At 45.6% G+C, this 70,090-nt stretch overlaps 5 protein-coding genes and 1 pseudogene across 9 annotated transcripts; 1 reads left to right on the top strand and 5 right to left on the bottom strand.

Annotated features, from left to right (window-relative positions):
* Positions 1 to 29,462: 29,462 nt before the first annotated feature.
* Positions 29,463 to 32,472, bottom strand: LOC136468815 (uncharacterized). The gene is made up of 5 exons (XM_066467241.1): positions 32,365 to 32,472; positions 31,384 to 32,256; positions 30,571 to 31,220; positions 29,970 to 30,393; positions 29,463 to 29,750 (listed from the first exon to the last, which is right to left on the bottom strand). The coding sequence occupies exons 1-5, from the start codon at positions 32,470 to 32,472 to the stop codon at positions 29,463 to 29,465; spliced, it is 2,343 nt and encodes a 780-aa protein (XP_066323338.1).
* A 1,391-nt stretch (positions 32,473 to 33,863) lies between these two features.
* LOC136476115 (nuclear poly(A) polymerase 4-like) lies at positions 33,864 to 40,393 on the bottom strand. 5 transcript variants are annotated; one of them, XM_066473820.1, is made up of 12 exons: positions 39,874 to 40,393; positions 39,696 to 39,773; positions 38,895 to 39,002; positions 37,400 to 37,462; positions 37,156 to 37,317; positions 36,582 to 36,695; positions 36,438 to 36,500; positions 35,984 to 36,313; positions 35,738 to 35,902; positions 34,693 to 35,586; positions 34,498 to 34,587; positions 33,864 to 34,399 (listed from the first exon to the last, which is right to left on the bottom strand). In XM_066473820.1, the coding sequence occupies exons 1-10, from the start codon at positions 40,003 to 40,005 to the stop codon at positions 34,711 to 34,713; spliced, it is 2,091 nt and encodes a 696-aa protein (XP_066329917.1). In that variant the 5' UTR covers positions 40,006 to 40,393; the 3' UTR covers positions 33,864 to 34,399; positions 34,498 to 34,587; positions 34,693 to 34,710. The 5 variants fall into 5 exon arrangements, with proteins under 5 accessions (XP_066329917.1, XP_066329918.1, XP_066329919.1 ...); XM_066473821.1 differs by having other exon boundaries at positions 34,498 to 34,552; XM_066473822.1 differs by having other exon boundaries at positions 34,747 to 35,586.
* Positions 40,394 to 46,778: 6,385 nt separating this feature from the next.
* On the top strand, positions 46,779 to 50,318 carry LOC136471490 (early nodulin-93-like). Its single transcript, XM_066469221.1, has 4 exons — positions 46,779 to 46,996; positions 47,554 to 47,615; positions 47,866 to 47,941; positions 50,019 to 50,318. Exons 1-4 carry the CDS (start codon positions 46,933 to 46,935, stop codon positions 50,108 to 50,110), a joined length of 294 nt encoding a protein of 97 aa, XP_066325318.1. The 5' UTR covers positions 46,779 to 46,932; the 3' UTR covers positions 50,111 to 50,318.
* Positions 50,319 to 50,701: 383 nt separating this feature from the next.
* Positions 50,702 to 51,261, bottom strand: LOC136468814 (uncharacterized protein At2g29880-like). The gene is made up of 2 exons (XM_066467240.1): positions 50,932 to 51,261; positions 50,702 to 50,719 (listed from the first exon to the last, which is right to left on the bottom strand). Exons 1-2 carry the CDS (start codon positions 51,259 to 51,261, stop codon positions 50,702 to 50,704), a joined length of 348 nt encoding a protein of 115 aa, XP_066323337.1.
* Positions 50,794 to 52,634, bottom strand: LOC136471487 (protein ALP1-like; annotated as a pseudogene).
* A 10,919-nt stretch (positions 52,635 to 63,553) lies between these two features.
* Positions 63,554 to 67,347, bottom strand: LOC136471488 (protein REDUCED CHLOROPLAST COVERAGE 3-like). The gene is made up of 5 exons (XM_066469220.1): positions 67,008 to 67,347; positions 66,852 to 66,910; positions 66,545 to 66,676; positions 66,137 to 66,318; positions 63,554 to 64,686 (listed from the first exon to the last, which is right to left on the bottom strand). Exons 1-4 carry the CDS (start codon positions 67,138 to 67,140, stop codon positions 66,301 to 66,303), a joined length of 342 nt encoding a protein of 113 aa, XP_066325317.1. The 5' UTR covers positions 67,141 to 67,347; the 3' UTR covers positions 63,554 to 64,686; positions 66,137 to 66,300.
* Positions 67,348 to 70,090: the final 2,743 nt, after the last annotated feature.

The following is a 70,090-nucleotide window of genomic DNA, read 5'->3' as shown; positions in this document are numbered from 1 at the left end:
GCCCATAGCATGTGTGGTGGGATATTAGAGCCTTAGTGTCCTCCATAATTATCATAGCAAAACGCATGCTGCCCAACGACCAATTTGAGTAACTTGGTGAGAAAAGTAGTTAAAGTGGCGTCCGAGCAGTTAGTTCGTGCCTGAAATCTAGGCCTTGACTAGCCCATAGTCCATAACGTCGAGCGCAGGGAACCTAACACATGTAGGATAAACAGGCATAACCAAGGAACCACAGCCAACCAATCGTAACGCAGGGCGCGGAGCCCCTAAGCACGTGTAGGAAGTAATCGGAGACTAGGTCTTCTCCATAGAAAATAGAAAAGAAAAACGTGTGCTGCTCGACGATCGGCGAGCTATGTTATGAAATTTGGAACGCAAAATAGTCATCGTTTTTAGGAGGAAAACCTATGTGATCCGGAGAAAACATAGTAGGCGATTTTTTTGGAGAAATCGTGTTCGGTGATTTGGAGTTGACGTGGTCGGCGATTTGGAGAAATCGTGTTCGGTGATTTTTGGAGTTAACATGTTCGGCGATTTGGAGAAATCGTGTTCGGTGATTTTTGGAGTTAACGTGTTCGGCGATTTCGAGAAATCGTGTTCAGCGATTTTTGGAGTTAACGTGTTCGACGATTTGGGGAAATCATGTTCGGTGATTTTTGGAGTTAACGTGTTCGGCGATTTGGAGAAACCGTGTTTGGCGATTTTTGGAGTTAACGTGTTCGGCGATTTGGAGAAACCGTGTTTGGCGATTTTTGGAGTTAACGTGTTCGGCAATTTGGAGAAATCGTGTTCGGCGTGCTCGGCGAGCGTATTGGAGGTCGTCATGGAGTGGCGTATAGCCCGATAACGGTAAGTGAAACTTATAATGGAGGAAAATTATGGAGACCAGAACTTTATTAATCTAAAAGTAAAGATTACATATCTGTGTTGTTTCAGGGATAGAAACGTATAAGGTGCTCTATGTGCCAGGAGTTAGGAACGTCGAGTCCATCTAAGTCGCATAAGCGATAAGACCCCGGTCGAGTAACACCTTTGACGACGTAAGGGCCCTCCCAGGGAGAAGACAGCTTGTGAAGCCCTTCGGTTTTTTGTTTCCTACGAAAGACGAGGTCGCCGATTGCGAACGAACGACCTTTGACGTTGCGGTTGTAATACCTCCGCAGACCTTCAAGGTACTTGGCTGTGCGAACGCAAGTAATCAGACGTTCTTCCTCAGCCCGATCGACGTCTTCTGTCCGAACAGCTGAGGCTTGCTCTTCATCATAATTTTCTACTCTAGGAGCTCGGAAAAGCAATATCTGCTGGGAGTATGGCCTCTGAGCCATAGACCATAAAATATGGAGATACGCCGGTACTACGACTAGCTTGAGTGCGCAGTCTCCAGACCATAGCTGGTAGTTCTTTGAGCCATCTGCCCAGATGCTTTTCTTCTTTCTGATAGAGCCTTTTTTGAGGGCGTCGAGGATCATACCATTAGCCCGCTCGACCTGGCCGTTAGCTCTAGGATGAGCAACGGAAACATATTTAACAGAGATGCACCGGTCTTCGCAGAAGTCCCAAAAATGAAGGCCGGTAAAAGTTGTCCCGAGGTCGGTGATGATGCTGTTCGGGAGACCGAATCTGTGTATGATGTCTTCAAAGAGCTCGACTGCTTTCTTTGCAATAGCTAAGACGAGTGGTTTGTACTCAATCCACTTGGAGAACTTATCAATGGTGACATACACATACCGGAAACCTCCTGGCGCTGGTTTGAAAGGCCCGGTCATATCCAGTCCCCAGCATGCGAATGGCCAAGAAGCTGGAATGGTCTGTAGTTCTTATGCTGGTACATGTATTTGCTTGGCAAAAAACTGACAACCCTCATATTGTCGAACGAGATCTTCTGCATCGGAGATGGCCGTGGGCCAGTAAAAACCTGCCCAAAAAGCTTTGCCGGCTAGTGTTCTCGAAGCCGCGTGATTGCCATAGGAACCAGGGTGAATTTTGGAAAGTAGCTTCACACCGTCATCTTGGATGATGCACTTTTACAGTATCCCTTCCTTGGCACTTTTCCTCATCAGGCTACCGTCTACCAGCACGTAATGCTTACTTCGACGAATTAGTCGTTCGGATTCGATTTTGTCGGCGGGTATTTCATTGCTGGAGAGGTATTTGATGAATTGTTCCCTCCAATCGGCGACCGGCGAAGGTACCGTGAGTACCAACTGCTCGGTAGGGGGGTACTTCCACAACTTCCTTATCTTCTTTAATAGATGGTGCCAGGAGATCTTGAACGAAAACCCCCGGTGGAACCGCGGCGCGAGAAGATCCTATCTTTGATAGCTGGTCGGCTGGTTGGTTTTGATCCCGTACCACGTGGTGGTACTCGATACCATAGAATTTCCCTTCAAGCTTCCTGATTTCGGCGCAGTATGCGTCCATTTTCTCACTGGAACAGGACCAATCCTTATTGAGCTGGTTGATAACCAGCGCAGAATCCCCATATACCATGAGGCGTTTGACGCCGAGCTCGACGGCTATACGGAGACCATGGAGACATGCTTCATATTCCACGGCGTTGTTGGAGGCCAGAAAATGTATGCGAAGAACATATCGGAGTTTATCCTTTTTCGGCGTGATGAACAGAATGCCCACACCAGCACCATTGATGTTAAGGGCGCCGTCGAAGTACATCACCCAGTGCTCGAGGCAAGTGGCGGCAATGGGTTCTTGGATCTCAGTCCACTCAGCGATGAAATCAGCAAGCGCCTATGACTTAACGGTCGGTCTGCTTCGGAAGTCAATGGAGTAAGTGCCGAGCTCAACAGCCCATTTGATGATATGGCCATTGGCCTCTTTATTGCGGAGAATATCCCCCAAAGGGAACTCGGTGACCACGGCAATCTTGTAGTATTCGAAGTAATGTTGGAGCTTGCGTGAGGTAATCAAAATTGCATATAACAGCTTTTGCACCTGAGGATAACGAGTTTTGGGATCATTAAGTACCTCACTGATAAAATAGATCGGATGTTGCACCTTGTAGGCATGTCCAGTTTCCTCACGTTCGACGACAATAGTTGTACTGACCATGCGAGAAGTGGCGGTGATGTAAATCAGTAGAGTTTCATCTGGTCATGGCGCTGTCATGATTGGAGGTTTTGTTAAAAACAACTTGAGCTGCTCGAAAGCTGTGTCTGCCTCCTCTGACTAAGAAAAAAGCTCAGAGGCCTTGAGGAGCTTGAAGAGAGGTAGCCCTTTTTCACCGAGGTGCGAGATAAAACGGCTTAACGTAGCCATGCAGCCCATAAGCTTCTGTATATCCTTGACACACGTCGGCCATTTCATGTTGGTGATGGTAGAGACCTTGTCAGGGTTTGGTTCGATGCCCCGAGCGCTGATGATGTAGCCTAGCAGGATACCGGATGGAACTCCAAAGATGCACTTTGAAGGGTTCAGCTTCCATCGGTATTTGCTTAGGTTGGAGAAAGTTTCTTCAAGGTCAGCGATAAGATTGTCGGCGGTTTTAGTCTTGACGACCACATCGTCAATGTAGGCTTCGACGTTGCGGCCGATCTGTTGGTCGAGGCATGTCTGGATAGCCCTTTGGTAGGTTGCTCCAGTGTTCTTTAGTCCAAAGGACATAGTGGTGTAGCAGTATGCACCGAAAGGCATGATGAACGATGTCTTGACCTAGTCTTCTTTCTTGAGGGAGATCTAATGGTAGCCGGAGTAACAGTCAAGAAAGGAGAGCAACTCGCAGCCGATAGTGGAATCTACAACCTCATCTATCCGAATCAGGCCGAAGGGGTCTTTAGGGCAGTGTTTGTTAAGATCAGTATAATCAATACACATTCTCCATTCTTTATTCTTTTTCTTAACAAGAACAGGATTAGCTAACCAATCTAGATGATACACTTCTTTTATAAACCCAGCAGCTAAGAGCCATTTTATTTCTACCCTAATGGCCTCCTTTTTGTCCGGCGCGAATCGGCGAAGTTTTTGCTTGATCGGTTTAGCAGTCGGCGAGACATTCAAGGAGTGCTCGATCTTCTCCCGTGGTACCCCTGGCATGTCTGCAGGTTTCCAAGCAAACACGTCGGCGTTGGCACGTAGGAAGGAGATGAGCGCGCTTTCCAATTTGGGGTCGAGGTGAGCCCCAATTTTCACCGTCTTGGAAGGGTCATCGAGGCCGATGCCGATCTCCTTGACTTCCTTAGACTTGGCAGAGGCACGAGGAGGTTCTAGGATCTCCATGTCGTCAGCAGATGCCATCTTGGCTTCGGCAACCACGCTAGCCATCTAGATGGAGAGGTCGGTCGCTTCGGCGAGGGCGAGACTTTCTGTCTCGCAGGCGTAGGCGACAAAGAGGTTGGCCCGTAGAGACAAGACTCCTGCGGGTGAAGGCATCTTCAACCCCAAATATGCGTAGTGCAGAATGGCCATGAACTTGGCCAGAGCGGGACGCCCTAGTATGGCGTGGTAGGCGGTGTCGAAGTTGGCAACATAGAAGTTGATATGCTCCACTCGGTAGTTGGTTGCCGTGCCGAACTATACTGGTAGGGTAATTTCCCCAAGCAGTCTGGATGCCCTGCCAGGTACCACACCCAAGAAGGAGGAGTCTGAGGGCGTGAGATCTGTTGTCCCGAGGCCGAGCTCCCTTAGGGCCCCGGCGAAGAGTAGATTCAAAGCACTCCCACCGTCGACAAGGACTTTTCTGAAGAGCACCTTCTAGACAGTCGCGTCAAGGACGAGGGGAAAACGCCCTGTGTAGAGTATGTCCGCCCACTAGAAAATGCCCTGCTGAAGGTGATGGGGACTTCGGACCACGGGCGATAGCTGGGGTTGGCGGTAGTTTCCTCTAAAGCGACGGCGAGCACTTGTTGGGCGGCGAGCTTCCGTTCCCTTCTGCTCTTGTTAGAGGCGAAACCCCCGAAGATGGTGGCAACCACCTTGTCATGGTCCTGGAAGGCATTATTATTATCCCCAGTTGGTCGGCGTCCTTCGTTCCCACCATTATCGTCGTTGTACTTTTTCTCCTGGAACTCCATAGCCAAACCAAGGCAGTCTTTCATCTTGTGTTTGGCGTTCTTGTGCAGGGGGCACGGTCCATCGAGGATCTTCTTGTACTGCTCATCATAGTTACGCTTTGCGCGTGGCTCATTGACGTTGGCAATAAAGTGATCTGGTCGGCGGCGGCGATTCTGACCAGGTTTGAATCCATCTGGCTGATCTCGTCCGCTATCGCGATGGAAACTACGGTCATCGTAGCGGCGATCGTTGTAATGTCGGTCGTCGTTGTGGTCGTCGTGGCGGTGAACGTTGTGCTGTCGGTCGTCGTTGTGGTCGTCATGGCGGCGAGGCGGGCGATTAGTGCCCGTATCTTCATTAAAGCGCACATCCGCTTCCTCGACGTCGGTGTACTGGTTGGTGGTTGTGATCATCTCGCCGATGCCGATAGGTGGCTTTCTGTTGAACTTAGAACAGAGTTCACGGTGATGAAGTCCTCGAACGAAGGCGGTGATGACTTCGGCTTCCGTGATGTTGGGAATAGAATTCCTCATCTCAGAGAAGCGTCTGATGTAGCTGCGGAGTAGTTTGGATGGCTTTTGGGTGATGCGGTTGAGATCATGCTTGGTGCCCGGCCGCCTGCATGTGACCATGTAGTTGTCGGTGAAGACTCTCTTCAGATCTTCCCAAGATCCGATGGAGTCCGGGGCAAGGCTTGTGAACCAGCTCATGGTGGCTGGCGTGAGCGTGACGAGGAGATAATTCGCCATGACGTTGGTGTCTCCTCTGGCGGCGTGGACGGCGGTGGCGTAAGCCTGCAGCCACTGAGTTAGGTTCATCCTTCCTTCATAGGGCTCGACTCCGGTGATTTTGAAACCACAGGGCCACTGGAGCGTTCAGAGCGCCCTGGTGAACGCTGGGGGCCCTTCCGGGTTGTTGGGGCCAATATCAGCAGTATTGCCGGCGACGATCGGCTCCAGAGCTGAGTCCGGGTTACCATACTCTTGCTCGTACTCCTGGCGGCGTCGTACTTCATCTTCATGGCGCCCGAAGTGACGTTGATCGATACGCCGTTGTGCATCTCGAAGGTTACTGAGGTGCACTCGGGCGTCCTATTCAACCTCTTGGTCGTGCTGGCGATGATGCTTGGCGTGGTGGCCTCCAACTCCCCCCTGGGGAGGTAGTGATTGGTCGGTGAAACAGCTTTGACTGGGGCGGTGATTAGATCTAGGATCGACTGATCGGCGAATCGCGCTTGTGGAGCACGAAGGTCTCTAAACCTCTCGGATCTCATTAACTTGACAGTGTGCCGCTTTTAGCATAGCGGCGACCTTGGTGAGCTCGGGCGTCTGCGGGAGGTGTGCAAGTTTGTTGGTGGCCACCGCCAGATTGGCGCTCGGAGTTTTGAAGACGTCATGGCCGTCAACGCGGAGGAATTCTTCATTGAGGTTGCGATGGAGGGGCCTTCCTTACGAGTCGAACTGGTTATCACGAGTGGCCTCGGCCATCACAATGGCACATTTGTTATCACGGCGTTGCGCGTGGTTGGCGTTCCTGTTTTCATGGGCGGCGCGTTCCTCATCTGTTTCGCCGTTCCGAGGGGGGCTATCGATGTTGACGTTGAAGATTGCGCCACCCCGGAAAGGCAGGAGAGGGGGTTGCTCGGTGAAGGTCTCGGCGAGGGGCTCTGTGGAGCCTTGAGACTCGGAGTCCGGATTTTCCTCTAGGATAGTTTGGAGGGATGTTCTAGGACCCCGGCTGGCATGCAGCATGTTGACGGTTGGTGGGAGCTGGTCGGCGACCTGGTCGGTGAATTTGCCCCTCAGGGCGTCCTAATACGTAGCGGTGGCGTTGGCGAGCCCGAAGGGTAGGGCGGTGAGCCCCAAGGTTTGCCAAGCGCTGAACACCGACAGATCGAGATCGGAAGGTGGTCGGTGATGAACAAGGGTGTCCAGAGCTGACTCGGCAATGGAGAGGCAATCGGTGAGTTTCAGGCCGACCCGATCGATAGACTCGATCCGATCGTCATTGTTGACATGCCTCCTCCGGTAGCGAGGAAGCGAGCGGCGAGTAGTTGACGAAGTCGACCCCAGAAGTGGTTCTGAGATTGGATCTGCGGTCGCAGGTGCGAGGGTGGTCGGCGCAGAACGAATCTGCACTGGCTCGAGAAGCTCTCCAACTCCATCAGCGTTGATGACCCACGTGATGGATCCGACCGTGAAGATCTGGCCGGGCTACAGGAGGGACGAAGAGCCTGCGGAAAAAGCCATCTTGTTCGACAAGGAAACAGCACGCACACCCCTACCTGGCGCGCCAACTATCGATAGAATATCGTCGACAGTCCACCGAGGGGTATCCCATGATGGTAGATTGATCGGTAGAGGAGTGTGTAATCAAGAACAAGAAGGCAACAGAGACACATGAGTTATATAGGTTCAGGCCGTCTGTATGACGTAATACCTTACTCCTGTGGTCTGTTGGTTTATATTAGCTATTGTATGATTTGCCATGATTTTGTAGGGGGTCCCTGCCCACCTTATATAGTCCGGGGGGCAAGGTTACAAGTCGGTTAGATCTTAGAGATAACCAGAAAGTAATAACAGATTACAAGAATCATGGGATCGTACGTATCCTAACAGATCTTGTAACATCTTCAGGATATCCTCCCATGCCTTGCGGGAGGCGCCGAGTAGAATCGTGCCCCGCAAGGCTCCTTCTCGTGGGCTGGGCCACCCCTGGAGGCGTAGCCCATGTGGCCTGCCGTGGGTATCCAGGGTTGTACCCCCCACATAGTATATAAGCAAAAAAACAGAGAAGGAGTGGTAGTAGTAGAGTAAGAGCAGCAGCCACTTAGGAGTAGCAAGTAGTAGTAGTAAGTAGAAAGTAGTAGAGTAGAGTAAGTGTAGTAGTAGAGTGGTAGTAGTAGAGTAAGAGCAGCAGCCACTTAGAAGTAGTGAGTAGTAAGAGGAGTAGTAGGAGTAGTAAGAGTAGTAGTAAGAGGAGTAGTAGGAGTAGTAAGAGGAGTAGGAGGAGGAGTAGTAGTAGTAGTGGTAAGAGGAGTAGTAGGAGTAGTAAGAGGAGTAGTCGGAGGAGGAGGAGTAGTGGTACGAGGGGTAGTAGTAGTAGTAGTAGTAGTAGTAGTAGTAGTAGTAGTAGTAGTAGTAGTAGTAGTAGTAGTAGTAGTAGTAGTAGTAGTAGTAGTAGTAGTAGTAGTAGTAGTAGTAGTAGGGAAGAACGGATGATGGAAAATGGTTAGTACTTAGTACAGTTTCACGAGTAATGTTTCAAGAGACAGAAGTCATCACTCGCAGCACCATAGGATGTGTATGGATCCAGGAAACACAAATAATAGCCAGGAAAAATAATCATGTTATCAGACATGTAACCGGTTTGCGCGCCAAACAAAGTAGCTATTCTTTTAGCATATAAACAAGGCATAGCTTATGAATGAGCATCGAGCACGTGTTATGACAAATTAATTGTGCAAAACAACAAAGAAGCAAGGAAGATGCTTTGAAAAAACCAATAAAACATTTAGTGGGAACAATCAATAAGTAAACCTAGTCCAAATATATGTGAACAAGTATCTGGAGTTTACATCTAGTAGTTTATTTAGTCTCAGGACTGAAAACATTCAACGTGTGCCAATTGTAAAACATCACATGCTTCCAGTTAATCTTGTCCAATAAAGTCAGGAAGTGCACAGCTAAAAAACAGCCAGCGTACGTGCAATCTTTAGTTTATACAGTTGAGATATCCAACTTATCACAAAAATCTGACCACAGTAAAGCTTCACGACCACTGATAGAGAAACACAGGTGCCAGCTCAAGTTCACTAGTAGAAGTACCAAGTTTCCTCCCAATTTTCATATAGTATTTGATAACCAGCAATCCAAGTAAAAAATATGGTTTCTAATCATTGGCTAATAATTTGATTAAACTAAGATTCTTCATTTTAGCATCCCCATTTCTCAGCTGTCAGCACCAATAAATGCAGATAATGCAACACATAGACATGGTACATTATGTTCCAATACTATTGCCATCGTTTATGTTGCTTGTTCAGACAGATTTTCTTTGGGAGGAACAAAAAGCACATCATCCTTTCTTGGTTTTGATCCACAGTAGATAAGATGGACCAGATGGAAGCCCAAAGTGAGGAAATTGCAGAACAAAGTTCAAAAAAAGGGAGGACCAATGTCACAAACAGCAGATTGGGTCTGCATAAAATAGAGATGAAGGCATAAAGGATGCAGTAAAGGAAGTGCTCCGTTCGTTCCAGGCAATCAATCTCATGATAACCAACAAAACTAAATAACAGTATCACATGAGAATAGCTACTTTGTTTGCTACTATCTAATCCATAAATCAGAGAGGGAGAGGCACAGGGGGAGAGAGAGTGGGAGATCACTGACTTGGCCACTGTGCAATCCTCAAGCTGCTTCTCGTCGCAGCATGTGTCGTCGATGCGCGGGGGCAGGGGGCGGGCGTGGGGCGCCGGGAGCCTGCGTCGTCGGCGTGCGGGGGCGGGACGCCGGGGGCCGGGCGCGGGGCGCCGGGAGCCTGCGTCGTCGACGCGCGGGGGCGGGCGGCGTGGGCCGAGTGCGGGACGCCGAGCGCTGGGGGCTAGTGTGGGCGGGCGTGGGCGTGGGACCGGCGGCGGGGCTGGCGGCGGAAACCCTAGGCGCTCGGGGCAGCCTGACGGCGTCAGAGGAAGAAGATAGCACCCAGACTAGATGACTCCTGTGCGTCCTCTTATTTATACTCGGGACTATTTGTAGGGGCGGTTCCTGATCCAGCTGCCCCTACAAATACATTTGTAGGGGCGGTTCCTGATCCAACCGTCCCTACAAATAATTTCTATTTTTTTAAATTATAAATTCTATATTTTTTATATCATAAAAACACAAAGTAATATAAAAAATTATGTATATGCACAAATATAATATTTTGTATTATTCTATATATGAAGATATATATATATATATATATATATATATATATATATATATATATATATAAACAATTGTAGTCAAAACAATATAGAAAACAAAAATTAAAAATTTGAATTTTAAAACTTCGACTACAATTTTATGACATTAAATGAAATAAAATGAAAATGTTGTAAACATAAAAGTTGTATAACTCATCAACATGTACAACTTTTATTTTGGTCATCTTGTCACGTGACTTTGTTTGAACGATTCAAATTTTGAAATTCAAACAATTTTAACTTGAAATAATATTTTGAAAGGGTAATGATTTCAGATGAAAAACTCATGAATACCAAAGTTGTAGAACTCATCAATATATACAACTTTTATTTTGATCATATTTTTATTTGACCAAATTTGAACAGTTGAAATTTTGAATTTCACTAAACGGCAACTTCAGACAAGATTTTGAAACCTTAAATGATTTCAACAATAAAAGTCGTGAACATAAAAGATGTTGAACTCCTCACTATCTACAACTTTTATTTTAGTCACTTCTTCATGTGACAAAGTATTAGTAAACATTGTTCATAAATTCACATATGACTCATAGTTTCATGAACTATACGAGAAACATGTTGATTTGTGAACAATGTTTACTATCACTTTGTCAGATGAAGAAATGATCAAAATAAAAGTTGTAGATCTTGATGAGTTATACAACTTTGGTATTCATCACTTTTTCAGTTGAAATCATTTAATGGTTGAAAATCTCGTTCGACTTATCATTTTTTTAAATTTGAAAATTTGAAGTGCTCAAACTTTGTCAAATGAAAAGAATGACCAAATCAACACACTAACTTGATGGGGCAAGATTTTAGGGAAAAAATCATCACATTTGGAGTTAGTATGAGGGAGAAAGACTAGTTACAAATTTTACCCAGAGATTAAAAAAAATCACAACTGTTCATGATGATCAATGATGAACAAGTGTGATTTCTCTTTTTAATCTGTGGCTGAAACTTATAACTAGTTTTTCTCCCTCATACTAACTCCAAATATGATGGTTTTTTCCCTAAAATTTTCTAAAATCATACTCTATCATTTTAGTCTAGTCATCTATCTTTGTCACTAATTTTGAAGAATTCAAATTTTAAATTTCAGAAAATAACAGCTTCAAACCTGATTTTCAAACACTAAATGATTTCAGCTGTAAAGGTGATGAATATAAAAGTTGTATAACTCATCAAGATCTCCTACTTTTATTTTGGTCATTACTTCATTTCATAAAGTGTTAAGCGATTTCATAAAGTTTTAGTAGTAATAGAGTGGATGTTCAAATAGAGTCATCTAGATGTTGCAAAGGGTAGTCTCACACACATGCATAAAATGTAGTCTCACACACATACAAAAATATAGTCTTACACACGTACATAAATATATTGTCTCACACGCATGCATAAATGAAGTCTTACAAACACACACTTACATAAACACTCCACGTTCAACAACTAGCTAGCCCGCTGTAACGACTTTCCCCTTGACACCTTTTCGTTCCCATGGCATTATGTCTTTGGAGAGGTTCTTTTCCACAACACTGATCTTCTTAGAAAAGTCTATGAATAGCGGCATCTCATCGTAGTTATTGTAAGCTTCAACATCATCTACGCCATCAACTCCAATAATGTGTTGTTTCCCGGAGGCAACCACGTGCTTTGTCTTCTTCTTCGGGGGGAGATTACTTTAAACTTGTGCAACACGTAAAGCGAGCACCCAAGGGTCATCTTGGTAGCCTAGATTCTTGAGGTCCAGGACTCTCAATCCGATCTCGCTCAGTTGGTGTTGTTTGATCCAGCGACATCGAAACAGGGCCACCGTTATATCCCTTCCATAGTCAAGTTCCCATATCTCTTCAATGATGCCAAAGTATTGGATCTTTCGCCCTAATCCATCGAGAGCCTCTATTCGAACGCCGCTGTTTTGGTTCACATATTTACTATCCTTTACGTGGGTATAGTACATATACCCATTGATGTCATAAGCATTCCAAGATGTCACTTGTCTCGATGGCCCCTCCGCCAACCTACTGATGGTAATAGAGTCTATGGTTTCTTCAGGCGGTATATTTTAGTCCATCAACCATGTAGTTAGTCGTTGCTTGTGTTGTTTCATGACCCAATCATCCAAACGGCCATTTCTCTCTGCCATAATGATAGCCAAGTGTTCATCAATGTACAGTTGCATCAGCTGTGTACTCTGCAAGACACTGTAATGCGCCCAACTCACCTCTTTGTAATCATGGTCGATGAACATTTTTCTACCACGGGTGTCTTTCCCAGCCAGCCTACCCTTGTAACGAGAATCGAGTTTACCAATTCCTTTCTGTACTTTTAGGTACTCTTGACAGCACTCGACGACTTCTTCAGTACTATAACCCTCTATCATGGAGCCCTCTGGGTATGCTCGATTATGCACGTATCGACTTAGAACCGACATGAACCGCTCATAGGACCACATTTCATGCAAGTAGCAAGGGCCTAGCGCCTGTATTTGATGAACCATGTGAATCATGAGATGTGGCATTATATCAAAAAAAGCAGAAGGTAAACATATCTCCTGTTGGTTTTATGTCTCCACCACAAATTCATGTAGGTCACTCAGCTCTTGATTGCCAATCATCTTCTGTGAGATCTTCGAAAAGAAGTAGCACATGCGGGTGATGACCATTTTCAAGAACTCTGGCTTTATAGCCCTGATTGCAATAGGTAGAAACACTATCAGCATCACATGGCAATCATGAGCCTTGCAGTGTGTTATTGACAAGTCCTTCATTGACATTAGCTTCTTCACATTTGTTATTGTTCCATTTATAGGGACGGCTGATGTCTTGGCACCCAAGCATGGCACTGTAGGGGGCGGCTCCATCACCAGCCGTCCTACAAAAAAATTCGACCTGTTGCTAAAAATCGTTTTTTACGTAATGGATAGATCTTCATGAGCTCGAATCCTGCGTGCACAATTGACACATACACTCACACGAGGGGAAACGGGTACGAGAAGAAGCCAAGACTGCTGGTCCAATACTCCTACGGGGACGTACGCGTATATATAGTACAAGTGAATAAAAAATTTACTTGGCCCATGCGTGTGGATGTATACTCACCATATACATGCAGCTTTGATTATATTATGTACCCTCCAAAATACGGACTAAAGTGTTTTTTTGGCTGCTGCTGCAGCAGCAACAGTATATTTACTGTTTTTCAGGACAAACTAGCTTTGATAATACTCCCTCTGTTCTACAAAGAATGCAATTCTAATACAGTGACATATTTTAGTATCCTACTATATAGATAAAAAGGTATCAATATTTTGTAATATGAAATAAATACCATTAGATTATAAAAGTGAATAGCGTTCACTAAAATCTTAGTCAAACATGGACTACTTTAACTGGCACGCAGCCATATATAGTTATAGTTTTCTCATAACAAAGGGAGTAGCAACTATGTTATCTCTCATGGTCCAATCTTAAGAAGACCAGCACCTATATAAGTTAGAGCCACATACGTCCATATATGGGTATGAAGATCGAATCCAGATTGATTTGGAATGGATGATACAATTACAAATATAGTGTTCAATCTCAAGAGACCCCTGACTATATGAGTTAGAACAGTGCAACATTCATCCACGATGTGCTGTCCCGATTCGAAAATGAATTTAAACGAATGATACAATGAAAAAATAAGTTTCTAAGCCACAGGTCGTTCAGGCTACCACCATGCAATAAGCGTATTTCCGTTGCAACGCACTGATATTTTTTTTTGCTAGTAGTAATAATTCTTAATTTATGTATATTCATATGAACAACAAGTGGGCCCATATGTTGGCTTTTTTTCCTCGTCTTTCTTCCTCGCTCTCACACCGGCCATCAGCTTTTGCGATCTGCTCTCGTGGCTCATGCTTGCTATGCCAAAATAGCACAAAGGGGATACCTTAATCAATGACATGGAATTGAAACACGTCACTTGGATAAATAGAACGCATCGCTGATTACGTGTTGCCTAGGGCAAGAAACAAAACGCGTCACTATTGATAGCTTATCAGTGACTCTTCCCAACTAGACGCGTCACAAATATCAGGTGCTCCTTCTCAGCGACGTGTTTCAAGAAAACACGTCTATACACACCTTGGACCCCAAAAAATCTCTATATCTCTATACAACAACTAAAAAGACTCGGAAGTCGTCATCGTCCCTGTAAACCCCCCCCCCCCCCCCCCCCCCCCCCCCTCGAGTAAAAAAATCGACCCGCCCCGCGCTGACGTCCGGTTCGGTGAAAATCGCTCCGCTCGCGCGGCCTCCGCCCTCTGGTCTAGAGAAATCGCCCCGCCCACCCATGCCCCTGCTCCAATCGCCCTGCCCCGCTCCCTTCTATCACGCATCCGTAGAACCGCCGCCCGCGCACAACGCCCAGTTTGCCCCACGGCCTTCTATCGCCCTCCTTCCCTTTCGGGAACAACCACTGCTCAGATCGTGGATGTAGTTGATCCTTTTTTTCTCGAACGTGCATTAGCACGGTTTTCATTAAGAAGGAGTAGAGTCAATACGAAATTACAAACTTTGTAGCAGTAGTAATCCACCGATTACTAAAGCTAACAAACAGCCGTTCGGCACCACGCGGTTTTGATTTACAGTAAAACTAATTTGCGACCACTGCCTACAACGCTATTAGAGTAGCGCTTGCAGCGACAAACAGATGCTGGTACCCAGCCAGGACCACTCCGAAGCCTCATCCTGGATCATGCGCGCCAAGACAGCCGGGTCGGAGGGGACTTCCGTTGAACGCGCCAAGAATAGCAGAGTCGAAGCCCTTGCGCACCTGCTTGACAACTCCCTTCCTGCTTCACAACCACCACATCATCACCATCTCCTCTTGCACAGTCACCACATCCTAGAGATGTAGTTTGGACAGCAAGATGCTCCAAACCTCCTTACTGTATCTGCAACCTATGATAAGGTGATCCAATGTTTCCGGAAGCTAGTCACAGAAGATACACATGCTAGAGTCCTGAAGGCCATGACGGAATCTCCGCTCGGCCGTCTAGCATCGTCCATGCATCACAAGCCAGAAGAAGAAGCGAACTTTTGGTGGCGCCGACGTTTTTCCAGATTTCTTTGGCCCCTAGAGGCCTTGAGGAGCAAAAGAACATTGCTCTGTATGCCGAAGCTGACGAGTATGAACCATCCGCGGTTAGCCTCCAATTGAAGGTATCAAGCGACCCCGGTGTGAGCTGTACGTGCTGCAACCTTCGCCAGACCTGCAGGAACTCAGCGATCGCTTGCACCGTGTATGCGCCTGTGATGTGCACTACCGGAAACAAGATCTTTGCCGTGTGTCCAAGGCACACGGTGTGAAGCAAAAAAAAAACACTCGACAAAGGCTTTGTCGAGTGTTACACTCGGCAAACAGCACACGGCGTACACAGTGACGGCACAAGTTTATTTGCCGAGTGTTTTTTATCGGGCACTCGGCAAAGACGTTGCCGAGTGCTGAAACCAACGCTCGGCAAAAAAAAGTAGCGTGATGCCGCGGAGACAGTCACGATGTGTTTACCGAGTGTCTAACGACCTCGGCACAACTCAGCAAACATGACCTTGTTTGTCGAGTGCCCAAGCCCTGACACTCGGCAAATAGTGCATGTTTGCCGAGTGTCCAGGCCCCGACACTCCGGCAAATAATCTATGTTTGCCGAGTGTCACATCCCCGACACTCGGCAAAGACTGGCCATTCCAGGGACCCAGCTTTTGTTTCTCTTTGCTGAGTGTCCAGGGCGCTGACAACTCGGCGGCAACATGCCTTCTTTGCAGAGTGTAGACACTCGATAAAGAAGCCATTTAGCCCTAGAATGCAAATATTTTTGCCACGTGTCCGTTTTTGCCGAGTGTATTTTTTATGGCACTCAGCAAATAGCCCTTTTGCCGAGTGTAAACACTCGGCAAAGCTGCCACATATAACTAGTTTTATTTGGTTCGGTCACAACCACCGTACCACATTCAAATAAACATCACATCCATCATAGATAGTTCACAATAGGCATCACAAGGCAGTTCATATAGATATATCGACTGCATCACAAATGCAAATGAACTTTACAATCACAAATGCAAATAAACTTTAGAATCACACACTACTGGAAAACCAAGATTTGCCTAGTGTTTAATGGTTTGCCTAGTGCCAATCGTCGGACACTAGGCAAAGAGCTTGTTTGCCGAGTGTTAGACCCCCGGAGCACTCGCAAAACAAAGGCACTAGGCAAATAACGATTTGCCGAGTGTCGACACTGGGCAAAGAAATCCACTCGGTAAGATGACCCATTTTGCCTAGTGTCAATACTAGGCATACCATCACACTCGGCAAAGGCTGCCGGAGGGCAACCGTCGTTAACCATTTTGCCGAGTGTCTTCCGTTAACACTCGGCAAAATTATAACTTTGCCTAGTGTCTCCGGACGACACTAGGGCAAACCGGTCAGTTTGCCTAGTGTCTTACAGAGACACTATGCAAAATATTTTTTTCTTTTTTTGATTTTAGCTTCCAATTTTTTCTGTAGCTTTCCTACTATACCTTGACCAACATGTTGAAAAGTTGGCATAATTTTATGAAATTTTGCTATATTTCTTTAGTTTATTTAATTTCTTTGAATTTTTTCGACAAATGCAAATTTGAACTGCAAGTATGACGAATAATGGCAATTCATGAATGCAAAAATGATATTCATGTTAGTAAGTGTTAGTTGAGGCCGTATCCAGAAACAGACAAAAAATTTCACAACATCTTCACGTCGAGACATGACCATGAACTTGCGAGCAAATAGTTTTTAAATTCTATTAAATGAAAACGGAGTCTGAAATTCATGAACTTGTCGACAAGTCAAGATATCGCATGCGGGTGCCATGATAAAAATTTAAAAAGATTTCGAGCACATCGTCACGTATGATGCTTAGAAAACCCTAACATCATGTTTTTTATAGTGTTTGCCTAGTGTTGGGTTATCGACACTCGGCAAAGTTAATTTTCAGTTTATATTGTTTGAGTGTTTTTTTATTTTAAAAAAAATTCATAGTTCAAAAACATTCATATTTGCCCAGTGTCAGATCTAGGACATTAGGCAAATCAGTAGAAGACCGGTACTACCGGTAGGTCAGTTTTGAGCAAAAACACTGGGTACGAACTACCGGATGTCAGCCGGTACTACCGGTCATACTGGTACTACCGGTCAAACAGCGGTAGTACCCGCTAGGGTCATTTTTCCACTGTTTTGTGAAGACCGGAAGTACCGGTACTTACAACTGGTACTACCCGGAGACACTTCGAAGAAACCCAGCAGTGAGGTGTGCCAGGTATTTACTCTATTTTTACAAATAAATTTTGCAGTTGAAATTTTTTTTTGCCTAGTGTTAGATCCTGGACACTAGGCAAAGCAGGATATTCAACACTTAACTTATCCTTCACCCGAACCCGAACCCCAGGCCCAGAGCGCGCGAGCTCTTTCAGCGAAAAAACTTTTGTTTTGGTTTTGGAAGCTAACGCAAACATGAAACCGTACGCCTGGATAGCTGCTCCTATTCACACCAGGTGACTCAGTCACATGACCCGTTGGCCCAATCCATCCAACACAGGCACATAGCCCCACCAGGCATCACATGTCTTCCACCCCGCAACTCCATCCCACGATCCCATTGCCAAATCCCGCACCAAGCACTGCAAGCGGCGAGCGCTAACCCTAGCGTTGCGAGGAGAAATCCGTCTATGGCGGCGTCGCCGAGAGCGGACGTCGCGGCGGCTGCGGCACGAGGGCTTCGCGACAGCGGCGTCGCCGAGAGCGACGTCGCGGCGCTGCAGCACGAGGGCTTCGCGACGACGGCAGCGGCTTCGCAATTGCCTCGCGCGGAGGCAGTGCAGGTAGGGGCGCAGGCCTTCCGCAGCGACGGTGCGAAGCACGGGGCCGCCCCCTCACTCTCACGCCCCAGCACCCTGGTGTCCGGATCTGCAACGGTGAGCACTCAAGCCCACGGCGGCATCTCAGGTCTGCCATTCACGTACACCTAGCGCCAGGTACTAGTCCCAATCCGAGTACCCCGTCCCATCTCCATCCCCAGATGGATTTGATTTGTCTCTTGTCACCCTAGATAGTTGCATTGTAGTTCACAAACACTAGTATTACTATGAGTTACAGGTGTTGTATCTGAATGTTAACTTCAATTCGTAGTAAGCAAATTCAATTGGTAGAGGCAAACTTGAAGAAGCCACAAATATGCTTAACTCCAGTATGCGATGCTGGATTTCGGATTTTTCTTTCCTTATTTGTTTAGCATTTCAGGACGTATATTATATGCTTAACTCCTGCAAATTTAGCTATTCTCATTCTATGCCATTGCCTGTCCAAAGCTCCATGGCATCTTGTTAATAAAAAAAAGGAACCTGGAATTTGCATGTGTAGCACCTGATCAATTCTTTGGTCATTGTAGCTCTGGTTCAGCAGTAATACTTGTCTTTGTCAAGTCATTCCAGGTAGTGGATGCAGTATGCTTGATACAAACTACTTATGTTTCTTGACACAAAAAGCAATAGGTTGATTTTATTTGGGGCTGCTCATAGTTAGTCTGACATTATTTTTGCCTCTACATCAGGTGAACCTGGTAGTAGTTGCGATGGTTCAGATTATACATAATTACACCTATATTATTTAAAGGCTGCAGGTATTATTTACAGCCTACAAATTATTGGTCTACAAAACAGAAATTTAAGATAGGAACTGTAATCTGGAGACTACAACAGAGAAAAATTAAGAATACACATTCCATGCAAACTTCTGTACAAAAGAAGGAACTCTGTGTTACTTGCTTGCTGCCAGTAGTTTGGATACGTGTATATACTAATTCGATAATGGTAACTGAAGATGTGTTGCTCTTCTGCAGGATTGGCAGCAAGATATCGTGATTCAGTCCGAGTAATTACTGTGTTATGATCTGGACCATAAGGAGGACCTCGTCGCCTACCTCGTTCCCGATGCAAGCCCAAGGAAAACTGGAGGTCAGAAGATTCCATATGCTCCTTTTTAAAAAAAAAATGGTTCCTCTCCTATTAGTACCCGTAGTGGAATGTTTGATGTGGAAGCGTAATTCTTTTGGTTGTTTGATACATGTGATTCGTTTTTATAGCCAACAACGCCTATCTAGTTCTAAAATTGAAGTTACTTTCAAGTGCTCGTGTGAGTGGCTAACATTTGAGATGGATTAGCGCTTTGTAATGATGAGCTGTGAGCAGGCTCAGTGTGTATGTACTAGATGATTTCATTAGTATGTTCACTTGGTCACCATTTTATCTTCTTAGAGTGTTCAAGTTATTTGAGCATCGATATTATTTCTTTAACCTTGTAAACTTAATAACTTATAATGGTTGAACTTGTATTTTTTTCTGGACTAGTTAATTTGAGCTAAGATAAAGCTTTTGCCATTATTTCTTATGTTACCAATCGTTTTTTGGTTAAAGTTGTAGGTGCTGATATATTTTCTACAATTTCAGTTAAAGTTAGTGAAGTTTTCCTTAGAGATGGAGCCAGAGTATTATCTTTTGGGTGGACCTGCTAGTTATTTAAAAGATGGACTTGTTTCAGCTTGTGGTCTACTGTTCTGTAGTCCAGGAACATACTCTATGATTTTCCATTGTCAACTGAACTGACTTGGTTGCTCATTCAGAACAAACACTTATTCTTAATGGTTGTATGTTGCTCATTTGACTGCAATTAATATTGTACTTATGAAAGGATTAATGCACTGTCTTGATTCACAGCTAGACACAAGGCTAACCCATTTGTCTAGTAATGTCACTAGGAAGTAGGAACCTGTGATCTGTACATAAAACTTTGCTTCATGTACTAGACAGGCATGATCACAATTTGCCAGTGCCGGTTGGTTGTTCTATACTGCAACATCATTGATCTATTAATTGATGATAGTTTATCAAACTAGAAGAACTATAACTGGCTTCTCTGTTTTTTACTTATGATATCTGACCAATTAGCATATTGGCTTCTCTTTTTTTCATGTCAGCACATATTGGCTTCTCTCTTTTTTTAATATAATGTGCCATTATATTAAAGTAAGATACCAATTTGCCTGTGCTTTCTGTTCACCGAGCAGTTAGTTTGGGTGGTTAGACCAAGGCTCTTTGTAAGCTTATTATGTCTTGTGCATATCTCCTATCTACGGCCATGGAAGAACAAGGCATCAGAGTTTTAGCTAGAATGGACATGCCTTGTGCAAATTAGCTAGAATGGACATGCCTTGGTGTGTTAGCTGTTACTCTGCATTGTTTGAACGAGTTGTTTCGGACTCCTAAAACTAGTGCCTGGTGTGTTAGCTAGAATGGACTTGCATTCGTGGACATATCCATATAGCTGTTTTCAGTATATGCTTATTATGAAGACTAATTTGGCCATATATCTTCTAGTTCTTTCTTGCTTTTTTCTCATATAGCTGTTTTCTCTGCATTTATGCAGGTCACAGCTCTGTATAGAACGAACTGATTTCTCAGTAAGACGGGAGCTATCAGCGAGGCAGATTTCTCTGTATAGATCTTGCATGTTCCTATTCGCATTTGTTAATGTCAACGAACTCCAGGTAATTTCTGTTTTATTCGTTGCTTATTGATTTTTACATACCTTTGCCTTACTTTAACATTGGGGGTCAAATGTTGTAGGCCCAACTGCTAGAAGAAAGGAGGCTTCGTGAGGAGATGGAAGCGAGGGCGGTGGAAGAGCGGGAGGCCCAACGACAGAGGATAGAGGAGCTGGTTGGGTTCGTGTCCACTCTTGGCGCCGCTATGGGGCGGACCATGTCAGCTAGCCTAGTCTTGCCACTTCCTCAAGCAGCTACTCCTGTGAGTACCAATATATTACTTATTATGTTCCAACCTGACATAGGGCACACTAGAAAAAATATGCAATCTCAAACATACAATATGGTGTTGGTGGTGATGGCGGTTGTTGTTGTGGTGTGGTGGTGGCAGTTGTGGTGTTCGGGTGGTGGTGGTGTTGGTGGCGGTGTATTGATATGTATGTTCTTGACGGTCATCGTGCCGTTTGTTTTCTTGCAGGGTTTGGAAACCTCTCCGTGCAGGGGAGGTTCTACTGAAATTTTTTATTGACGGTATCCTTTTCATTTTTTTCAACATCAATCGGGCGTGGCATCGAATCAAATTGGAGGGTCGCCGCTTCACAGATTGGAGCGTCGCCGGCACCACAGCTTGAGCCGAATCAAGTGGAAGGGTCGCCTGGAGCATCAAACCACGGGCCTCTTCACCCTTGACAATCGTCGTGATCAGCTTGTTGTGAACTTTGTTAAGAAATTTGGTTGTGCACTTATGAACTTGTGAACTTGTGGCACATTTGGACTTTTGGTATGAACATGTGATATATGTGAACATGTGGTTCTTATTTATGATTCATGTGATATATTTGTGGTGTTTGAATATGATTTATATTTGTGTCGCAAATGGAATAATCAAAAAAAATTCAGCTTCTGGTTACTTTGCCTAGTGTCAGGGGTCTGACACTAGGCAAAGGGCCACACGTGGCACACCTGGGAACAGGCTTTGCCTAGTGTCAGAAAACTGACACTAGGCAAAGTAGGCAGTTTGCCTAGTGTCGGAGGCCTGACACTAGGCAAAGCTTGGCATATTTGCCTAGTGTAGGCGGCCTGACACTAGGCAAAGCTTGACATATTTGTCTAGTGTCGGACGTCTGGCACTAGGCAAATCTTGCATACTTTGCCGAGTGTCAGACCTCCGACACTAGGCAAAACGTCCGTTACGATTTTCACCGTCAATGGAATACTTTTGCCGAGTGGTGTCTTGACACTAGGCAAACACTTTGCCAAGTGTCCGAGGTTTGACACTCGGCAAAGTGCTCTTTGCCTAGTCCGCCTCTGCTGACCCTTGTTTGTCTAGTGTGACACTAAGCAAACTGTTTGCCTAGTGTTTCTGGGCCTTTGTCTAGTGCCTGCGGCACTAGGCAGATCGTGCGATTCCAGTAGTGACAAGTACATAGTTCCCAATCGTTCTCTAGGCTCATCAGGAATGCAAATAAACTATGACCACGGTGACCACTGTGACCACTGTTGGTCATAAGGCTCATTCGATGTCGCAGATTGATTCTACACAAAAGAGAGAGATAAATCATTAACAGTGATTGAGAACAAAACATAAAAGTATTAGAAATAAACTAGCAACTAGAAACATACAAGAGATAAGTTGTTTGCTTTTTTTAGAATTTAAAAACCATTCAGCCATATGTTCGTGGTCGTGTTTCCTGAACAAGATGTTCAAATTTTCTTTTCATTTCCCAGATAAGGCCTCACACTGGACTCAATAACATGAATATCATTTTTCTACACATTTTATTCTATTATTTGAATCACTTGCAGTTCAAATTTGATTTATACCAAAAAAAATCCTTGAAATACAATAAATTAATTAAATATAGCAAACAGATCCAGAAATATACTAAATCTTAACATGGAGTATCATATGCTGTATGTGGAGAGTAGAAAAAGTTTCAAGGTTAGAAGAGAAAAAACTTATTATTTTATGCAGTTATAGCTCAAATTCAATTTATATCAATTAAAATTCTATAATTGCACTTAATAAATTAAAATTATCAAATGGATCCAAAAAATTACCAAAATTACACATGAATCAATCTAAGTTCTCTATTGCCTATACAAAAAGTTTTGAAGTCAAACCCGACCGTCACTTTGACTTCAAATCTTACCGAATCCTTCTCAACGCTACGATTCTTCTTTTGAGATACTTCGATTTGTAAACATCATACATGACAGATTGTGTGAAACCTTCTTAATTTTTTACCATAGCCTCCGCATATGATATCATGAGATCTTGACAAATCTCATGATTTTTAGATTTCGTTTACTTTTTTAGAATTTAAAAATCATTCGGCCACACGTTCGTGGTCGTGTTTCCTGAACAAGATGTTCGAAATTTCTTTACATTTTCCGGGTAAGGCCTCGCACTGGACTCAATAACATGAATATCATTTTTCTACTCATTTTATTCTATTATTTGAATCACTTGCATTTTAAATTTGACTTATACCAAAAAATTCCTTGAAATGCAATAAATTAATTAAATATAGCAAACAGATTCAGAAATATACCAAATCTTAACATAGAGTACCACATGTTGTATGTGGAGAGTAGAAAAATTTTCAAGGTCAGAAGAGAAAAAAAAAACTATTTATTTGCCGAGTGCTAAAAAACACTCGGTAAACTTATTTCTTTGTCGAGTGCAAAAAAAACACTCGGCAAACTTATTTCTTTGCCGAGTGCCACTAACGGACACTCGGCAAACTCCTAACGGCCGGCACACTAACTGACGGATGTCCACATGGCGGTTTGTTGCCGAGTGTCTCTGTTTTGCCAAGTGTTTTTTCCTAGTTTGCCGAGTGTTTTTTTTCAGCACTCGGCAAAGAGCTTGTTTGCCGAGTACCCGATAGAATGCACTCGACAAATATTTTTGCACTCGGCAAATCTGCTGTTTACGGTAGCGGTGGTGCACCCAAGCACGCCCTGATAAAGCCTCGCTAACAATCACTTTCTGTCTTCTTGTTGCCACTGCCCCGAAGTGGTTGAAATCTAAATTCAAACTGAATTCAAATTGCTTTTGGAAATAAGTTTGAAAAGGGCTCTAAAAAGAAAAGAAAAGGAGAATTGGAACATAAAAGAGTTTTTAAAAGTTTGCAAAAGTTCAGTTTTGGAAACCTCCCAAAACTTCTCATCTTGAAAAGTATATTTGAAACTATATTTGAATTTGATTTAAATTTGAATTTGAAATGGTGTTTAAGAAAAATAGAAAAGGGGATTCTAGTTTTTCTTTCCTTCTCTTGGATTTGGCCCGAGCAGCCGGCACGGCCTGTTTCTCTCTCGCATGGCCCGGCTTCTTTCACTCTCTCTCCCGATCCAGCTCTCTCCCTCGGCCTACCTCTGCTCCCTCTGCAGCCCTTGGCCTGTCTCTCCTTTCCCCTCTTCCTCGCCTTAGCATCGGCCCGTTCCCATCGACCCAGCCAAAACCGAAGCCACGCGGCAGCATCCTCTCTCTCTCTATGACTGACGCGCCGGGCCCACCTAATGGTGTTGTCCCCTACCTTGATTCGTTGTCATGCTGGACTCCGATGCCGCAGTGGAATTCATCTCCGTCTCTGCTACGCCGCGCCTGGCGTGACCCACAAGCCAGCCCCGCTCATAAATAGCGCCCCTACAATGCGCCGCCCTCACCTAACCCTAAAGCGCTAGCCGCCGCCCTCGCATTGCTCCAACCACCGTAGCCCTAAGCGCCGCCATCGACACCATCCGCCATCCCAAGCCGCGCGTCGCCTCCATCCTCTCCATGCCATCAAGGATTGTCGAGGGGAGTTCGCCTTGTTCTCCTCTATCTCCCCATGCCTTTCTTTAGTGCAGCCGAGGCCCGTAGCCTCCTTTTCCATTTCCCCCGCGAGCTCCTCACCGTCGGGCATGGACCATCGCGTTAGGCTCTCTACTCTAGGCAGCAATCTTGCCCAAACCACCGCAACCATCCCTGTTCCGATCAACGCTCAAGATTAGATCACGTTAATTCATACCCCTTTGGTCCACCGCGAACCGTGGACGGAGTCCACCGCCGCTGGTCCATGCCATAGTACACGTGGACCACCGCCATCGACCAATCGCTGCGCGCCACGCAGCCGCTGATTTGGTCTGCGTCGGCAGCCCCACGTCATTTTCCAAAAAGGTCCTCCGATTCTTGGAAAATCAATCCTCCATCCTTTTGTATTAAAAATAAGTCAGTTTTAGCTGTTTTTCTTTTGGAACCCCCCGTGAGCTTCCAACTAATAGTATCTGTAGTCCCTAGCTCAATTTAAAATCCGATTTTATTTATTATAAATTCAAAAAATCAAGTTCCATGTATTTACAAAACTGTCACTATCTTTATTAGGCCATATCTTCTCCGTTTTAACTCTGATTTGACTCATTCAAGTTGCGTTAGGTTCGTAACGACGTAATCTACGTGTTAGTAACATTGTTTAGCATGTTTAGAGCTTTTGAATAAAATAGTAATTTGATTAATCTATATGAAGCTACTTTTTTAATTAAAAGCAATTTAGGCTTTTTATCTCTGTCTTTTGCAAACAAAATAAGATTAAATTTTATATTGGTTTTCTAATACAAATATAATTTGTCTTCAAACAATTTAGATATTTCTCTGAAGTATCTTATATATGTTTTATAATTAAAATAAATAAAGCTTATAGTTTCTTTTCAAAGCAAATCTATCGGTAGATGTATCTTTTTTACTGTAGCTTCGATTAGAGTGCTTTTCATGACTGTGTGTTCGTAATAACATGCAAAATATCTTTAAAAACCTTTTTACTAACTATTTCATATGTTTGGTATACTGTTCTAATATAGATGTAATTTATGCTATGCATGTATATGTATGGATGATTGTGTGGTGTTCTATGATTACGTCCAGTCGGTGAGCTATACGTGGTGAATCAAGAAGCAGATCTTTGAAGTTTTGGATTTGAACAAGGATCTGAGTTTAAGGCAAGTATAGCATGGAATCTTCCTTGTTATCCTATACATCTTTAATCATTTAATTCATGCTGCATGTGTCTACCTTGACTACCACTAAGGATATCCTAGTCTTTTGTACTTGTACCTTGATACCTTTGGGTTATTGCATTGGGTAGCTTGGCTAATGCTCAACTAAAGCCATGATCTTATAATTTGACTAATGGTATATACAATAAACGTTTAAAAGATATTTTTTAGCAATATGGAAAAAGGGGGCTTGAGCATTGGGCTATTTTTATGGTGCACTAGATTCATCTCCCTAAGGACTTATCTGTAAGTGATTATCTAAGACTTATAGTATAGCTGTGAGGGCTACATGGCTCTGGCCTGAGCTCAGTATGAGGACCTTTTTCTAGCTTATTAGAGGTTACCTTTATTGGCATAAGAATGGCTTGACAAATCGGGTATAGGACAGCCTCTACTCTTATGTGTATGGCCGTGATGGAATTGTGCCATTCGACAGGGGGGTTCCTATATCTGTTTGCCGAGTGAATCTAATAGCCCTAACTTGTTAGACGAACATTTGAAATGCTTCATAGTGAACCCTGCCGATCTTCCTTGGAAGTGGGTCAAGAGATTAGCTACCTCGGGCGAAAGGGTAAATCATGACTCACAGTGAAAGTGTACAACCTCTGTAGAGTGTAAAACTGGTATATCAGTCGTGCTCACGGTCACGAGCGGCCTTGGAACCCCTACGGAATATATTATCACTAATGGTTAATGATGATGAACACGGATGATACTGATGATGAAGATGCTCATGAATTATTACTGTTTATGCTATTCATTATTCATGTTTACCTGATCATGTGTTTATATGGACTTGTGATAAACTTGTTGCTACTCCTATGCTAAAATTGTGACAATTAAAAGCTAATCGCAGCTAAACCAGTGTCAGTCTTTTGAGGCTCATGAACCCCATGTTATATTTGTTGAGTACGACATGTACTTATGCTTGCTTTATTTTTCAATTATTTGGATAAAAATCCCGGATGGGTATCAGATTGCTAGAGTTTGATGGAGTTAGGCTTGTGATCAACCAGTCAGTTGTCCCTGTGAAATTAGAGTCTTCACCCGAAGATCGAAGTTGTCTTTCCGCTGTTTGCTGTCTAAGGTTATATCTTTTATACCGAGTACGTTATATATTGAGCATTGTCTTTCGATATTACCCTTATTTGTAGCTATATGTGAGGGCTCACATATGATGTATATCTGGTTTTGTTCTTAAAAATCGGGTGCTACACCTAAGGAGTAAGCGGAGGGCACATAAAGAGGGCCTTGGTGGTATAGCAGACCTAGAATGGTTTGCTAGAGCCCTTCACCTTAGATAGATGTGGTTCCGCTAGAAAAATAAGGAAAGTGCCTTGAGATCCCTTGAGACAGAATTGACAAAGCTCTCTTCTATGCTTCTACCGTGGTTACGGCGGGAAAAGGTGACTTGACAAAATTTTGGCTAAACATTGCGCCAAACCTGTACAACAAGATGATACAGAAGAACATTTCGATTCAAGAAGTGTTGAACAACAACAGATGGGTCAGACACATTCTGCCTCTTACTTCGGAGATTGAGATCAGGGAATATATGTGGGTCAATGGGAAATAATATCACAAACCCCTAGGAATATGCATAACAAGGATGAGATTTTTTTGGCGATGGACCCCACATGGGGACTACACAACCAAGAGCGCTTATAGGATTCAGTTCATGGGTGACAACAACAAGCTGAAGATCAACCCCATCTAAAAGGCCAAAGCCTAGCCAAAATGCAGGTTTTTTGCCTGGACGTTAATGCACGGTAAAATTTTGACAGCGAATAATCTTCAAAAGAGAGGTTGGCAAAAACGACCCACTTTGTAAGTTACGTAACAATGGGCAAGAAAATCCCAGGCATCTTTGCAAAGATTGCCCCTAGTGCAAAAGTGTTTGGGCGATCAAAAGTGGGTGGTGGAACTTAATATCACAAGTTAGCTAGGGTAAATCTACAGCGATCGGTCTACAAATGTTGGAGAAAATGGAGAAGAATCATTGCTAAGACCAGAAGAAAGGATTTTGAGGGAATCTTGATTTATTTTTGGTAGAATATTTGGAAGGAAAGGAACCCAACAACTTTTCGAAACAAATAACTACAACCAATGAAAGTGGCCTACTTAATCAAGGAAGACGTACATCAGCAGAACATATAGCTCTTCGTGTTAACCTTCCTAGGGTAGCAGAGCTTTCGTCTTTCTTTCAAAGATCCTGTGGTTATAGTTCTGTCTTTTCAGCTTTTTCGTTCAGTTTTTCTCTTCTTCACAGGAGGTTTGTAGTTCTCTTGTGTATACTTTTTTTTTCTTACTCCTACTAATATACTGTTTCGGCAAAACTTTGCCAACCCATCAATAAAAATATGTTGTTTATAGCTGTTTAAACGGTTCATGGGGACCTTCTGTACATGGCAAACATTGCATTTTCAACAAAGAGAAAGATTAAACTCTGCTATTTTCTAAAATTTATGGAGTGGTGCAGAAGAGACAATCATACTTGTCAAATAAAAGTCAAACTTGCGAAATATTGTGTAGTTGAGCATACAGCAAAAACAAAGAGGATATTAATAAATCACTGCAGAAAGGAAAGGAGACACTTGCATGATCAGAATACCATAAGTCACTATTATGTGCATACCATGGAGAGGACGATGAGTACAAGAAGTCTGAGACACCCAAAATATGGAGTCCAGGGCATTGAGATAGGCTGGCTAGCACTAACAAACTACAGAGCACACACACACAGACACAAAAAGCATTGAGCAATATAGTGTTGACAGGGTCCAGACAGTATACATAAAAAAAAAAGATATATCCGTACATACCAGAACTAGGTTTAATGATTCACTCAGCGCTGCCTAAGCTACTATTAAGGTCTCCATGCATGTTTTCACGTCTCCATGCTAGCCACGAGACGGTATGCCCTTCTTTTTATGTATACAGACGTAACAGACTAGCCCGGGGGTTTTCTTTTTGGAGTTTCATTCAGGTGAGGAGAGCAGTACTGCAATAGTTATTTCCTTTTCGGGAGTTGTTCTCAGTGGGGTGGCTGGCCAGCGTGCCGTCTTAGCTCACCTTTCTTTCTATAATTTTTATTCGTTTTACTTTTCCGTGTTAGCTGAGTTGTTCTCGGTGGAGTTTCTGTAATTTTTACGGAAAAACATTATTGTTACTCGTGCAGTCTGCAGTCTGCAGTCTGTGCAGTTCCGGGGGGAGAGAGAAATTTATGATCGTGAAGAGATAATGTAGGTAGAGGATACCTCAGACTAACTTGTCGTCTGCCAAATACAATGTCGCCGTTGCGTCTCTCCAACAAATCATACTACAAGTGAGAGCTGTTGCTGTTGTGTCCTGTCTCGTCCTTCCTTTTGTGCTGGCTACTGCTGATGAGGTAGTCTCGGCAAGGAAACGAGAAGGATTGCGCTAGCCAGCATTCAATTCCCTTACCATTTCTGGTATTGGAAATTAATTGACCACTACGAAGGAATACAGACAGGGCCGCCACCCGTGAACCTGGACTATGGTTGGCAAAATATGCAGTGCAAATCAGCAACCCTAAATAATTATAATTAAAACAAAATTTGTCTGGGCCACAGAAACACTATGCAAGAAGAGCAATAGCTTAAAGACCGGTCAGAGGTAGCTACCCCGTCTCTCTCTTCTTCTTCTTTTGTTTGATCCGTCTTTTGTTTGGACTGCCCGATCAGGAAGTATGTGACGCATAACGTCCCCACATCGCACACGTGTTGTTATTCGTTAATTATCAGTAAAACTGACTATGGTAGAGTTAGGCAGCTTACGATATACACCTTGTGATCAAATGGATCACCAGCCCGGTGCCTCGCTAACAATCTCTTTCCGTCTTCTTGTTGCCACTGCCCCGAAGAGCGCTGGCGCCATGCTTCGGATGCTCGTGCCGTCGATCCAGTTGTTGGTCCAAAATAGTGTCGATTCTCCTAACCCCACGGTGGACATAGTAGCTGCATTGAACAGCGCCTCCAACCTCCTCTCTTTCTTCTCCGGCAGTGCAGTCCCGGATGGACCTTGATCGATTCTCCACTTCCACTCCCAACGTGCCCTGAGCGCTAGGCCGGCCGGCACGGCGCAAGTCCACTACGCCCAGGCCACCAAGTTGACGTGGTCTGCAAACCATTTCCCAGGCAACCTTGCACTCCCACACCCCCCCCACCCCCCCCCCCCCCCCCCCCCCCCCCCCCCCCGCCCCCACCCCCCAGCAACTATTTGGTCTCCACACCATATGAATGTCCGACGCCGCTTGTCAATTTGTTCCACCGCCCATGACGAGATCCCAATCGCAATGGCGACATGCACCGGGATTGCTGAGAGCGTTGCCTTTGCAAGAGCAGTACGTCCAGCCACATTTGGCATCCTTCCTTTCCATTGTGGGATTCTAGCTGCGACGGAGTCAATGAGCTTCTGCTCGTCCAGTTTCTTCAGCTTATAAATGGATAGCGGAATGCCCAGGTAGCAACACGGAAATTGCTCAACCTTGCACGACAAGGTATCTCGTACAAGGTTCAGCTCCAGCTCGGTGCAACCAATCGGTGTCGCCACTCTCTTGTCTAAATTTGAGAACAGGCCAGAGGCCATCCCAAACAGCTGCGTCGCCGCCATGACCGCCTGCAAGTCCCCAGCACTAGGAACAACAAAAAGGACGACGTCGTCAGCATACAGGGTGACTCTGTACGGCAGTGCGGCGACAATGGGAGTTAGAAATCCGTGGTCGTCCATCCAACTGATGAGATGATTGAAGACTTCCATGACAAGAACGAAGAGCATTGGAGACAGCGGGTCTCCCTGATGAAGCCCCCGAGCGTGTCAAATCCTCCTTCCTGGCCGACCATTGACAAGGATTCTTGTGCTGGCCGAGAACAAGACACTGGAAATCCAATTTCTCCAGCGCAAGCCAAACCCCAAGTGTGTCAACACTTCAAGTAAGAAGCTCCACGCGACGGAGTCGAACGCCTTAGCAATATCAATCTTGAGAAGAACACATGGCTTACGCTTGGCATGAATTGCCTTACACGAGAGGCGCACCGTGCGGAAATTATCATGGATGCAGCGACCCTTAATGAAGGCAGTTTGGTTGTGCCGAACCAAATCATCCAGCACCACAGCCAACCGATTGGCTAGGCATTTGGTGATCAGTTTCCCGAAGCTGTGGATGAGACTGATGGGGCGATAGTCCTTGATCTCCTCCGGCTGGTCCTTCTTCTTTAGCAGTATCATATAGGCATCATTGAGTACGTTGAGGCTTCTGGTATCTAGCGCCCAGAACGCATTGATGGCGTTCATGATATCCCCCTTGATGACAGGCCACGCGACCTTGTAGAAGATACCAGTGAAACCATCGGGACCCGGCGCTTTGTCATTGGGTATGTCGTTGATCACCGACAAGACCTCCTCCTCGGTGATTGGGCTCTCAAGCCCCTCGAGATCAGCGGACGGCAGGCCAATTTGGTTGAGATTGATCCTCCTTGATCTGACAAAGTTGGTCCCCAGTACCTGAACATAGTACTGGTACAGCGCCTGTGCCATCTCCGGCCTCGTCCCTGAGTACTTCTTTGCCGTTCACCCGAAGTGAGTTGATGTAGTTTCTGCGCTTCCTGTGGCATGCCATGAGGTGGAAAAATTTTGTGTTTGCGTCCCCCTCCGCAAGGAATAGCAACCTCGATCGCTGCCTGGCCATAGTGCGTAACAGGGAAGCGAGGCCCAGCACGCGCACTTTCAGCATCTTCCGTAGTTGGGCCTCCGGCGCCGAGAGTGCCCTCATCTCTTGGGCCACATCGAAACGGAGGATAACCTCCCTGGCCAGCGCAAGCTGCAGTCGTACACTGCCCAATCTCTTGTCGCTCCAGCTCTTCAATGCCTTGGCCACGTTCCTGAGCTTGTGGTCCAGAATGCGGCATGGATCGGCATGAATCAGCGTACCCGAACATGCCAACGCGGCAACATCCAGGAAGCCTGGGATCTTGATCCAGTGGGGTTCAAACCGGAACCTCTTCTTTGCCCATGGAACAGCATTGCTCACCAGCAGCAGCGGACAATGATCTGAGCAATCCGTTGACAGTGCCTTAAGCATGTGATTAGGATATGCCACTAGCCAATCCGTCGTAGCAAACAGCCTGTCAAGACGTTCAAGCGTCGGCTGATCCCTCTCACTCGACCACGTGAACCGTCTACCGTTGAGATGCAGCTCCTCTAACTGTGCAGTATCCAAGAAGGAGCGAGAGCGACGCATGCCACGGCGATCAAGATGATCATTGTTCTTGTCAGCTGCCATATAGATCATGTTGAAATCCCCGCACACCATCCACGGTCCAGCGACTGAGTTCTTGAACTGCAGCAGTTCATCAAGAAACTCAACTTTTTCCTGGTCATCCTGCGGTCCGTAGACCACCGTTATCCACCACCGTTCCTGTGGTCTCTCCACCCGCGCGACTTCGGCCGATAGAGAAAAGCAGCCCTTGGACACATTGGACACCTGCCTATTAAATTGATCTCTAATCCCAAATGGACCCAACGGCCCAGTTGGGTCTTTGATCCGCACCCTGATCGGGGGCGCCCAGCCCACTATGGCTAGAGGGTCCCTGTCATACTGCGCAATATATATAAGTGGGGGTCAGCGGCTCTGAGTACGAGGTTTGCCTGAGCCGAGCTCCCCACCGAAACCTAAACCCTAATCCCGATCAGAGAGTGGCGCAACCTGTGACGGGAAGCCACCAGCCGTGCCGCCCCGCTCCACCGACGTCGACGACTTCATTGACCTCTTCCTCGAGCGTCGCTGCCCGTGCGCAGACTTCACCGACTCCATGGCGGACGCGAGCGGATCCTCCTAAAAGGGCACAGACGGTCAGCCCTTTCCATCCCTTCCTCTCCCTCTAGATCTAGTAGTTCAAAGTTCTAGGGTGTGTTCATCATGTTTATAGTAAGATGTACCCGCTAGATCTACGGCTAAGGTCATGTTATTTTAACAATGGTATCAAAGCCAAGTCTTCTAGGGCTTTTAGATCTAGATCGGGTGAACAAAAAACACAGTGAGAGGGTCACCGAACCCTAACCCTAATCGGGTGAAGAACAGAGAAGAGAAAGGGGTCTCGGCACGCGAAGCCGAACACTAACCCACGAAGCACTCGTTGGGGAAGATGAATAGTGACTCCAGTGAGTCAAACCCTAACCCTAACTTCACTTAACCCTAACCCTAATCCCCAATCGGATAAGAACCAAGAAGAACACAGCAAGATCTAAAGACAGAAGAGGGAAAGGGGAAGAGGGGAAGGGACTTATCTCGCCGATCTCGAATCAAAACCGAAAGAAAAACCGAATCGGGTTAATCCTAACCCTAACGAAACCCTAACCCTAACTCGCGACGAGGAAGGGGAAGAGAGCGAATCGAACAAGGGGAAGAAACTCCTACCCGAGGTCCGCCCACTCCGTCTCCACCGCCGGCCGTCGCATGAACGCCGCGCGGGAAGCCAACCCCAGCCGCCGGGGTGGGAGAAGCGCTGCGCATGATCTCCGCCTCGAGCTCGGACCAAAAGGGCACCACCGTGGTGCCGCTCGACGGTTGCTGCCTGGGAGGCATAGCGCGTGCGCAAGCAGATCACGCGGATATATCCGCGCGTCCACCATGCACGTATCCATCGGCCAATCTAAAGGTAAAAGGGCGTGGGAAAGAATAAAGACTATAAAAGGGTTCCTGATACAAATGTATTAAAAAGAATATATAAAAGTGGTTAGAATAATTTAAAAATAGTAGAGGATTTCTGATTAAAAATTGTCTTCTATATTTAGAAGTGAATTATTAAAAATTGTTGGAGTTGGTCATATTTATTCCTTTCAATAATTTTTTATGAGTTAGAAAACTCCATATTTTTAAGAAAAAATTATTAGGAACTCTTGAAGATGCTCTAAGAACCCTAGGGGAACACACCTAACCTAGAAATCCTAATTAGAAGGACCGCCCACGAGCCCAAACAAACTACTCGTCTTATGCCACGTCACCCATTAACCGGTTACTCTTAGCTGAGTCACCTATATATACCCGGACAAACTGTCCCACGTGTCGGATGGACTGCGTTAGCCGAGTCCATTGGCTGTCCAACGAGTACACATAGCACATCCTTGTGATGGCCACCATGTAAATATACGTACCCAAAGCCAATACAATTATTATTAGCTTGCGTCCCTTATATCTCTCGTACAAATAGCACATACGGACGCGCATGCATGCACTAATTAAAGTATTTAGAATGAACAAAATTTCGTCAAACAGCAGTATTGTACAATTGTCAGTGGCAAGGCGCTCCAATTAGCAGTTCAGTTACAAATACTTTTGGGCCCTATATAGTTCATTCTTGAACGTCTTGGTCAGGTTGGGGACATGCTAGTTAACATCTAGTTCTCATATCCATCTACACGTCTCACAATTGAAAGTTGTCCTTCCGCCTGAGAGTTCGGTAAGCTCAGATATTGCATTATGTTTCCATTGATCCTGATCCGGTGGTCTGGCTTGCCGTCAAATTGGACTGTGGGAGAACCTGAATGACATCAAGAAACGCTTTCCTCTATCGGCAACTTGGGAGCAAGCCACTGCTTAAGCACGGCGAGTGTCACGCTCACGTTGTTGGGGGAGGCTTTTGGTATTGGACTATGCTGTGATCTGTGAATCTGGGCTGTTGGGGAGGCATGAAACTCGATTTCCATCCAGCAGCAATCAGTTGATGGCATATGATTAAGTCCTGCCAAAAAGAAATAAGGGCCGAAAAGCACAACATAAACATAATAGAGCATTTTTTATGCTTAAGGAATGAAAGAAGGATTCTGACACTAGACATGCCTCAACTCCGATTTCTGGCATCTCTGAGTGCTATGCAACTTCACACCTGCATCACCTTTAGAAAGCACTTTGAATCACATGTTTCATCCACTGTGGATCAAAACAGTTAGTCAATGAAAAATAGCAAGACAGGCGTAGAGTCCAGATCATATCAAACTAGAATCTTAATTTGACAGGAAGTATAGGAAGAAAAACCTCATCTGAAATGACGTTTCAATTCACTTCATCCCCACCTAAGTCTAAGTGTACCTTCTCGGCAAGAACTGAGCTCTCTACAAACTCTGCACAATTGCTGCTTGCCAAGCTTCTGATTTCCTCGAGCTTTGTTTCATCCTTCTGAGCGACGCATTCTAAATATGTGTGCAGTGGCATTGTCTGAATTGTATTAACTTCAAGATCTGATGTCAAGTTACCGAGCTTGCTGGATTCATCAGCCAAAACAACTGCTCCCACTGCTGCAAAGCTTGTGCCTGATGCTGAGGTATCCTCAGATCCATATGGTGAAGTAGTTAATTGTGCTTGTTCTAAGTTTATATCATCATGTGATGGAGAAGTCAGAGATCCGCTGCAAACGACACTTGAAACGAATTTGACTGGGCTGTCACAAACGACGTTACTGACACTATTTCCATGAGGTGGGGTTCCCACACCAGGTGGGCTTACTGAAGCCCTTTTTACAGATTTGCAAAGTTCCACATGGCCATCTCCATCGGAATCGTACTTTCTCTTAAGCTGACTGTCCAGATATGGGCTCAATGTGACATCTCCATCAGACTGCTCTTGTTGGTTTGCATGCATTGTAGGGCAGGGTTTCTTGTATCCTTGCTCAAATACATAAGATGGGACCTGCTCCCTATGGACATGGGTGACAGCCAGATCCATCCCAGGCTTCCACAATGAATACATGCCAATTTCACGCATAAATTCATCTACTGTCCCACGGATATCAAACTGTTGACCATGTTTTTTCGACCCCTGTTTCCTTGATAAGCCCATGTAGAAGGCACAATGTGCACACTCTATTGTGGGATCTGAATACTCACATGGGTACGGATGGCACTGCAAAATTCCTTTAGTATCCCGATCAATCTGCATTTTAGAAGAACAAATACCATAAAGAAATTTTATTTTTCTGTAAATACAATACAACCATGCTTTTATGTGGACTCCATATGTCTAACCAAGAAAAGTAACAACAGTTGAAGTCATGGTGCACAAAATTAAGAAAATCAAAAGGTACCTTTAAAGTAAGTTGTCTCAAACGAGACTCGATCCATCCCTTCCAAAGACGAAGATCATCATCATTCTCTGCAACTATGTCAACCACTAGAAACTTACTGTATGCCTCAAAAAAATGGAAAGGCTCAAATAAAGCATTCCAATGGGCCTTATTAAGTTCAATTTCCTGCATAAAAGATAGGCAGTGAGACCATACCAAGAACATTAGCTATCAGCCGTAAATTTACAGGTAGAAATCAATGCATACCTGACAAATTTTGTTGCCAAATTGAAATTGCTCCATTATAACCCTCAGTGTGCTGCTTGAAACATTGTAACTAGAGTTCATGCATGGGTAGGCTGGAGTGATGATGGGCATGAGATGGTTTCTATCACGCGGATTTTTGCGTGGATCCCATATAGAAAAACCAAGATCATTATTCTCAATTGCACATAGCATCACTGGATTTGGCCATTGCCACTGGGTAAAAACTCTGAAGAACCTAGAAACCAGCATACTTGGCACAGCATTAGGATAGAGTTGGCAGACACGGGCAACCAGCAGAGCCCAGTTGACACCCCCAAGGAAACCAGTAATCTGACAAGGAAAATACTAACATCATTACAGTTCATTTGCGAGGACAAACTTCTTTTTGCTAGTGTTCATTCAGTCCAACTACAAAATAAACTGTGTAAATAATTGATGATAAACTCAGGCGTACATTAGAATAAACACCCCTTCTCTTTGCCCAGTACTTCAAGCATCTGAGTGTTGTTCGGAAATTCTGCAAAGCACAAAGTTTGGTATACTAACACAGAGGGACCATACCATACAGGATAAAGTTGAGGGGGCTGTTTCATATAACCTCAACATTTGGAACAAGCCGAAGAATCTGATCCGCCACTCTGCATCCATTAAGACTTCGAACAGTTGCTTCATCAACATCACAAAGCACAGATCCTTGAGAGAGATCAAAATCCTGCAGCAGTACAAGAAAACAAATAAATAATACATCTGTTCAACAGCATTCTGCATGCATGTATGTTCTTCAGAGAGAGATCCCATGTTAAGTTGAATCAAAATTTCCAATATTTACAAAAATGGGGAAAACGACTTCAAGAAGGCAAAATAAACAGTTTAAGGTATATGTTTTGTCCCTCCTGTCAATCTTAAAAGGTTAAGATTAACAAATTAGATGACATTAAGTTAAGGAAACAGGTTCAGGTGATATACATTTTAAAGAAACAGGTTTTAATAAAAAGCCCAAAATCTATCACAACTTCCACCTTTGAAAAGCAGGAACCCATATAAGATAACTTAAGTGGCTAAAACACTATCTTGTGCAAAAGGTACACTCCTTATGAAGGAAAATTTTCTTTAACGAGTGTAGCCGAACAAGGACACATCAACACATAGAAGTATTAAATGGAATGACTTACCACTGGTATCACTGAAGGAGAGAGGCTAGCATACAGAAGGTCAATTGATATCCCACGGAACTTAAATTTCAATACAGGTACGTGAGCATCAGGTACAGGTTGCAACTCAGTAACTTCTTCCTTCTCTGCTAATATGCCATGCAGTGTGACAAAGAAATCCTCCTGCAGAATATTATTGTTAACATCCATCATATATTCTTATGGAATCCATACAACCAATAGGCAATAGCACAGGTGAAATCACCTCTCGGTTCACATATGAAGGTCCAACACAAAGGGTATCAATATCAGCTTCAGGTCCATGAACCTAACAAGGTTATTATAAGACAAAATTTATCGACTAAAAGTATTTAATGCAAAAGGATAGCATACTGTCTCGGCACCTCACAAAATCAAGATGGGACACAACCTAGGGAAGGATGTTTTTTGTTGCCTTTACATAAAATTTTCGCTAAGTTAAATGATATCAAGAAGTCTGACCAATCCTAGTCACCATGGGACCCACCAGGCGACTACTCGCGATTAGTCATCAACCAAGGCGACTAGTCGCAATTAGTTGTCAACCAGGGCGACTACTCAGCCCTGGTCGGTCCTGGTCGTCCTATATATCAGGACTAATATACCAAATATATACCAATATATTACATGTTCAGCACAAATCAAGCATGAAGATAATTCTAGGGTGGTGGCTGCAAGTAGGGTTGCAAATTGGGCTGGAAAACATGAGGTCCAGTGCCCTAAGCCATCCCAGATGCAGCCCATGTCCTCAACTGCCCAGCAATTCCATTCTTTTTCTGGTCTTCCACCCCCTAGTCATCCGACTAATCGTGACTAGTCGACAATGAATCGGATGACCAGAAAACTAATCAGCCTAATCGAGTCGTAGCCCCTAGTCAAGTCCAGGATACCGATTAGGAGTCTAGGATGACTAATTGCTATTAATCATAATCAATCAGACGACTTTATAACACTGAAGTTAATTTGCGAGATGCAGCAGCGAACTGGTTACACAATAGCTGTAAAATAAGCATCTACAACCTAGAACCCCTTGTCCTGCAAGTTACTGCTTATAAACAGATATACAAGCTCTCGTAGTTTTGCAGTATTCAAGTAACAAGAATGGGTTGGTGCTCTTCATCTGAGTTACACACAATAGGTTGAAACCACTCACAGAACATTTGGTAGTACCATTGCTCTTAAATACAACAATGAATATTATTTGAATGAAGAAAGAAAATTATAAACCCCATAAGCTCTATTGATCTTGTCTATCTACAAAACAAGAAATGCAATCTGTCACTTTTTTTAAGTTATCAACTAGCAAGGGGTCAACCAAAGACCAGCACTGTATGTTCCAGTACAAAATTACAATCCGTACTAAAATAGAAAACAGTAATGTTCCTTCAGAAGTTCAGATTCCTTTTAACCAACTCTTATCTTTATGGCAAATCACAGTAATTGCTTAATGCCACATGCTGGTATGTAAAACTTAATGAAAAGTGGGCTACCAAACTTGAAAGCACCTACTAGTTATTAAGTTGCAAGCTCTTCTACTTATGCAGAACATAAAACTAAGTCTGAGGTTCTGAACCCTGAAGAAAACTAACAAATTTTGGTTATAATCAGCAAGCGGAACTGAATGCTGTTAATAAACTATAAATACAATGAACTGTGCTATTTCAACAACTGAATGGCAAGAAAAGTTGTTATACGATAAAAGAACCAAAAGAAGCAGATACCCCCAATCTGTAAGACCCAAAAGTAAAAAGGACTGCATTTGCTTGTTCAACCAATTGATCAGCATATCCTTTCTTACTAGTCAACTGTTTCACCCATTCCTTGACTATCTGTAAATTCAAAAGAAAGCATATGTGCACGTTAATGTATTATGCAACACTTCAAGGCTCAAGCAAAGATAGATTAAGAAATAAAAAAGACAGAAAAAATAGGTCTATTATTTCTGCAAAGTAGCAATGGAAAATAAAACTATATAGGTACTAAAGAATATACCAGCAATGGACAGATAAATATAGTGGTAACCATTCAACATTCTTTCCTATTCAAAAATGCTGAAACAAAAACCATACAAGTACACCACTGACTTAGCAAAATGCAACAAGGCAGTACACACCATACAAAGCTAAATTAGGAAGTACTACTGCCATTTCAAATTGTAAGTCGGTTTATATTTGTTCTAAGTCAAATTTAACTTTAACCAAGTATAGAAAAATATATTAACATCTACTATATATATATAAAAATACACTATCAAAATATATTTAATGGTGTATCTAAATGAATGTTGTCTGAGGTTGTAGATGTTTGTGCATTTTCCTATAAACTTAGTCAAAGCTAAAGAAGTTTGACTTAGGATAAAACTAAAATGATTTGCAATTTCGAAACAGGGTGTAGTATATATCACATGTTTCCTTCTAATAAAGTACAACCCCCAACTTCAAGCATGTATGAGATGTCAACTTGTTGGGTAGTGTAAACAAACAACATATAAACCGCGGGTAAAACAGGAAGGTAGGGGTTACCTGACCAATCTCGGATAGCACATCTTCCCGCTTCGCAGACTCCTCTTTCCCCTCATAGAGGCCCGCTTCAACCAAGAACTGAAACCAAGTTTTTCAGCAAAACAACAGGGACGTCATCAAAATGGAAGCCAAGTAAAGCCGTTAGAGCTGCAAAACGTAAGCAGAGACAACGAATAACCTTCTCCAGCTCGGCCGTCCTCTGCAGATCCGCCAACGTCGGCCCCGCCAGAGACAACGGCGGGTCCGTGCCGCTGTACCGCTTCGGGGACGCCCGCAGCGCCGCCCTGCCCTTGCCGACAGATCCCGCCATTGACACTAGTCAGCCAAGCACCTAAGCCTCCGCGCGCTGCCTAACCCAAGCAGCTAGCAGCTAGCAGATCCCTAGACAGTAGACACCAGTAATCCGCGCCTAAGACCCAAAAATTCCCACGAAAAGGACGCTAAATCGAGCCTACCCTGTCACCCAGCCACCCCCGGATACAAATCGACCGGTCGGCTACAAAACCAAGCTACGCTGACTGGAAATTGACCTCCTGGCGGGAGACTAGCTAGCCTACCAAATTCCGCCCGCAGAGTTCCCCGCGATGCGGCAGAGGAGGAACCCTAGCCCCTAGGAATGAACGCGGAGGTGGAGGAGTGGATGCAGGTTGCAGGATGGATTCGTGGGCGCAGTCAGCGCGGGTGTTTGCGGCGGGTGATATTTAACTTTTTACCATTATAAGGCACGACGACTCTTAAGTTGTTAAAACTGGCGCTACGATTTTACAGCCATGAGAAAAACGGCTAAAAAAATATCATTTTTACTGGTGTGATACGTAAACTCCTCAAGTCAGTCAGGATAGATCCGAGTCAGTAGGACGTGCCCTCTCCGTCTCCATCATCATCCTCTCCACCCATGTGACGCGCATTTCGTCGAACACTCTCAGTAAGCACCGCATACTCTCGCTTAAGCCCTGATCAGCACGCTGTAGCCGTGGGGCTGTAGGTCGGGCAGGCTCTCCTGCACGTTGCCAAGCTTCGACACGTGACCCGTGGATAGCAGCGGGACAGCGCGCGCCATTTCTGGCTTGCACAGGTGGAGCGATCGGGCGCGCACGCCCTGTCTGGCGCAATCCACGAACACGGAGCAGCCGACGACGTGGCCCTCGTCATGCGCACATCTCAGCTCGGCGTTTGACACGCTGCACGACCTCCCCTCCACCGAGCTCCATCTGCACGGCACCGGCTTCGCTCTGCAGGGGTCGACGGTGGCGGTGGCGGTGGCGGCGGCGGCGGTGCCCGTGGGTGCGCGCGGTGGATGGTGGCTAGCAATGATCTCCTCCACCTGCACGGCACCAGCGTGTTTGCCGTGATGCTGCTCCTGAGGGCGCTGACGCGGCTGCCCACGCGCACTGGCCCCGCCATTGGCCCGGCCAGCGGCGACCTTCCCCCGTGCGCACATGCGCAGTGCGTGCGCAGCGACGGCGTGGGGCGTCTGCGCGGCCAGGGAGGCGACGGCGGAGGGCGGTTAAGGCTGCCTACGCACGTTCCCGCGACGGCGGCGGCAGCGTCTAGCTCTCTGTCGAACTCCTCGTTGTCCATGGTAGCAACCACGCAGCGACGAGCTCCTGCCCAGCGTGTGCATCCCGTGCGCGCGTGATGACGCTTGTGGTTGTTGAGCAGGACCTCAACGCGAACAACGACGCCGTCTCCTTGCGCTCAGCGTCGAGCACCTTGCAGCTGCCATTGCAGTCGCGCCACATGACAAACCACACAGCACACCCACGCCCGAGGCAGGCCCTACGTCCGGAGGAGAGACCTGCTCACGACGCCACGACACCACCAAGCAGCCCACCGCCGTCCCAGAGACAGGCGGACGGCGGGACACCGTCGTCAAGGAGCGCCACGCAGGTCTCCCGCAAGCACGGCTTCACCATGTCGGGCTGCCATCGTCTGGTCCTCGCTGCCTTTTCTACTTTCCCCCATGAGCTGTGGCGACATGATGAATCGTGCTTGATCCGGTTAACAATTGTGTGATCTTCAAATGCTGCAGCGTGGGGTGAGTGACCTGCAGCTGCGTGGACCGTGGAGGTTTGCGGCGACTCGGCCAACAGCGGCGTGGAGGCGTGTGGCAACTCGTCCCCGGTGGCGCGGCGGGAGGAACGAGTGGGCCAAGCGGGAGATGAAGAAAGACACTAGGGGCAGGGGTGGTCATTTTGACATGGGGCTGCTGACTCAGATCCGCGCTGGCGTGAGGTGCTGGCGTGCCACGTGAGTAAAAAGTGGTAAATTTCGTATTGTTTTTCTCTCTTTGCTGCTAAAACCGTAGCGCCAATTCTAAGAGTGATGTATCAGGAGTCGCCATCCATTATAATGGTAAAAAGTTAAATATCCCTTGCGGCGGAGGGGAAGAGGCGCGTGAGCGTGACTGCGTGACAGCGTGAGCCCCGGCAGTGTGGAAGTGGGAAGATTTGCCCGCGCCCGGCTGCTGCCTACTGTGCATGAGGGTTCCACCTGCTGACAGGTGGGCCGTGCCTCTGCTATGAAGTCTTTTCCTTTCTTGGACTTCGAATTTAGAAACACTACTTTATTATTGAAAAACTTAAAAAGGAATTATAGGCATTGAAATTTCTTCAAAAAATTATTATAGACACACTAAATTTCCCAATAAAATTGATTGGAGATGGAAACAAAATTTTGGTGAAACAAATTCTCCTCTGTTGGATTGTTCAAAACATGAATTTCAAATGCTAACCTACATGACAATCACGTTAAAGCATGCCTTGTAATAATGACCTTTTGTGGAGATGGTTGAAACCTTATAAAACATTTTCCAATAGAGTAGGAAGTTTTTATTAGGGATCTTAAAAAAGCTTTGCCCTTGAAGTCAATAAGAGGCCGCAGCTCTTTTTAAACTAAGAGCACACAGAATTTTTAGTTTTTATCTGCTTTTAAGCTTTTCTCTCTCTCAAATATACTCTTAAAGTTATTTTGCTAACGGAACTGCGCCCGCCCACACGTCTGCGTCCACTTCACTTGGGGGGCCACGCTTCCGTTTCCCGCGCATGCAGGGGCGCGTCTCGATCTAAGCCCGCTCTCGTTTCCCGCACCCCTCCGCTCCCACACTCATGCATGCGGGCTCAGCAGCTACAAGGATGTGGTCGTGACAGGTGGGTCCAACTACAACATTCAAATACCAGATCTACTTTTGCAACATCCAGATGAAATCTTTGCAACATACGTGTAAAATAGATGAAATATTTGGGCATATAGTTGAAACATCATTGCATCATGTGCAACATCCCGATCTACTTTTAAAACATCAAGATACAATACTTGCAACATACAAAAGAAGATAAATAAAACACTTAAGACATGTGTTTGAAACACTTGCAACATACGTGTACAAAAAAACAAATGAGAGATTAGGGATAGACGCTTGCAACATATGTGTACAATCATTGCAACATATGCAATATCCCGATCTACTTTTGCAACATCGTATGAAATAATTAAAACACACATCTTAAACAACTGAAATACTTGAAACATAGGCTTGCAACATGTATGAAAAATATCCAGAAAACACTTGAAACATAGCATCGCTACGTGGCCATGACCTACCTGATGGTGAACTGCGGTAGATCGGCGAGGAGGATATAGAGCGGATGGAGGCTACCTTGGCAGAGGCTCTGGAGTAGCAAGGACGAGGCCCAGCCGAGCAGGGGCCAAGGAGGGCCCCTGCCCAAAGGGGCCCCACGAGGAGCGTTGTCTCCTAGGCCACCGCAACGCCATGCGCTGCTCTAGCACCCTCGTCACCACCGACGGCACGTACCCCATTGGAGCCGTCGGGGGGCGGGCTGCGACGGGGTGGGGGACGGACGTGGTAGTGTGTGGGTGGGTGGGGAGGAGATGAGGCGCGCGGCGCGGTGCATGATAGAGCATGGCCCGAGAATGGGGAGCCAAGCGTCACGGGCGGGTACACACGTCGTGGGAGGGAGCGAGCGGCAGGAAAGGCGGCAGCAGCGAGGCGGAGTACGGGCGCGGCGACAATTTGAGAATGAGTGCAGTCACAACGACGATTCGAGAGAAAAGTGAGCGGAGATCTTTTTTTTATTTTTTGAGCAACGTGAGCGACCGTGCGATTGATAGTGTCGGATCATTCGGGCGGACGAGGCCCACCAACGTGGGCGTCCAGACGATTGGACATCTTACCGACAACATTACTGTTTTGCTAAACATTTTTACATATTGCTTTAGCTTTACCAGAGCCGTTCTATCATAGGAGTTAAAGTTGCGGCCATTTTAGGAGCTCAAGTCCAGCTAAACATACCCTGGGTCTGATTTTTAATAAGTTCACAATGAAAAGCATGGTAATAATAGTCCCACTCATATAGAAGGCAAGTGCATCTTCGGCTCTTGCCAAGTGGAACTGTGCAAGCAATATAAAAGGGTAGATACTCTAGGCTAAGTTTAAGACTGTCGCCACTTGCCACCCATAAAGATACCTGGCATGCTTAGTTTTGCTTCTTGAAACTTGATACATGATCATTGTGAGCTTGCGCCGTTCCAATTTACCTTTTTTCATATTTTTAGAATAATTTTAACATATAATTTGATCATGCATGTTCGATCCATTCTCATCTCCAATCAATAGTGATCTATGGCAGTGGCAGTCACCAACTCACCTTCTAGAACGCCTCTCCAAGCTCCAGCGCAGATTTTTGCCGCCGCCATCACTAGCCCCCTCCTCTTCCTCCGATGACTCCGTTGGCGGTGAGCAAGATCTGCTAGTATTTTTTTAGTTTTGTTAAGAGTTTGGCTCGGATGGGCTTATTCCTTTTGCATGCACCGTGGTAGTGTTAGGTCTAGGCCTCTGTCCTTCTCGTCATTGTTCGTGGCGGCGTAGGCTTCGGTATCATCGGTTCCCGCTCTGACTGTTTGTAGAGGTGTTAATTAAATAAAGTAAAGTCATTCACCGTCCTTCGCCCCTTTCCACCCCTCGTCGCTACTTGTCTGGCCGCCGGCATCGAGGATTTGGCCAGAGCTTTCTCCCAGTTCTCCTCCACTACTGTAGTTATTCATCCTCCACGCCCTGACTCGAGCTGTCAGTTCGTCCGTCGTAGGCCCTCAGACCCAGTCGTCACCACCTCCATATTGTCTCTGTCGAGTAAGTGCACTCCCTCACCAGGTACAAGTCAAGCTTTAGCCGCATCAGCATCAAGTTCGATCGCCTCTGTCGACCTCTATCAAGCACCACCACTTACCATCTTCGGCAATCTTATGTGATAACGATGTTCTTTTTATTGAAGGTGATGGATGATCATTGTTACCTCTGCTTATGGTAGCAATGCCTTTCTGCCTCTTCGTCTCGTAGGCACTTAGCTGACTGGGCCACCACCCGAGCTCTTTGCCAGCATTGGTGTTGTTGTCGTCGTTGAGTTTGTCTTCTCTGAATCTGTATTGTTGCTCTAATCTCAATATATGTTGTGTTTTATAAAAAAAACTGCAATCAATAGCATCATAGTCATTTAATCCCAATGGGGAATGGGGTTTAATAACATCATCGTTCTAATGAGATTAGGATTGAATTTAACGAGTGATTTTGAATGTGGAAGAAATGACATAAATCGGTGGTAAGCATCGAGGCACTCTCTTTGTATCAATGTAAAATGTGCCTATTTTCGCAAAAAGAAAATGTAGAGCATGTTTATGATTTGGGGGAAATTTTTCAAAAACTCCGTAGGTTTTAAACATGGAAAAAGTCTACTTAACCCCCCACCTATCATACTTGGTCTACTTCACCCCCTCAACTATAAAACCATCTGTTTTACCCCCTGAACTATCTAAAACCGTCTGTTTTACCCCCTCGGGCGGTTTTCAGCGGCGTTTTTGCTACAGTAACACCGGGTTTGCTACAGTAGCGTTGGTTGCTACAGTGTCTGTGGTTTTGAACTTTTTTTATTTTATTTTCGGTGAATTTTTGAAAAAATCATAGTAAATCATAGAAAAATCATAAAATAAAAAAATCTAATTTTATTGGACTCCACATGAGTAGATCTACATAGTGAATATATAATACGGTATACTTTAGTACAAAATTTTTACTGTAGCCTTAGATTGATTGGAAAATCCAATTTTGTCTGTAATTAATTAGAATTTATCTATAACTAAGTTATACATAGTCCAATGAGTACGAAATTTTTACTATAGTTCAAGCATACAATAATTAGCGTACCATAAAAATTTCACCACAATTGGACCATAGAAACTGCAGCTATGAATTATTCCAATTAATTACAGACAAGATTAGATTTTTCAATTAATCTAAGACTACAGTAAAAATTTTGTACTAAAGTATACCGTATTATATATTCACTATGTAGATCTACTCATGTGGAGTCCAATAAAATTAGATTTTTCATTTTATGATTTTTCTATGATTTACTATGATTTTTCAAAAATTCACCGAAAATAAATAAAAAAAGAAATTCAAAACACGGGTACTGTAGCAACCCACCGGCAATTTAGCAAGGCGATGTTACTGTAGCAACCCGCCGCTGAAAACCGCCCCAAGGGGTAAAACATACGGTTTTAGATAGTTCAGGGGGGTAAAACAGACGGTTTCATAGTTGAGGGGGTGAAGTAGACCAAATATGATAGGTGGGGGGTTAAGTAGATTTTTTCCTTTTAAACATAAAACTATGCGAAAAGAGTCGCAACAATAAATTCAACAAGTGTTTTCATGATAATAATAACTTGTAACATAAGAGAAATTAAATGGAATGACATACTTTTCAATACCTTGTAATGGAAGCTAAAAAGCATCACTTAAATTTAGAGGTAAATCCTGTTAGACTATAATTATCACAAATTTTAAGTTCTGTCATTTTCATAAGCCTATGAGTTGTTCAATCCATAGGGCATGGACAGTGTATAAATACTACTAGTTAATTTTTATAGGTGGAGTTGGTCTAATATTGTGCCCGAGAATTCCTTTTTTGCCTTTTGCCACTATTAATAATAAAAAAGTGGCGGCTAAGGCTGAGTGGGCCCGTACCGTCGTTTAGTCCTCATCAATCACGACTTCACGAGCTGGGCTGTGCAAGTTCGATCCGATCCGGGCCCGATCTTCCCACTCGCCCACCACCCACAAGGAGAAACAAATTCTTCTAGCTCTCGCACGCTCGCCATCATCCCCTGGCCCCTGCGCTCGACGAAACGACGGCCAGAACCCCAACAGTGGAGGAAGCTAAGCATGGCCGGCAGGAGCTTCCTGATTCGTTCCCCCAAGGAGGAGGAGTCCGACGCCGCCGTCAGAGGTAGAATGCGTCCAACTCTCTCCCGCGTCGATTCCCGTTTCCCACCGCGTGCCATCTGATTCCCCGATCCATTATCGGCACGAATTCGGGATAGTTAGATTTGTTCTGCTTGCGCAAGGGGTTTTGGCAATGGGCGCCGTGCAAATCTAGAGTGGATGGGTGATTGGTGTCTGACTCTGAGAGTTTTGGGATAGTCGCGGAGCCAAAGACGGGCTTTTGGTCTGGTTTCGATCTCCATTCCCCCCGCGAGGCTACATTTTCCTTCCCCTTTGTCTTGACGGTCTTAAGTTAGCGGGTGTGTTTCAGTGATTATTATTAGTATATACATCTGCACTCACATGGTACGTCTCTTGATCAGCAGTTCCTTTTGAATTAAACTGTTCAATTTCTCTCTGATATCTTAGCAGACCTGCAGTTGAATGAACACAGTGGCAGTGTGTGTGTGTTTGGGTGGGGGGTAGTGGGTTATTGGCATCGCGGAATCAGTGACAAGAGTTCTGGTTGTCAGTTTTGTTTTGTGTGCTGTGATGTTAATTTCTAGAGTTTTTCTGTTACAGAGGCTGTACTACTGGGAGCAAAGAACGCCGCAATAGCTGGTACTGTGGTGGCGGTTCCCACGGTGTGTAATTGTTTAACTGTTATTAGTAGTATCCTTGCTTTTGGTATTCTTGCTTTTTTGAGGATTCATTCCACCAACCTGTTATGTCTCCCCTTATAATTTATGTAGTAGTATGAAAATTGAAATTCTAATGGCTGAAAAAAACTAGCTACCTTCTATAGCATTCTTTTCCCCTTATGTTTAAGTATGGTGTGTTTGGATCGTTTTCTGCTTATGGTTCTGATCTACATGAAAATTTTACCTGGCGCAGTTGGTTGGCTGCCGTGTTCTTCCTTGGGCTAAGGTGAATCTCAACTACACTGCACAAGCACTCATCATATCTGCAGGTACCGTTCTACTTAAAACTAGTTGTTGAGCTAATGTAGCTGGCTGAAGACAATTGTCATATAGTTGAATCATAACGTTGAATTTGTTTATATGGTAGCTTTAATATTGGGCCTAAGTAATGGAATTCTGTGGACATTTTAGTGAGTCGCTTTGTTACAGCTCCTGTTTTATGGTTAATACTTACATTGTCTTTACGATATAATGTAACCATATGAAGGTACATAGATATCCAAATCGAACATGGTGCCTGTTTCTTTGATATGCTGAAAGACACTTTGATGTCTGAATCTGTATCCTGTCAGTTCAGATTTTGAACTTCTCACGATAAGAAATTCATAAACTCAGTTGTTAGATGCTTTCCCCCTATTTATGGTTTGCATTATAACAATTATCGTATTCTCTCCTTTTTAGAGCATGAATCAGATGTTCTCATACTTACATGGCCCCTATTTTAAAAAAACATCCCTAGAGTTTGTTAGTTATAAGGATCCCATCCTCTATGATCCACGAGCCCTTTTTTGTTTGTTCAGCTTATTAGCAATGTGTCCTTTCAGTTCGCTATCTATAATTGAAATCTGATCTATTTTAGTTTACAAGTTACTTGAACTTAAACTTGTTTGCATTGCATGCCAAACCTTGAGAAATGACATGTGTCATGCATGAGTGAAGTTTGGCATTATTGATTAGAAGAAAAGCATCCTGCTTCCAGCTTACATCAATGAGATTCTTCAATGCCCATATCAGAAAAGTAGGACAACCTTCTTTCTCTGATGTTGTTAGGAGGGAACACAAGAATAAGAGTTATGTTGATGAATTACTGGCACGTTTGTGTGACTAGTAAGACAGATGAAATACCACTATTTTGAAAAAGAATGCATGTGGTGGTGTAGACCGTTGCTCGAAGATTATGTGTTCCTCTCTTTTCCAGCTCCCAAGAAATGAGTAGGCTCTGGTGCACTGGTGTGCGAAAAACATTACTCCCTCCATTCCAAATTATAAGTCGTTTTGACTTTTTAGTTACACCAATTTTGCTATGTATCTAGATGTAATGTATGTCTACATACATAGCAAAATCTATGTACCAAAAAAGTCAAAGTGACTTATAATTTGGAACGGGGGGAGGTACTTAGAAACTCTTGTAAAGTTATAGATGAGTCTAGGCTCTGGTGCACTGCGGGCGGAAAACGTTTAAGCGAGATCTTGCCCATGAGCTGATTCCGTTCTCCTTTGTGGTTTCTGAGATATCTTTCTGGTTGGCCGAGCCCTCCTTGGATAGGCTTCTTTTCTATGTAACTTAAGTACTTTAACTTAAAACAATGGATGTGAAGTGGTTTCACTTTCTTTCTCAAGTGAGTAGCTTCAAATATCTTGTCAGATTGCTGATTGTATCATGTGCCACATAAGACACAGAAGTCACATCACCAGTCTGCATGATTAAAATGCAAATCAGAGCTTTAGCATAGCATCGACAATAAATGAAATAAGTTGGATTGTTTGTTCTGTCTGTCTGGAGGTATTGGTTTATAGGGCTTCTTTTATAATGTATTCAAATTATTCTGCTCAAGTGAAGTATTTGCACAAGTACAGATCGGCATGTAACCTGGGTTTTTTCCCCTTCTTTCTTTTGTTTTATTCCTCTTAAGTTCTAGTGAGTCTGGATGACCATATATGTCCCAATGAGGTTAGGCAACTTTCGTGTTTTCAGAGTGGACTAGTTTAAATTAGTAAATTCACTGTTCCAATGGTAGTTTGGTACATGAAGTGACCATCATGGACTATTGATTTTCTGAAGTGTTAACAGTTGTACCATATTTTGATATGCTATTGGTAGCACACTAAGACCTTGTTTGTTTTGTGCTTCTGCATCTCAAAAGCCAACAGCAGAAACAAACAGCCTACTTGTAAAACCACACCCAGACTTGCATCTGGTTTACCAGGCTTCTGTAATCTGTAGTAGTACAGGTTGCTTTTGCTTCTCCAGAAATGGTGGTGTGCTTTTACTAGAAGCATGCTTCTGGAGACGCCATAACTTGCAGAAGCCCAAACATTCTGAAATTTTACTGGTTTGTTTGACAGCCTGTATCGCCGGCTTCTTCATCACTGCTGACAAAACCATTCTACGGAACGCACGACAAAACACCATCGGGAAGCTTGACAAGTCAACTTGATGCAGAGATGTAGCTGAAAAGGTTCTCTGGTTGCTGCGGCGGTTGATAGGGTACCTTTCGCCCCAATGCAGTGTCACCATTTCCCTTTGTGGACAAGCAAATTTTCGGTGTTTAGCTACTTAAGCCAAAGGTTGTGTTGTAAACCCAACTATTGTATCCAGTTTACTCCCAATTTGAATCAGAATAAAAGATGGTGCTGTGGGTTGCATATGCTTGTGTAGACATGGCTTAGGCCCTTGTTCTGAGCACTCAAAGTTTCAGTAATATTGACCTGGAACTTGTGATGACTAAGAACGGGGATTAGCGATGTGATCTCTTTGTAATTACCAAATACAGCAGGTTCATGTTGGATAAGGTATGACCGTATGAGTTAAAGGTAGCGTAGAGCAAGGTGAGGTAAGATATGAATAACTCCTACGAGGTAACTAATAACTATATAGAATCCTAAAGAATATAAACACACTTACAACCAGCATGATTCTCCTACTGTTTAGCCACGATATTAGAGCACTATTTACAAAGGCATGGAACTTAACAAAGTACTCCAATACAAACTGAAATGTGCAGAACATATTCCTCCCAAAGAGCAGACTACTGAAAATACCACATCTGAAACCAAATAGCCATGGTACTTATCACAGTTATCATTGGAGCTTGACTACTGAAATACTGAGCAGTTTGAAAAAAAAAAAACAAATCATGCAACAGATCAAACAGGGAAGAACAATGACTATAGTTCTGAGCAGTACGATATGAGCACTAATATCAACAGTAAGATATGAGCTGAGTAGCAGTAATATCAACAGAAACAGCAGGCTAACCTCAACGTATGCCTCCCAAACAGCATCACTATCAACAGAAATCTTGTTTTTGTTCGAATCCCAACCAAACCCACTAGTGCCAAGCATACCATTGATGATAGAGTGATGTTTATCAAACGTCTTGCTTCTTGACAGGATGTTATCTTTTGTGACTTCCTTTCGGCACTTCTCACGGATATTTTTTATGGCTGCAGTGTAAACATGGGGCTTCCATCCATTTTGAGATTTATCACCCTTGTTATAGTACTCCACAAAAGTGTCCAGTAGTATCTTGTCCATATCATCATTCCAAGCAACATAACCCCTGCCAGACTTTTTGTCTTTCTCCATATCCTGCATCCAAAAAAGTGGAATTGAATTAGGAAGTAATATGCAATATGTGAGAAGAACTAATAATTATAAAACAAAATCGTAAGCTCTATACTGAAATAAACCAATAAGGCAGAAAAAGAAGTCTTATCATACATTTAATTAAGCATGTTGACCGCGTCTCGCTTGGTAATCCACAAACATTTCGTTAGCTTTCGTGTCTCTAAAATTATTCCAGACATTTGATGATTGTACATCTGTAATTGAACTCATTTCACTATGAACATCAGTGGGTTCAAGGGATATCGCTTGATCAACTTGTTGCATAAGAAGGTCATCCATGTCTCGCTGTCAATCACTTACAAAGTTATGCAATATGCAGCAAGCATTGATTATCCTAATCTGCACATATGTAGTACAAATGAGTTTCATGCTTAATGGAACACACGATTGAAATGGCACAAGTTGAATAGTTGTAGCTAAGCTGCTAATTCCGATATACCTGGTTTTTTAAGTCAAAGTATGAGTTGCTTCTTAGGATCGGCCACCTCATCTTCAGCAACCCAAATGTCCTCTCCATCACATTTCTAGCTGATGAATGGCGCAAATTGAATAGTTCTTTGGCAGTGGATGGGTTATGCCCTTGAGCATCCCACTCTTTCAAATGATACCGAGTGGATCGATATGGAGCAAGAAAACCTGCCCCATTTGTATACCTGGCATCTACTAGATAATATTTCCCTATTGTTTAAAAAACAGGCATCATTAGATTTCAGTTCCTATAGTGACAACAACTCTATTCTAGTGTTAGGATGTAGGTATTTACCATTTGGGATAGAGAATGCATCATCTCGTGACATTGCATCGCGTAGCACGTGTGAATCTGATGCTGATCCTTCCCAGCCTGCTAAGACGTAGACAAATTTCATTTGTCGGTCACAAACCTCCAAAACATTGGTGGTGATCTGTTGTTTTCGATTTCTATATCTTCCTTGGTCAGCCAACGGAACACAAACGTTAATGTGTGTCCCATCTAGAGCTCCAAGACAGTCTTCGAACCACTTCCACTTAGAATCTTCGGGTTGTATGGTTGATGGGTCCGGAAGCTTAATAAACTCATGGCATAATGATAAAATGCATCGCAACACCTCATTGAAATGACGACTGATAGGCTCAAGCGTCCACCCATATGTGCTACGGATTACCCTCATCTTTATGGCATGACCAACTATAAGCAAAAATATTGCCACCTTTTCTTCTACGGACACATTCAAGGTATCACACATGTCACACCTCTCACGTAAGATGGCGCACAGGTCAGAAAATGATCTCTTAGTTAAGCGGAAACTATCATAGCAATTCACATCTGAGCCCTGGTATAGATTCCTAAGCATTTGTTTCTTTGTTCTAACATCTCTCTCTGCCTCTTCATCGTAGGTCTTTTCCGATGATACCAATGTGCTATCATGGTCATCAAAGTAACAAAAAAAAAAACAGCAGCTACTCTCTTTCTCTTCTTCCTTTGTTTTTGCCTCATTTCTTCCACACTTGTGTTAACCAATTCTAAATTATTATCAGACATCTAAATCACATATATGCAAAAGAAATGCTTCAGCACAAAGGAAAAGAAGGGTTGTATTCTAAAGTTACTGAGTGGCTGAAAAAAGGCCTTGCAGCCAACAATTCAAGTGTAGGAAAAGAAGGGTCGTATTATATTAATTACAAGATGCACTTTTATATAGAACCAGAAACAAGCACTGTTCAATTTTATTTAAATGGGACATGATAACAGCAGTTTTCATAAACAGCATAAGCAAAACACAACCCAACTTAATCCTGGTAGACTATTTCAAATCAGAGATTATAGCCAACTGGTCAACTTAAATAACAGATCAATCTCCAACATACTATTTCAGATGCTAAAAAATGTGTGGCAGGTTTTTGGCTATACAACGAATCTGTCTACAGTATCTTGAGTATCAAGAATAAGCAGAGCAACAAAAATGTTCTGAAAACAAAACAAACAGTAGGCATACACAGGGGTAGGCAACAAAAGACTCCAAAATTATTCACCTCCTCATGCAGAATTTGGAATCTTACTACGCTATATTATACTACACATACCAAGACAGGGAAAAAAATCAACATAAGGTACCTTCAAGATCTACTGCCAGGAACAGACTAGACACTGGATTGATGGCGTCCCACCTCACAGGATGACCTCCGTCCTTCTCTCTGTCCACAACCAGATCGACGGGCAATGCGAGCTGACACTGCATCCACAAACCATCTCCACCAGATCAATCAAACGCCCTCACAAAACCAGATCAATCAAACGTCCTTGCGGCTCGGTAACCACAGCAAGCGCGCAAAGGTGACAGAGAGCGAGAGAGAACAAGAGGGTCCCGACGACCTCCTTACCGACTTCCGTAGCGAGGCAAAGTGTCACACCCAATTTTAAGGATAAAATTGAATGCACTAAACCCATGTGTGCCCAGGGATCAGTCACACACACAAGTTGACAAATTACAAAAGTATCATCACAGTGTGTCTTACATCACAATTAATACCATAACATAGTCTTACACAACACAGCGGAAAATAAAAAGATAACTCTCTCGTGGAAGTTCCAACACAGGGACGGTCAACTGGTTGACCACAAGCCTAATAGTCCTCAGGAAACTCCTCATACTCATTGGCATCTGTTACCCATCCGGGATTTTTATCCAAATATAGAAAGTAAACAAGCGTAAGTACTTCCCGTACTTAACAAGATAACATGGGGTTATGAAAGCTCAAAAAGGATGACTCTGGTTTACTGCGGTTAGCATTTTTAGTAAGTCAGGATTTTATCATTAACTATTATCAAGTTATGCTTAAGCTCCCGTTTAAACCCACATAATCAGATATCAGAATCATTGGGTTCATATTATCATCGTATAACATCATAAATAAACAACAATAAGTAACCAATTATTCTGTGAGTTTTCCGGGCCGCTCGTGACCGTGAGCACGGCTGTTATAACAGTTTGTAATCCTCTACAGAGGTTGTGCACTTTCACCGCGAGTCGTGATTCCCCCATGCTCGGATTAATTACTCCCATAACACTGCCAAGGTGAGCGGACAGGGTACACTATGAAGCCATTTCATAGGTTTTTCTAACAAGTTAGGGCTGCTAGGTTTCCTCGGCAGGCAGATGTAGGAACCCCCCTTTTCTATGGCACAAATCCTTCGCGGCTATACACATAAGAACAGGGGCAGTCCTATACCCAACGTGGCAAGCCCCTTTTGCGCCATAAAGGTAACCTCTAACAAGCTAGAAAAGGTCCTATTACTGAGCTAAAGTCAGAGCCATGTGACCCTCACGGTTGCACTGTCAGTCCTAACTTTTGCCGACAGATAAGTCCTTATGGAGGGCCGAGAGCATCATGATCGAAAGTCATTTGCTCCCTCGCCCTATAATTCAGTTGTTTAAAAGTCAATTTTACCTTTTCGTTCCATAGAACCATTATTTCATTATGTAGATCATGTATAGTTACATTGAGCGCTAGCAAACTACCCATATGCATATAATCCATAGGAGAACAAGGAACATGATAATCAAACACTAGGATGTCCTTACGGGTATCAAAATTAGACACATGCAAATGAGTAATTAATAAATGTGAATAGGCATCAAGGTAGATCTCATGCTATACTTGCCTTGGTTAGCAAACTCTTGCTGGTCCTGCTGGTCGTCAAAGAACTCTTGGTCTTCAACGTTCTCCTCACCGTCTGAACGCGACCAACACGGCAACATACAATATTCCAAAGGCATTCATGCAAAGCGAACAATCCTACAGTTAGAACAGTACACCAGCAGTATAGAAAACAAGATAAAATGTTTATGAAAAGAATCTATGTCTCGCTACGATCACGTCAACGCGAAGTTCATGAAAATCGGAGCTAAAATGCGAAAGTTATGAATTAAACGGGGTTTCCTATAGTAATTTATTTAATTAAACATAACCATGAAATTTAAAAGTTGCAAACATGTTTAACAGTGGTACTGACACGTAGATTATGCAATTACGAAACTAACACAATTTAAACGGGTCAATTCGGAGCTAAAACGAAGTTTTTATGAGCAAAACAAATCTAGTGACATTTCTGTAATTAGTATGAACTATTTTTTAATTTAAAGAAAATCAATTTTGGAATAATTAAACTGGCCGAGGACTGCGGGTTCGATTTGACCAAACTCGGGGGTCTCTTTAGCAAAATGTCCCGCGAAGGGGTATCGGCCTCTCAGAGCCGTTGGATCACGGATGGATGGTTCGGATTAGATCCGGGGGAGAGAGAGAAGGAGGCCGGCCGGGAACAGTGGCTGCTGCGGCGGCGCTCCATGGTCGGCGGCAAGGAACTCGCCGACGTGAATGGATCAGGCCCTACGGGCCATGGTTCTCCAATCCGAGACCACGGGGAAGATGCGGGGAAGATGGCGAGTTCACCCCGGTGTAAAACAACACCGCACACCCTAATCAGGGGGGGTGACCTTCATTATATAGCCTAATAGGCTAGGGTTACAATGTACAAGGCCAATGGGCCATACACCTAATATGGGCTGTTACTATTACATTCTAACACCCTCCCTCAGTCTAAGCGGCAGTGTCACGAACACAAAGACTGGACCTAAAGTCAGTGAACAACTGTACAGGTAACCCTTTGGTCATAATGCCCGCGAACTGATGAGACGATGGAACATGGAGCACCCGAACCTGTCCCAAAGCAACCTTCTCACGGACGAAGTGAATATCTATCTCAATATGCTTCGTGCGACGATGATGAACTGGATTGGCGGTCATGTAGACAGCACTGACATTGTCGCAGTAGACGATCGTCGCCGAAGAGATGGGTGCGTGGAGCTCCTGAAGTAACTGACGAAGCCAACAAGTCTCAGCCACAGCGTGCGCAACAGCACGATACTCCGCCTCCGCACTCGAACGAGAGACCGTAGTCTGTCGTTTGGAGGACCAAGAGACTAAGTTGTCGCCAAGGAAGACACAGTAGCTTGAAGTGGAGCGCCGAGAGTCTGGACAACCAGCCCAATCAGCATCGGAGTAGGCGGTCAAGCTGGTGATGCTGCCTGTGCCGATGTGAAGCCCGGTGGACAGGGTGCCCTTGACATACCGCAGGACATGCTTGAGCATCGCAAGATGAGGCTCTCGCGGGTCGTGCATGAAGAGGCAAACCTGCTGAACTGCATAGGTGAGGTCCGAACGAGTCAGCGTGAGATACTGTAGCGCACCAGCGAGGCTGCGGTACTTAGTGGCATCCGCCACCGGAGCGACGTCCGTAGCAGAGAGCTTGGCATGAGTGTCAACAGGAGTCGCCGTAGAATGACACTCAGCCATGCCGGCGCGCTGGAGCAGGTCCACAGCGTACTGGCGCTGAGACAGGAAGAGGCCGTCAGCAGAACGCGTGACAGAGATCCCGAGGAAGTGATGAAGATCCCCGAGATCTATCATGGCGAACTCAGAGTGAAGGAGCTCGGTGATGCGACGAAGAAGCGGGGTCGACGAGGCTGTCAGGATGATGTCGTCGACGTAGAGCGGCAAGTAGGCGATGTCGGCACCCGCTTTGTAAACAAAGAGGGATGTATCGGAGGTCGAAGCAGTGAAGCCGGACCGCTGGACGAAGCCGGAGAACCGCTGGTGCCACGCCCTGGGCGCCTGCTTGAGTCCGTACAAGGACTTTTGCAGGAGACAGACGTGGTCGGGAGCCGCCGGGTCGATGAAGCCGGGCGGCTGCTGGCAGTAGACTGTCTCGTTCAGATGGCCGTGAAGAAAAGCGTTCTTCACGTCCAGCTGATGTATCGGCCAGGAGCGAGAGGCGGCGATGCTGAGGACGACCCGGATGGTGGCCGGTTTGACAACCGGGCTGAACGTCTCGTCGTAGTCGATGCCGTACCGCTGTGAGAACCCACGAACGACCCATCTGGCTTTATGACGAGCCAGAGAGCCGTCAGCACGAAACTTGTGCTTGAAGACCCACTTGCCGGTGATGACGTTGGCACGAGGCGGTCGAGGAACAAGACGCCAGGTGCCATTGTCCACGAGCGCCTTGTATTCTTCGGCCATGGCCGCGCGCCAATTCGCATCGGCGAGCGCGGCGCGAGAGTTGCCCGGCAACGGAGAAGCCAGACTGGAGGCCGCCGCGGTGAAGCCATACCGCAGCATGGGTGGCGGCAGGGAACCCGTCTGGGAACGAGTCGCCCGCGCAGGAGGCTCTAGAGCCCGGGGCACCACTGCCTGCGGCTCTGGGGCTAGAGGTACCTCCGGCGGCGGTTGTGGAGCCGGTGCCGAATGCTGACGACGGCTGTAGTGGATGCCATACCGCTGCCGGACAGGGGCAGGGGCGACGGCACCTGCTGGCGGAGGAGGTGTAGGAGCCATGGCCTGCCGAGGCGCCTGGGGTAGCCGGTGGGCAGCACCGTGCCATAGGATGGCAGGGTCGAACCCAACGGGGTCGCCGGCATCGTCTGAGGCAGACGAGGCAGGCGCAACCGAGGCCCGCGAGTTCCGAACGTCTGAGGTAGACGGGGCAGGCGCGGGAAGTATATCCTGTAACAAAAAGTCAAAAGAATCCGGTCGGGGCTTGGAAGCCGCAAACGGAGAGTGAGTCTCATCAAAAACGTGGCGAGAGATGATGATCTTGCGAGTGGAAAGATCAAGACACCGGTAGCCCTTCTGGGAAGGAGGGTAACCGAGGAAGACACACGCTGCTGAGCGAGGAGACAATTTATGGGGAGTCGTGGCACTGAGGTTCGGATAGCACAGGCAACCGAAAACTCTAAGGATGGAGTAGTCTGGCATTTTGCGGTGAAGGAGATGATAGGGAATACCATTATGTATGGACGATGAGGGCCGCCGGTTGATCAGAAACACAGTGGTGGAAAGAGCTTCGACCCAATAGGATGGAGGCATGGCGGCATGAAATAGAAGCGTGCGAACATCATTGTTCAGTGTGCGAAGCATCCGCTCAGCTTTGCCATTCTGGGCAGATGTGTAGGGGCACGAGGTGCGAAGCAGGATGCTGCGGCTAGCCAGGAAGGTAGCGGTGGCATTGTTGATGAACTCGGTGGCATTATCTGCCTGAAAACAGCGCACAGGAAAGCTGAACTGTGTGTGAGCGTGAGCAACAAACTGAACAATATGTTCATGAACTTCGGATTTATGGCGAAGAGGAAACATCCAACAATAATGAGTATAATCATCAACTAGCACGAGATAAAATTTATAACCAGAAATGCTCGAAATTGGAGAGGTCCAGACATCACAGTGAACAAGTTCAAAAGGTGCAGATGTACTAGAAACCGAACTAGCAAATGGCAGCCTAGCGTGTTTGCCTAGCTGACAGGCATGACAAAGGCGGCGAGCTGCTTTATTACACTGGATAGCTGATAGCGTATTTAGAGTAGTGACGACGGCAGGTGCAGGATGACCAAGGCGGAAATGCCACAGCTCTGGGGAAACGACGGCGACATGGCAGCGAGGTGGCATGCGATGTGGAATGGTGTAGAGGTCCCCGTTGCTATTGCACCGAAGGAGGACCGTCTTGGTCTGTAGATCCTTAACAGAAAAACCAGAGGCGTCAAACTCAATTGAACAGTTATTGTCGCGAGTAAGCTGTCGAACAGATAACAGATTACGAGTGAGTTGGGGAGCGACAAGAACATTATCAAGATGAAAAGGACGATCAGCTATTTGAATAAGAGAAGTGCCACGACTAAGAATAGGAATTGATTGACCGTTGCCGACCGTAATGGAGGATGGTGGCGACGGGAGATGGGAAAGTAAAATACTGTCGTTGGAGGACATGTGAGATGTCGCTCCGCTGTCCATGACCTAGGGTGCAGACCCACCCTGAACCGCCATCTGGTTGAGAGCGGCGATCAGGCTGGTCGGATCCCAGCTAGCTGGAGGCCCGTAAGCCGGAGGACCGCCGGCAGTGGAGAACTGAGGCGGCGCGAAGGCGGTGTGTGCCTGTGGAGGAGGCACAGGTGGCGCACCCCACTGCTGCTGCTGCTGAGGTGGCCACTGGACGGCACAAGGGTTGTAGCAAACCCAAGGGCCGGCCGGCTGAGGAGCCTGACGCCCGCCGGAGCCGCCGCCTTGCCCGCTAAAGCCACCACCGTGCTACTGGTTGCGCCCGCCACCGCCACTGCCACCGCTGCCGTTGCCGCCACGCCCACCCTTGCCCTTGCCACCGCCCCCACGATTGGTGGGTGCAGAGGAGGTGGACCGGCAGGACGGTGAAGTGCAGGAGGAGGTGGTTGAGGCGGCAAGAGCTGAAGCCGAGGCCTCTTTGCCCTCGGTGCCAAGGCGGAGCTCCTTGACGCGGAGCATGTTGGTGGCAGACTTGAAGTCGGGAAGCGGCGATGAGTTGGCCATGATGTCGGCGGTGTTGGCAAAGCGGGAGTTGAGGCCGCGCAGAAGATTGAGCACGAGCTGCGCGGGGGAGATGGTGTGGCCGACCTCCCGAAGTGCATCAGCGGTGCGCTTCATCTGCTGGGCGTAGGCGTCAATGGAGAGGTCGCCCTAGGACAGGTTGTGGAACTCCTGCTCGAGGAGGATGGCGCGGGACTCCTTGTTCGCCTGGAACAGGGCCTCGATAGAGACGTACAGAGCGCGCGCATCCTGATCGGGCTCCATAGCGAGGTCAAGGACGGCGTCGTCGGCGGAGCCGTACATCCAGCCACGGATGCAGGCGTCAGGTTGAGACCACAGGCGGTCAGCCGGGCGCGCGGCCTCCGTGCCATCGATGTGGCCGAGCAGCCCGTACTTGCCGCAGAGGGCGGTGAAGAACGTCTTCCACTTGGAGTAGTTCGGGCGCTCGAGGCTGAGCGCGATGGGGACGTGCTGCTTCACGTTGACGGAGGCGTAGGCGGCGAAGAAGGGAGCAGCGAGAGAGTCCCCCATGGTGCCAGACGACTGGGGGCCGAGGGCGCCGGTTGTGGAGGAGGAACTCGTCGACGACGCCATGGGCGCGGCTACAGGGCGGCGGCGCGATCCGCGCGGCGGCCTGGAGCGGCAATCACGCGTGCGACGTGGCGGCGCGACTGGAGGAGGCGTGCGGCCTAGCGATCACGACGCGGGGCAAGGGCGGCGGCGCGAGTGCACGCGCGGCCGGGCTGGTGCGGTGGCGCACATCCTCACGGAGGACGCACGGGCAGAGGAGGCGCGAGAGCGGAAGGAAAGGACCGTAATTAGGGCTGATACCATGTAAAACAACACCGCACACCCTAATCAGGGGGTGACCTTCATTATATAGCCTAATAGGCTAGGGTTACAATGTACAAGGCCAATGGGCCGTACACCCAATATGGGCTGTTACTGTTACATTCTAACACCCGGGACAAAACACGGCCGGGGGATGGCTCGCGCAGCGCTCGCCATGACCGACAGCGAGGAGGAGCTCACTGGCGCACTTGTCTAAGGCCCTAGAGGCCACGGTTCGACAAATTGAAGGCACCGAGAGAGAGAGAGAGGGGAACAAGGCGAAGCTCACCATGACTTCAATCGGGGCGGGGATGAACCGGAGATGATGAATGACGAACAATGGCGGCTCGCGAGCTCGCGGTCTTCCCTGCTGCTGTGGTTTGGTGCTACGGTTTCCAAAGAAGAAGAAAACTGCAGTGGGAGGGCATGATGGGGTCTGGCCCTCTTTAGTAGAGGCCGAGGATGCGGACGAGGCGCCCACAACACGAAGTGGAGCGGCGGTTCCGCCCTGACGACGCGCAACGCGGAACGGCTGGAGGTGAGAGGCAGCGCTGACGGCTGGACTCAGGCTGTCAGCGGCAGGGAGAGGGAAGGGGCGCGGCAAAGGCCGCCTGGCTGAGCTGGGCCGGCCCAGGAAGGGAAGAGGGGAGGGCGAGCGGCCGCGGGGAAGGAAAAAGGCCAATCGGGCCGAAAGTGAGGAAGGGAGAGAGAAAAGAAAGAAATTCCTTCTCTTTTTCCAAATAAATTTTCCAAACTCATTTTCAAAAGGTTTTTAAAACCTTTTAGCATTTGAAACAAAATCACCCATCACAGAAATAAATATGCAACAGCATGAATGCATCAACATGTTTCTATCCTTATATTTACTTTTAATTTCATAAAAAATATTATTTCCTAAATTTGAAATGCACATATAATTGCATAAATAAATCAAATTTAACTATTTTAAAATAATGCAAATTTTAGGGTATTACACAAAGGGCTCACGGTGGTGGCGACGCGGCAGGATGGCGGATCAAGCGGCGGCAGCGGCGATTAGGGTTTCGCGGCGGCGCGAAGGCACGAGGCACGGGGGCTGCTGAGGCGGTGGGTGAAGCAGGGGTTGATGGCGAGGTGGCTGCAGGGTTGGAGTGCGGGGCGAAGGTGGAAGAAGATCGCCGGCTAGCTGATACCAAGTTGTCAAGGACCTGGGCACCTAGAGTTAGAGGTTCTTGTCTTCTCAGTTCATAAGTCGAACCAAGTAATGGAGGTGTCAGGGTTTTTGTCTGACTACCACAGCAGGGGGTGAGATTAAGAATAGCAGAGAGAGAGGGAGATTAGGGAATAACTTCTTTCTTCCTTCCTTCCACGAGTACAGGGGTACATATAGGAGCTCTGCTCCATTGCTACTTGTGCCAGCCCTTAACTGCCAGCTAGCTGGCTAATTAATTCCTTAACCTCTTCAACTTCTACTTAATTACCTTAGAGACTGCAGCCTCTCCAGCTGCCTAAGCCTCCTTGGGTTCTTCCAGGCCATGCGCACCCTTGGGGGCTGCCCTGGCTGCACCTTGTGTCCGAGGCCGGCGGCTGTACTGTTGGCCCCACATAACATGAGGTGGGATCAGCCTCCATTTAAAATTCCTCACATTCATAAACTTCATAATTATCAGGAATGGCTGATCTCCTGACTCTTTTAGACCTTCTAGGGGCCTCGCTAGACGACGCTTGTTCTATATGAGGCTGTTGTTGCTCTTCCTCATGTGTGACAACGAGTTCTTGGGGATCCTTAAAGACAGGTTCCTCATGCTTATTCATTGTTGTCATAGAAGAACTAACAACAGTTGTTGTTACTACAGTGTCTTGCACTGTTGGTACAACAACAACAGGTAGCGTGAAGAATGGTTCCTGAACCATAGGAGTGGGCATGTATACCCGCTTCTCTTCAAAACTAATTTCACGCGCTACCATGCTCCCCATGATCATATCATCCTCCAAGAAGATAACATGTCTTATTTTTACAAACTTCGTTTCTCTGTCAGAGCAATAGAAGCGATAAACTTTTGACTTTTCTGGATAGCCAATGAAATGGCAACTGACTGTCTTGGAGTCCAGCTTCCCTATGTTTGGGTTAAATACTTTTGCCTCAGCAGGACAACCCCACACACGTAAATAGTTTAGTAAGGGTTCATTTTCTGTCCACAACTCATACGGTGTTTTGAGCACCGACTTACTTGGCACTCGATTAAGAATATGAATGGCGGTTTTTAACGCCTCCATCCATAAACTTAACGGTAAGGTAGAATAACTTATCATGCTTCTCACCATATCCATTAAGGTACGGTTGCGTCTTTCAGATACTCCATTCTGCTGAGGCTCGCCCGGTGTAGAATACTGGGCTACTATGTCATTTTCCTGTAAGTACCTTGCAAAAGGTCCAGGAACTTAGCCATATGGGGTGTGTCGACCGTAGTACTCTCCCCCACGGTCGGACCTTACTACCTTAATCTTTAAGTTGTGCTGATTTTCTACTTCAGCCTTAAATATCTTAAATTTATCTGATGCTTCCGATCTTTCCTTAATTGGATAAATATAGCCAAAACGTGAGTAGTCATCTGTGAATGTTATAAATGAATCATAATCATACACACTTTTCACAGCAAAAGGACCACAGATGTCTGTGTGAATTATTTCTAAAATTTCTGCGCTTCGTTTAACATCTTTCTTTATTTTCTTAACATACTTTCCTTTTATGCAATCTATGCATTGTTCTAAATCTGAAAATTCTAAGGACGAAAGAATTGATTTCTTAATCAATCGCTCTATTCTCCCCCTCGAAATATGGCCTAAACAATAGTCCCATAATTTTGAAGATACGTCATGTACTCTCTTCCGCTTATTTGTTGCATTCATAGACGATGAAACATTCTCAGAAAGTGATAATAAATAAAGCTTGTCTTGTCAGAAGGCAAGACCAACACATTTATTATTACAAACAATCTGACATTTGCCATTACCAAAATGGCAATTATATCCATCGTCATCTAAACATAACACACTTATTAAGTTTCTTCGCAAAGATGTACAAATAGAACATCTGAAAGCTTAAGTAGAAAACAATCAACTAATTCTAGACAAAGATCTCCAATGGCTTCACCTTGAGCTTCAACTCCATTTGCTACTTTAATTCTTCTTTCTCCTCTTTGCAGGGTCCTCCTCGTACAGAATCCCTATAATTAATTTGCAACATGAATAGTTACACCTGAATCAATCCACCAAGTTGATTTTGCATAACTTAAATACAGGGGTTCATCTATGAATGTAATGAAATCCACACTTCTCTTCAGCAGGCTCTTCTGGAAGTATGGACAATCCCTCTGGTAGTGTCCATGCTTCTTGCACCATTTACACTGATCCTTCTCAACTTGAGCATTGGAGTTCTTCTGATGGTGCTCAGTCTGAGGAGCTTTCCTTTGAGGTTTGGCATTTTTATTGAAGTTCTTTTTCTTGTCCTTCACAAGGTTAGCAGAGTTACCCTGTAAGGACTTCAGTCTTTCCTCTTCTTGAACACACATTGCGATGAGCTTTTCTATGTCCCACTTGTCGGGCTGCATGTTGTAGTTAACAATAAAAGTTTTATATTTCTTTGACAAGGAAGCAAAAACCAAATGACTCAGGAACTCATCATTGAGCCCTAAATCCATTGGCTTTAGCTTCGAAGCCGTGTTGCTCATCTTCAAAATGTGCTCTCTAATACCGCCACCAGCATATTTTTCATTGAACAATTTCTTGATCAATGTACTAACATAAGCCTTGAAAGAGCCAGTGAACTGACCCTCCACCTTCTTAAGGTACTCAGTGGCGGTATCACAGCATGGGATAGACCCTCTTATAGCATCTGAGATTGTGGACTTGGCCACCATCAAGCACTTGCGGTTCGAGATATCCCACTTCTTGCGCTCGAGATCATACTTCATGCGCACTTCTGCATGATCTCGCTGCCTGCATGATCTCGCTGTCGAACAGTGAAATCAGCATCAGACTCGTTTTCTTCCCTCACCGGGTCGACTAGCTCAGAAGGACATTGGGAGGTGAGCGCTAAGTTATTCTCGGACAGCGCAATTGTGAGCTCATATTTCTCTTGCCATACTCTGTAATTGCCCCCTTTTAGGGGTGGTATGTGCGAGATGAATGCCATTAGGTTGAGTCCTGAAAAACATCGTCAGAGATAGTGAGAAAAAATATATCATTATAATTGCATGCTTTAATTTAACGTTGGCCAAAATTAAAACATACAATATTCTTATACACTAATTCTACATCACCGTTGGGCAGAAATAGAATTAATGCATGAAAAACTTATGATTAAATATTATAATATTGTTATTATCAACGTTGGTCAGAAAAATAACAATATTATAATTTACTGATTAAAATTTGACTGCTCTTCAAATTAAATTCTCCTATTGTTCGAATTTAATTAGAAGATTGTAAACTTTAATATTGCAGCGGAAACATGAATAAATAATAATTATCTACTTTTTAGAAGCATTTTCATGTTCAAATCTTCTTTCTGGAAAAAAGTAACACGTTGGTGTAATTTTACCAGAAATTTTAAACCTTCAAAATTCATTCAAATCTGCTTCTGAAAATTAAATCAACTTCAAAAGGTATTTACTGTTCTTTCTGGCCTGGCCTGCAGCAGTAAAACAACCCAGCAAGCCCCAGTGGCGCGCGGCCCAGTGACACGGCCCAGCGGCGCGTGCCGCTCTCTTCCCCCCGCGCCCAGGCCGCAACCTGGGCCTGGGCTGGGATTCTGCAATCCCGCCTGGGCTCATTTCGGTCTAAGACGCCCCAGACGTCGGATCGGATCCGACGGACGTCCGCGCGCGTCGCTCGATCAAAAAGGCGGCGGCAGCTGCTCCCCTGAAACCCTAACGCCATTCTGTTATTTCCTCTCTCTCTCTCTTCGCCGCGCTCCTTTCTTCTCCCCTCAACGCAGCAGCAGCGAGCGACCGAGAGACGCAGTGGAGCATGGCGCTGTCGCCGCCCCCCTCGCCAGCGTGCGCGCTCCCTAACGGGTGAGCGCGCCGCCATCGAGGGGCCTAGCCGCGGCGCCCTTGGCCAGAGCCCACGCAAGACCTACCCCGCTCGGCCTTCTTCTCGCACGCTGGCGAGACGACAGCGCGGTGCACGACGAGGTAGGCTTCTTCCTCTTTTCCCCTTCTTCTTCTCCGCCTGGATGTTGTTCGTTCTTCTCGGATTAGTCCGATTTGGGGATTAGGGTTTGATTAGGGTTAGGGTTTCGCTTTTCTCTTTTCCCCCGAGTCTGATTCGCGGGTTAGGGTTCGGCTTCGCGTGCCTAGACCCCTTTCTCTTCTTTGTTCTTCACCCGATTAGGGTTAGGGTTCGGTGACCCTCTTTTTAGATCCAAAAACCGAATCTCTCACCTCCTTGTAGCTGCTACTCGGTTTTCTCATCCGATAGGCTAGATCTACACCTAGTGAGGCGTCTGATACCATTGTTAAAACTAAAACAGGATCTCTAGGCATAAATCTAGCATGTCTACTTGTACTTTGAATAAACAACGAGTCCTAGGATATCTCCTAGTACTGGATTAGAGATAGAATGATAGAGAGAGGGGTGAAGGGGTGCAAACCATCGGCTGCTTTGGAGGAAGATGGGCTCGCCATCGCAGTGCTTGGCGATAACCCGGTGGAAGTGCAGTAGCGGTGTCGTCCGGGGTCGGTGTAGAGGCCGCAGGGCAGCCTGGCGTCGTAGCAGTCCTCCGGCGTGATGCGGAGGCGGTGGCGGCGCTTCCCGTCACTGGTAGCGCCCCCTCTGTGATCGGTTAGGGTTTAGGACTGTAGGTGGGGTGCTAGACGGCTCAGGCGAACCTCGTGACTCGAGCGCCTCGGCCCCCACCTCCTATTTATAGCGCTGTGCGACGGGACCCACCAATCATATTAGGGTTGGGCGTCCCCGATCAGAGCGCGGATCAAAGGCCCAATAGGCCGAGGTCAACTAACAAGAAGATGATGAAGATTTAGGATGCAAGGCTACTAACATTAGCAAACGCATTGCTGAGCTGTTGCAGCAGGTCCACCAGGGAGTGGCTAACGTTGTGTGGCTTCCCTGCCAGGTAGAAACCCTTTACTGAAGCAACAACGTGCAGAAGTTTCCTGTTGCAAACCTTCACCTGGGCATAGATGAGCTCCTTCATTAGGTGTATGCTCATAATACCCACGCGCCTAAATTGGCTATTACAATGTTGCAATTCAACTCAAAGTGCAAATCAAATTGAATGGCTACTGCACCAATGAGAACGAACTCCAATTTTGCTAGTGCACTCGAGTGTGTGCTTGAGAACTCACCTCGATTTCAAAGTAATCGCCTTCCTGAGAAGCGCCATTCGCCTCCTTCCTCCTGATAACTGCAGAAACGACGCACCCACCTCGCTCGCAGTCAGATTAAGAACGAAACGCGAAACGGAATGCCTCATCGGCGTAGTAGCAAGCAAGGATCCTCACAGTGGACGGGCGGGGTGAGATGGGCGAAGGAGAAGAAGTCGTAGAACACCCCCCAGCTTCGGCGGCGGCCGGATGGCGGCCATGTCGTGCGCCTCCGATATCGGCGGCGCGGCCTCGCCGCTGACGACGCCATGGTCCCCGGCCCCGGTCGAGGCGGCGGGTGCGGGAGGGGAGGGCGGTGTCGCGGGACGCCCGTGCTTGGGCGACTTGTGCTTGTCCCGGGGCTTGGCGAGCGCGGTGGTGCAGGCGAGGATGTCCAGCAGGCGGCGGACGTGCGCCTCCGCCCGCTCCGCCGTCGCGTACTCCTCTGCAAACGAGCCAGCCGTTGGGCTCAATTAGAATCGACAGGCCCAATTGGATGGTTATGCCATGCTGAGGTTTGGGCCTCCTTTACTTGGGACCCAAAACTGCATTTAGAGCCCCATGAGATAGCAACTTATTTTCTTGTTGGAAAGGAGGATCCGTAGAAGTTATTTCATCAGTCAGACAAATTAAATTTGCTCAAAAAAAAAAAACTGTGCTGGTAACATCCATGCATGCATAAATCATGGTTTCTAGAATAATGGGTAAATTACGCTGATAATCAAATTTGAAGCTAACCAATGTTCTCTCAAGAAATGTAGGTGTCTAAACAGTGCACACACAGACCCAAAATTGCATCACGCTAAGTCGGTAATGTCGTTCCCGGTCGACTCGATACAAGTTAGGAATAGCACAGCGCAGCACATGATTAGTGTGACTTTGACAGGTGATGCACCAGCCACCAGCTATATAGTAATGCCACTGCAGTCAGTCTGTCTGATTGTCTCAACACCTAAAAATAGCCGTCCGTGGAGTTAACCAAAGCACCCACCGCAGACTCCAAGAGGGGTCGCTTTGTCCCCTACATATCATACCGCCAGACTAGAGCGCCATTGTTTCGTTGAAATCGTCGTGGCTGGACAGGGGTCCCGTTCCCATCTACCGCGCGCATTCTGCATTCATATATATTACTGTACTATTAATTACAGTATATGGGGAAGGCTGATGATTCCCCCAGGCCCCAGGAGCTACCAGCTCGCTCGCGTCGCGTTCGGACAAGTTCGGTTGGCTGGTTTGTATCGTTGCTAGTTTGTGAAGAAGTACTGCTGGCTGGTTTGTGTGAGAAAAAAATACTATTTCGACTGAAAATTTACAATCATTTATGATAACTGATAAGCCATAGCCAAACGAACAGGCTAGAGTAAGGCTGATGATCGGAGTGACTCTGAACCTCCCAGTATATGAGGGCAAATGCGTCATACTGGGACAGAGGGCCCCTCTCCCCTGCACTGCACAGGGACGCCTTTTGCGTCGTGGCCTCATCGGCGGCTGAGGTTGGTTTGATCCCCTGTCGCGTCGCATGTGCACAGCACAGTGCGTGCGTATAATAATTACGAAACACCTGTAGCAGCAGCTGAAACGGAAACGGAAACGGAAACGGAAAGAGGCAGGAGACGTGACGAGGCAAGCACTGTGTACTGGACGACAGACAGCTCGCTCCGCAACGAGGAGCCAGTTTTTGACGCTAGCCTCGCCTTGCCTTTGCCCATGCGGCCCTGCCTTGCTAGGGTGATTTTTTTTTAATTTTAACACTTTTTTTAATTAATTTTAAATCTAACACCGCTCATTTTTTATTTTCAAATCTAACACTTTTTGCCGCGCCTATTGCTATGGCGCGGCGAAATGCCTGTGCCGTGCCATACATGGTGGCGCAGCGAGAGAGCTGATGTGGCGACGACCGAGGTGCTGATCGGTGACGTGGCAAGGTCTGCCTCGTCATCGATCTTGGCGCGGCTCCGCCGCACCATCCATCACGGCGCGGTAGAGAGCAGCCGCTTGAATCAATACGACGTGATGGGCTAGCTCCTCGTGGAAATAATTTCGCTTTGGAAAATGATTTTTTTTCTTGCAGCGGAGGACACTAGTCAGATGGCACTGGCAGATCAGATGACACCCCAGAGGCTGCGTGCCAGCCAGTGCCCTGCGCTACCCCTCTGGGTTTTGTCTCGGGAATCGCGGAAAAGAGAGACAAGAAAGAAGACACAGAAGAGGCAGGCACCACCGTTCGATCCATTAGTGTTGCGGCTGCAACGTACCGCTAGGTGTGTAAAGGAGTGAGGCATGGGCTCCATTCTTTCGAATTTCGATGCCTTTTTACTAGCTGTTATTTTTTTTTCTCTAAAACAGATGTTATTTTTTTCTCTAAAATTAGTTAAATTAAAAATAGTTTGACTTACGATGATTCTATTTGATTTATTTTAGGTATAGTCTGATGAGGTTTACTATCTCAGTTCTATAAATAAAATGAATGTAATTAAAGAAGTGTTTAGTTAAATATTCTTAATTTATCAAATTTATATAAATAATATTAACATTTAAGGCAATTAATATGAAACATTACTGCATTAGATTCATCGTGTAATATAATTTGGTAGTATAATTATTTGAAGTTATACGTGTTGATATTGTTTTTGTTCTTTGTAAACTTATTTTTTGTTCTTATTTTCGTCCTGTTCTGCTGCAGAAGTTTACCACCACCAGTTTAGTTCCTATCATATCGGACGTTCGGATACTAATTAGGAGGACTAAACATCAGTTAATTATAAACATAATTACACATATGGAGACTAATTTATGAAATGAATCTATTAAGCCTAATTAATTCATCATTAGCATATATTTACTGTAGCACCACATTATCAAATCATGGACTAATATGGCTTAATAGATTCGTCTCACAAATTAGTCTCAATCTGTGCAGTTAGTTTTATAATTAATCTATATTTATTATTCATAATTAGTGTCAAACATCGAATTTGATCGGAACTTAAATTTAGTCCGTGCGACCAAACACCCCACCAATCTCATATACTTCATTCGCCCCTACGCTCTCCACATCGCCAGCGTCGCATCAGACGTGAGGCTAATAGTAGATAAGAAAGCAGCGAAAGCTGATGTTGTGCAGAGATGGCCTTGTAATAGTAGGAAGTATGGCTGGTATGGCCATAGTTCTTGTCATGCTGACCGGTATGGGCTTAGTACTAGGTGTACACCTATTGTAC

This window comes from Miscanthus floridulus, chromosome 8 (genome assembly GCF_019320115.1).
Source record: "Miscanthus floridulus cultivar M001 chromosome 8, ASM1932011v1, whole genome shotgun sequence".
NCBI lineage: Eukaryota > Viridiplantae > Streptophyta > Magnoliopsida > Poales > Poaceae > Miscanthus > Miscanthus floridulus.
Note: the sequence above shows the minus strand (reverse complement) of the source record. Positions and strands in the feature narration are given on the sequence as shown.

What these genes read in the sequence shown, in the direction of transcription:
- LOC136471490 (XM_066469221.1), top strand. Translation starts at nt 46,933, where the DNA reads ATGGCCGGCAGGAGCTTCCTGATTCGTTCCCCCAAGGAGGAGGAGTCC. An exon ending in GTCCGACGCCGCCGTCAGAG is followed by an intron (nt 46,997 to 47,553) that starts GTAGAATGCGTC and finishes TTTCTGTTACAG; the next exon opens with AGGCTGTACTACTGGGAGCA. An exon ending in AGCACTCATCATATCTGCAG is followed by an intron (nt 47,942 to 50,018) that starts GTACCGTTCTAC and finishes TTTGTTTGACAG; the next exon opens with CCTGTATCGCCGGCTTCTTC.
- LOC136471488 (XM_066469220.1), bottom strand. Translation starts at nt 67,140, where the DNA reads ATGGCGTCGTCAGCGGCGAGGCCGCGCCGCCGATATCGGAGGCGCACG. An exon ending in TCTCACCCCGCCCGTCCACT is followed by an intron (nt 66,911 to 67,007) that starts GTGAGGATCCTT and finishes TCGTTTCTGCAG; the next exon opens with TTATCAGGAGGAAGGAGGCG. An exon ending in GCGATTACTTTGAAATCGAG is followed by an intron (nt 66,677 to 66,851) that starts GTGAGTTCTCAA and finishes ATCTATGCCCAG; the next exon opens with GTGAAGGTTTGCAACAGGAA.
- LOC136468814 (XM_066467240.1), bottom strand. Translation starts at nt 51,261, where the DNA reads ATGGAGAAAGACAAAAAGTCTGGCAGGGGTTATGTTGCTTGGAATGAT.
- LOC136468815 (XM_066467241.1), bottom strand. Translation starts at nt 32,472, where the DNA reads ATGGAGTCGGTGAAGTCTGCGCACGGGCAGCGACGCTCGAGGAAGAGG. An exon ending in AACTACGGAAGATGCTGAAA is followed by an intron (nt 31,221 to 31,383) that starts GTGCGCGTGCTG and finishes TGAACGGCAAAG; the next exon opens with AAGTACTCAGGGACGAGGCC. An exon ending in GAAGTGTTGACACACTTGGG is followed by an intron (nt 30,394 to 30,570) that starts GTTTGGCTTGCG and finishes TCATCTCATCAG; the next exon opens with TTGGATGGACGACCACGGAT.
- LOC136476115 (XM_066473819.1), bottom strand. Translation starts at nt 40,005, where the DNA reads ATGGCGGGATCTGTCGGCAAGGGCAGGGCGGCGCTGCGGGCGTCCCCG. An exon ending in GGACGGCCGAGCTGGAGAAG is followed by an intron (nt 39,774 to 39,873) that starts GTTATTCGTTGT and finishes ACTTGGTTTCAG; the next exon opens with TTCTTGGTTGAAGCGGGCCT. An exon ending in GAAGGGGTGTTTATTCTAAT is followed by an intron (nt 36,314 to 36,437) that starts GTACGCCTGAGT and finishes TTTCCTTGTCAG; the next exon opens with ATTACTGGTTTCCTTGGGGG.